General features: G+C 34.4%; 5 protein-coding genes and 1 long non-coding RNA gene across 8 annotated transcripts in view; 4 read left to right on the forward strand and 2 right to left on the reverse strand.

The window, feature by feature from the left end:
- Positions 1-5221: 5221 nt before the first annotated feature.
- LOC127848957 (caspase-8-like) lies at positions 5222-8584 on the reverse strand. The gene is made up of 5 exons (XM_052381683.1): positions 8573-8584; positions 7193-7300; positions 6981-7007; positions 6136-6266; positions 5222-5698 (listed from the first exon to the last, which is right to left on the reverse strand). Exons 1-5 carry the CDS (start codon positions 8582-8584, stop codon positions 5557-5559), a joined length of 420 nt encoding a protein of 139 aa, XP_052237643.1. The 3' UTR covers positions 5222-5556.
- A 3497-nt stretch (positions 8585-12081) lies between these two features.
- LOC127847592 (caspase-8-like) lies at positions 12082-32433 on the forward strand. Its single transcript, XM_052379608.1, has 16 exons — positions 12082-12249; positions 13216-13426; positions 15567-15768; positions 17437-17672; positions 18298-18435; positions 19466-19630; positions 20226-20404; positions 21375-21501; positions 22246-22329; positions 24566-24823; positions 25557-25697; positions 26873-26971; positions 28381-28612; positions 29388-29508; positions 30404-30555; positions 31549-32433. The coding sequence occupies exons 1-16, from the start codon at positions 12241-12243 to the stop codon at positions 31688-31690; spliced, it is 2496 nt and encodes an 831-aa protein (XP_052235568.1). The 5' UTR covers positions 12082-12240; the 3' UTR covers positions 31691-32433.
- Positions 32434-37565: 5132 nt separating this feature from the next.
- On the forward strand, positions 37566-65577 carry LOC127847029 (gasdermin-E-like). Of its 3 annotated transcripts, none has more exons than XM_052378537.1 (12): positions 37566-37586; positions 43992-44265; positions 45900-46035; positions 48173-48278; positions 49127-49200; positions 52276-52352; positions 52975-53119; positions 57401-57475; positions 58515-58648; positions 59906-60025; positions 60864-61007; positions 62056-65577. In XM_052378537.1, exons 2-12 carry the CDS (start codon positions 44062-44064, stop codon positions 62251-62253), a joined length of 1413 nt encoding a protein of 470 aa, XP_052234497.1. In that variant the 5' UTR covers positions 37566-37586; positions 43992-44061; the 3' UTR covers positions 62254-65577. The 3 variants fall into 3 exon arrangements, with proteins under 3 accessions (XP_052234497.1, XP_052234498.1, XP_052234499.1); XM_052378538.1 differs by having other exon boundaries at positions 37582-37662; XM_052378539.1 differs by lacking the exon at positions 37566-37586 and adding an exon at positions 41592-41650.
- LOC127847035 (uncharacterized) lies at positions 40081-40639 on the reverse strand. The gene is made up of 2 exons (XR_008033793.1): positions 40544-40639; positions 40081-40247 (listed from the first exon to the last, which is right to left on the reverse strand). It is a non-coding gene; the product is annotated as an uncharacterized LOC127847035 (long non-coding RNA).
- The window catches only part of LOC127847032 (uncharacterized), a 149864-nt gene continuing 127069 nt past the window's right edge, over positions 49295-72089 (forward strand). Inside the window, exon 1 of the mRNA XM_052378544.1 lies at positions 49295-49431. The gene's annotated coding sequence lies outside the window, so the exon portion shown is untranslated. The remainder of the gene's footprint in view (positions 49432-72089) is intronic.
- LOC127848958 (uncharacterized) lies at positions 67254-71646 on the forward strand. Its single transcript, XM_052381684.1, has 4 exons — positions 67254-67363; positions 67845-67857; positions 68183-68831; positions 68983-71646. Exons 1-4 carry the CDS (start codon positions 67254-67256, stop codon positions 69081-69083), a joined length of 873 nt encoding a protein of 290 aa, XP_052237644.1. The 3' UTR covers positions 69084-71646.

Raw genomic sequence — 72089 nt, forward strand, 5'->3', positions numbered from 1 at the left:
TGCTAATGTTGATATAACAATAGATATTGGTTAAAGCCAAATTATTGAATTTAAAAACTCATCGCCGGACAATTTTTATGGGTCAATATCTAAATAGGTTGAAACACAGGTTGTGTGTAGAAAGCCCATTTGGGTTTCAGACACCTAGGCGTATGACATCAATCTGATTTATACAAGAGCGATTGGCTTACATGCTAGTTCAAGGTAAATTGACATTAACCGTATACTAAACCATGAATTGGTCCCAATACATACTGCTATGTTTACTGAAACATGGGAACTCATAATAGGAAAACACAAATCGGTGCTAAATAATCAGTTAAAAGCAGACGTGCCTGACCGGCACATTGAAAGCCATATCACATGTTCAGTAATAGATGGATCTGCTATCCTGTATGTCATTCACTGGCCCTTAGATGGAAAGATACATGACTCTATTGACAAGTTATATAAAACATCAACAAATCTAAATACAGTAAATGTGATGTCTACCTAGTGTTTGATCGATACCTGGGGTTCAGCACCAAGAGTGTTGCAAGGTAAGACAATCAAATGTCAAGGGTGTACAAACTTACGGGTGACATGCCATCACCACCACAAAATTTTATAATAGGTGTCACTGAGAACAAACAACAGCTGATCTCTCTGATTTGTACATGTAATGCGTATGCACTCAAAAACACAAGTTGGTCGTTACAGGAGATCATGATACGCCCACTAAAAGATAAATGTGTCCTAATCAAATCGAGCTGATCAAAACAACACGAAGAAACAGACGTTATTATGATAATGAAAATAGTTGATGCTGTAGAAGCAAAACACACTTACTTTTTTGTGGTATCTGATGATAAAGAAGTGTTTGTTTTTCTTGTTACAATAACCTGTTGTCCTGAAACTTTCATTATTGGTCATCATGGAACCACCAGTGAAAGAAAGAGGAATTATAGACATTCGAAAAGCTGCCTTAAATCATAGAAATATCGCGAGGTTCTGGCTTTCTACTCACTCTCTCTCTCTCTCTCTCTCTCTCTGGATACGACACTGTGGCTGGATATCGTGGTATTGGTAAGGGTACAGTTATTAAGATGCTGAAGGCATGTAATTCCATCAGACTGTTAGGCTATATGACAGCATGTATGAAAGAAGTTGTGAAGGAAGCGACCCGATTCGTCCCCGCTTGCTTTAGAAAGCCCGATACATGGCGTCTATTACAATACAAACAGACGTTATTATGATAATGAAAATAGTTGATGCTGTAGAAGCAAAACACACTTACTTTTTTGTGGTATCTGATGATAAAGAAGTGTTTGTTTTTCTTGTTACAATAACCTGTTGTCCTGAAACTTTCATTATTGGTCATCATGGAACCACCAGTGAAAGAAAGAGGAATTATAGACATTCGAAAAGCTGCCTTAAATCATAGAAATATCGCGAGGTTCTGGCTTTCTACTCACTCTCTCTCTCTCTCTCTCTCTCTGGATACGACACTGTGGCTGGATATCGTGGTATTGGTAAGGGTACAGTTATTAAGATGCTGAAGGCATGTAATTCCATCAGACTGTTAGGCTATATGACAGCATGTATGAAAGAAGTTGTGAAGGAAGCGACCCGATTCGTCCCCGCTTGCTTTAGAAAGCCCGATACATGGCGTCTATTACAATACAAAACTTTGGGAACCTAGGGTAGGCAAGTCGGGTAAGGTTATGCCATCGCTAACAAGCTTTCCGCCAACCACGTAAGCAATTTATGACGCATTAGATGCAGCCCCAACCCCCGATCTGAATCCATGTGATTATGGCTGGCGAAAGAACAAGGCCTAAAACATCCTTTTACCGATTACAGTTGCATCACATGTTGCTTTAGCTACACTAAATGTGCTTTAATTGATAAAATGTGGGTGTACAAGCGATAACCCATGTTCAACACTTTGGTGCTCATGTAATCAAGTGCGACTACTATGTCTTATTTTTGAGCTTGTTAAAAGGTTCAGGTTCATATAACACAATGTACCAAGTATCAGACAATGCATACCCGTTAGATAACTTACGATGTTAATGAGAAAGGAAAGATGGAGACTTATAGCTTATTGCGTTATGTAATTGTTGGTATAAAGACAATCAAGGGAAATAAACTAATATTCAATTAGAAAATCACTATATGCTAGAAACAACTTCAAGCATTAGGTAAACTAGTATACTTACTACTTTATACCATGATATTTGAAACATATGACCTTATCAATGACCTTGACTAACAAAGGTTGAATAATACATATTATGGTGTTTCAAATGATATATAATGTGCGTTATGACATATATTACATCGGTGTATTTTCATAATACAAATCATACCTTTGACAAGGTTGCTGTTTCGGTACACAAAGATAAATAACTTTTCTCCAATTTTCAGGCTTACGTCGATATGTTCTTGTGATGCTATACACTGCATATGTATTATTAAAAGACATGTTATGAAACACTTAGTAAACACTTAATTGCTGCTTAATTGTAATATTTTTCCATATTCATTATTCTTATGAGAAAATTTGGATATGATTTTGGTTTAAGGCGCACTCTTAAAGCAGCCATCTTGATTTAGCCAGCCCTTTTGGACGCCATTTTTTATATTATACACGTTTTTGCTTGTTTATTTATATTGAGTATGTATATCAATCTCAAAATGACATTATAATACATAAAATAATGCATATCTATATGTTTTCACAAATAAGACTGAAAACGGCCGCCATCTTTGACTCCATCTTGAATTCCTCAAAATACCCAAAGATACCCCGCGGACATTCGTTCCTATGTAGTATTTAATGCCAGCGCTTTCGCTGCAAATCAGATAAATGATCCGAATGTCCTTCAGTCAGTAACAAGTTTATTCAATATATTTTCTCATAAAAACAATGTCATTTATCCCAGTTAATTGAAAAAAAATACAGTCGCAATACCCAGGTACACACGTTTTGTTTGATCTTTTATAGTTTCATAAGTTTCATAACTCTTACAAAAATACTTACTGAATACGGGCGACAAAAAGAGTCCGACATACGGTCGAACAGAATCACAGAGGTCAAATCTATCCACCATCTCACTCCGCTAAATAAGGGGGGGGAGGGGGGGGGGCAAAAACGACTTCTAATGAAGCATATTAGCAATAACATGCATGTCAATGACTAATCTATTAATGCAACAATAATGTAGAACATCGGCCAATCGCAAGAAAATAAAATTCGTGTGAAAATCCGAAATTGGGAACAATCCAATGGCAGAATGGACATTCAAATTTAGCAAATAACTGTTTTAAAATTAATGGAAATATTATGAAGTGCTCAGGTTTAATAACATCAAGTTAATTACTTCATATATACAATGAAATCATTTTATTTCCGATTGTATCTTTTCTGATAGAAAAAATGGAACTATTTTCTTCTAAAACCCACACAGTTCAGACGAATATCATCATATATACTTTAACAATTTCTAAAATCGATATATTAGCATAAACAAACCTACATGTATAATAAAACAATCCACAATCCAATGGGATGTGGATGCATATCGGTGGCCTTTCTGTCAAAATGATGCCTCTCTGTTCATTCTTAGCTGCCTCTCTGTCATAAACAAGAAAATGTATGATCGAAATTCACAAAACAGGTAAGAAAATCTAAAATTAAAACCCGTAAACACATTTGTGCATAAAAATAGGTGGATTTTTCCCATGCAGAATTATTAGAAAAAAAGAAGTACACATGTACTTAAATTACTAACAAAATAAGTATCGGAAAGTTGTTTCTGTGGCAATTATATACACTTTTGATTTTAGTCATTTAATGTTGTATTGTTTACTCTGCCTAAAACTGAAGTTATATTACACAGTATCTTTTTTGTTTATGTTTCAATTCATACAAATATATCAGTTTATCAATTTTAACATATATCAAGTTACTATTTTACATGATTTAATATCATTCATAGTTAATATATTTTCAAATTTATTCATTGTATTGTGTTTTGTTTATTCTGACTGTATACCGAATATTTTATCTGATACCATGTTACCATAAATAGCTATATGGTAAGCTGGTATGTATAAAATGTTTCTGTTACTTTTACTATTTTTGCTGATCAAGTGTTAATGAAACATGGAACAGGTAGCCAACCATACAACAATATTAAGTTGGAGAAAATGTATGTTTGAAGTAAATGTATTAATATAAATGTTTACATAGATGGCATCAATATTCTGGAACAAAACATATCTCAAAGCAATACACATGACACAGAAGTAATATCTCAAAGCAACAAATTTTGTTTAACAAACCATGAACTTTAATATGCCAATCAAAACCATTCACGTCCTAAACGCCAATGCCCTATTTGCATACGACTGTATGAAACGAGTGACTGTAAAATCGTTAATATTTGTGTGCATAAAATGTCGTGGTTTTTCATTAAACTGGCTTTTTGAGAAATTTAAATTCCTGCATAATTGACGCTAAAAAAAATGAAGTTTGCTTCAGTCACTTTTCAATATGTTTTTGTCAAAATGACGGATCAATCAAACATCGAAATCAATGCATATTAAAGGGGCCGTCCAACAGATAAAGCGTCGTATCGATGCGATTCGATATTTTGGGAAACTACGAGGATTGCTTATATAGCTAAACAATACATCCGCTCTGAATATGAGCGTGGATAGTCGAGTGGTCTGAACGGGAGGCTTTTTACTCCAGGACTCAAGGAATCCAGGGGTCAGTGGTTCGAGCCCTGTTGAGGGTTACTTTTTTTCCTTTTTTTTAAATTGTATTATAGTTTTTTTACTGGAGATTTTTAGTTCAAATGTTTAAATTTATCAATATAAAGCATTAAATAACAAGCTTCATTACATGCCAAAATCTGTTGGACGGCCCCTTTAATGTCCTACGTAGTTGTCAGTAGTTAAGAACATGAAGAATTGTATCAAATGTTTCTATTACAATGAGTTTTCCAATTTCTTATAATTAACAACTGTTTTAACCAAAACCCAATTATCTTTTCAACAAAGCTCCATAGAGTGTTGATGCTTTGTATGTATTGTATGATTATATTCAACATGATCAAATATTCAATTGCAAATGTAAACTCCCTATACACATTTTGAAATTTTCCATTGGTATCATATATTTCAATTTAAAAAATCAAACAATAATAAGAAGTGTTGATTTCTGCGCTAAAATCAAACTTTATTTAATTGTGGTTCTTAAGGTATCTCTACTGAATTTGTCTCTGTTAAAGTGTCCGAAAATATGAAATTCTTAGGTTTCATTGTATTTCATTTGTGGCAAACATGTATCTCTACTCACTCTATCTCAGTTTGAAAGTCCACAAATAATAGACTTAAGTTTAAGTAAAAAGACAAAATGCTACAAATAATCCAATCGAAGTTTAAGTCCCACAAGCAATTGTATGTAGCAACATTACACATTGATTACATAAGTTGTATCACGATAGCTCTGCCTAAGGAAACTTCACAGGCAGCAAAAAAAGTAATCCATCTATCACCACAGGTCTATTTCATAGGTTTCAAATAGAGTTTATATCGCAGCGTGTACATAGGTGATGGCACCTGTTTGAATCTGCCACCATCAACGTTGGCGTCGAGCTTGGCTACCTCTTTGTTAACCCTTGTCAGAATCTCGATAAGGTGTTCCCTGAAAGAAGCAATTAGAAGAATGTGCTAACAATCCGGTGCCTTAAATTTACAAACTTTTAAGTTTTTACCATGCTTCGTTTGATGGATTTATATGACTTCATTTTCCCATGTGTTTGTGTTAATTCGCGGATAAATCAATCAACCCAAGGAATCAACGTAAATTAATGTCCAACTAATAAAAATGATTGTACAGTATGAATCACTTTAATGAATACGTTAATTTTCGTACTTAACTGTTTTTAATATAGATAAAAAAAATACTCCACACGAAACAATAACAACTTATAATTAAATTTCGTGGAACACATGTACGAACATAACGATGAAAATATAATTGTAAAAAACCGTCAAGCATGTATTGTATGATGATTGATTTACTGCGTGGTATGTCAAGATTGTCGAACTATACCTATTTTTAACATAAAGTGAACTCACCTGTGTGCATACTTTCCCAGCATTTCACACAGCTTACAAATAAACCAAGTGCCCTGGTTCCTACTACGGAAGGTAACGTAACCGGGAACTGTTGCGTAGCCTAGCAAGAAGTCTGCCTCGTTTGGCAGAACCTACCTTGGTAGTGTGTCGACCTGTGAATGGGCAGAGAACATACACTACAACAAGGAGGTATACTTATTGGTTAATGTTTATGATATTCCAACAATTTGCTAAAATTGACACAACCACATCAAAATAAGATGTTTTCTCACAACTACTGAGTATTTGTTCGCTCTAAGTCTTTATTTCATTGATGTGGGAATTTCCGGAACGTGTATTTCCAACTTTGTGAACACGGTGCATTATTAATTAATACTTCACAGCAATTTTATTTCATAAACCCCAAAAAAGCATTCGATAAATTGAGGTAAGATACTAGTCACATAAAAAATGTGATTATCAAATACAATTATATCTGATGTAACAAAAATGTATTAAATTCACGACACACTCTGATAATTCATGGATCTATAAAACTAAAGGTTAACTTGAATAGTGATTATAATTTTCATGCTATACAAGGTAATTAAACAAAACTTTTCACAGAAAAGAAATGTAATCATTAAACCTGAATTCTCATAGATAAGTATTTCCTAACCTACCGTTAAATCCTTAAAAGGCTCTCTACCTTTATATCATTGAATGACTCTGTCTTATCTACCTACTAAATCATTAAAAAGCTCTGCCTAAGCTAACTCTACATCATTATAAGGCTATGCATATTCTACTTCAATATCATCAAAGACCTCTGCCTCATCTACCTCTATATCATTAAAAGGCTCTACCTCACCTACCTCTATATCATTAAAAGGCTCTTCTTCACCTACCTCTATATCATTAAAAAGATCTTCCTTGCCTACCTCTATATCATCAAAAGGCTCTTCTTAACAACCTTTATATCATTGAAAGACTCTGCCCATTCTTCCTCTATATCATTAAAAAGCTCTGCCAAACCTACTTCTACGTCATTAAACAGCACTTCCTAACCTACCTCTACGTCTTTTAAAGGCTCTGGCGCGTCGCGTTCTGGGACCTCCCCAGCCTCCATCTTGTCGTGGCCCTGTCCGGCCTGCAGGAAAAACAGCTTGGGCTTACCAGCCATCGACTAACATCTGCAAGTAAGAGAGATCAATATAAGAACAATCGAACCTCAGCAACATTATCATAAGACATTTTTGTTCATATCGCCTGCTATATAATGCACGAGTCACAGTGCTTATACAATACCAGACAAAACATATAAAACAACATAAAAAACCAAAAATATTGGGTCATTTTTTGCCTTTACAGAGGCAATCAAAAGTATTTATTGCCACTTTTATTTTATCTCTTTATTTCTTTTATATGTTTTGAGGCATAATGTTACTTTGGTAAAAAGTGGACAAAAGGCGCTAGGTCTCTTAGCTGAACCATTCTTATCAGCTTTTCTGCTGCTTGTGTAAAAAATGTGGCCTCTAATCTTTCTTTTTGCCTCAATTTTTTATACAAAGTTGCGAAGTCATCCGACCAAGTGTTCTTACCAAGTTTCATGAAAATTTGGAAAGGTTTATCGAAAGATTCATACAGAAGCATGCCCTGAGCCCCCTCTCCACCCTTGGTGCCCATTTGTATCAGTGAACAAAAACATTTTCGCACGCAGCAAAAATATCATAAGAAATAATGTCCTTATACAAGTTCATAAATATTGGAACGATGTGACTTCTGGCGTGTTCACAAGGTTTCATTATTCCAAAATACCGGTACTCAAGCCTAATATAAAAAAATCCCCATTCCTTTCAGGCCATGTGCTTCAAAGGACTTGAAACATTTACAAACTTGGCAGAGATATTAAATTCAAACATGTCATAAGAGAGTTTTACTTCACATAAAGTGTTTACAACTTCGGTTTTTTTCTACAGCCCTGTATTCGAAAACTGCCAAGCCCCATCGTGGTCATGTTTTCAAACCCGAACCATTTTAAACCCAGCAAAGATGTCACTTGAGCACATTCTGATAATGATTGTGCAAGAAAAATGACTTCTACAGAGGTAACAAGTTTCTTTAATTTTACCTGGTCATCTAATTTATATATTAAAAATTGAAGAAAAATGACCGACAATGCAGGCAGGAATACGAACAAAATAAGTGTTATGCTCAGATGAGATAAACATGATCTTAATATTGTTCATGTAAGATACTGACAATTGTGGTAATTTCTGAACACAGATATATGTATTAACAATGTAAAACCTGCACTTGTGAACTCAATTTGCCTCATGTTGATTGTTTGCTTAATGAGCTATCAGTTTTTTTCGTGCACGTCTTGTTGGAATTTAATGATGCTATAACAGTATATTAATTGAGGTACGATTTAACCTATTTAAATAGCTTATAGTACCGATGCTATCATGTTAATCATAACCTTTTACATGAAAGTGAATGTCAGGTTAATATTGGGGAGCTATAGTTGGCACTTATTTACATTGTATTATAAGTTTAAGTGCAAAGAAATTTGTTGATGCTATTTCTGAACTCAACAATCATGTTATGACAGTACATATCGTCACCTTAGCGCAAAACAGTGATAAGTGACATTTTTTTCAAAAATGAATTTTTTGCATAAAATGATCTAAAATGATGTCATACATGTCCTAAATAAATATCAGAATGGTATTCCAGTTTAATTGGTACTTTTTAAGAAAATGTCATACTGTTTTATTTACACACATAATTCTGTTCGGTGCAGTGTGTATATAAGTGCACTTGTCTACTTACTGCACCAATGTAATTTTCATTTAAACTGATTTGCATTGTGCAAGAAAGTCACAAGTGCACTTGTTTACTTGTTGCAACAAAATAGTGTTGATTTCCAGCAAAGTTAGTTGGTGTAATATAGTGATAAGTGTAATATATATCAAGGCCAAATAATGACATCATAGCTAGAAACAATGCATTGAATCCCAGTTAAAGGGACATTAACACATAGAGAAATGTTTGAAAATTAAAACAAAGCAATTGAACCATAAACTTTATCAAAATCAACTTGAACACCAAACTTTACATAAAATAACAATGGGGTCATCTAGAAATATACAATTTTCATAATATTTGCATAATCATTGACACACTGATATCCTAATGTCAGGTACAGTACGTTGTATTCATTTTAACACATCAATACATTTAAATCAACTCGCACAGATTCAATTATTATTTATCATTATATGTGGTAATTTGTGATAAACAGATTCCTGACTGTTATTTCATTTTTTGTTAATCATTTGAATTTTTGTCATAATTTGTTTTAAATTACTTAACAAGTTTTAAAAAGGGGTATTTGTTAAATCATGCTGTTCATTTAAAGGATTATATAAATGACATTTGAACAACGTTGGTTTAAAAATCAAATTCAAACATACATTTTTTACGAAAACATCATTAATATTTTCTCACAAGGAAAAAATAATATCTCAGCAAAAATCAAGTATGATATCAACCTTTGTATTTTTAACGTACCTGACCATCAAACGTACATACGTACAATTCAAAGAATCTTTATAAGCATGCCTAATTCCTTTCATTGATACACATGTTTTATACAAAAATGATAAAAATCTAATGGCTTAACTTGAAAAATCTTTAAATTCACATGGACACGGAAAAACATAGGACTCTTAAAGTCCAACAGATAAAGCGTCGTATGGACGCGAAACGATATTTTGGGACACTACGAGGATTGCTTATATAGCTATAAAATACATCCGCTCAAAACATGAGCGTGTATGGTCGAGTGGTCTAGGTGGGAGGCATTTTACTCCAGGACTCCAGGGGTCAGTGGTTCGAGCCCTGTTGAGATTTACTTTTTTTAAAATTGTATTCCTGTTTTTTTACAGGAGATTTTTAGTTCAAATGTTTAAATTTATCAATATAAAGCATTTAAAGCATATACTGACAAGCTTCAATACATGCCAAAATCTGTTGGGCGGTCCCTTTAACGTGCTTGACAAGTCTATTTCGTTCCTATAGACAACATGCAATTACAAATAAGTCAACTACATTTACATTTTCAAATAACAAACATTATTATTGAAACGTTCACATTTAATAAACACAACCATTCATGAGTTCTACAGTAGTTTATATACGGTCTTCTTAGAACTATTATCGAGTCCCCGTACCTGACACTTTTTTTCAAAACAATCAATTTTCACAAAACAAACTACATAAACTGCCTTTTGCTTTTGCTACAAGCAATTGGCTATTGAAAGTGGCGTCAAAAAACGTGTAATGGGCATCTTCAAGTTTAAACTGCCTTATGCTTTTGCTGCAAGCAGTTGGCTCTTGGATTTCACGTACAAACTGTTCGAATTCAACATCTTGTGCGTCATCTCGTGCATGTTGTAGTACATTGATCTCAGTAGGGACCAGTCTGAGAGTGGTATTTCATCAAGGAGTAGATTTAGGAGTAGACGATCGCGATTTACTTCGTCGAACGGTCTCCTTGTGCCCAGCGTAATGAGGGTTCTTTTTGTGTTTTGTTTTGTTCAAGGATACATTCACTGACGAGGAGCGCTGATTTTACAGATGTTTGTGCCGGTTGAAAATCCTGCCTGTTGATTTTTTTAGATGTTTTGAAGATCCCCTTGTGTCTTTCATAATGTCTTCGATAATCTTAAGCCATACTGGTGTAACCGCAATTCCCCTGTAGTTATCTGGGTTCTGGACATCTCCTTCTTGTATACGGGGAAAATAATTCCTATTTTTAGACTGTTTGGGATTGTTTTCTGTTTGACGATGATATTAATAATTTTCACAAGTCCTGATGTGAGCGCCGGGCCTTCTAGCTTCAAATGTTCAGATGATGTCAAACCCATGTGATCAGGGGCTTTTTATTCAATTTGCATATGGCTGTGCGTACGTCATAGTATGTCATGGGGTATTGGGTCATTGAGCTTATTTGTCAGTATAGAAAAGGCTGCGATGTGTTGTTTTCCTTTTTCAAAATGGCATTTCTTAAAAGTTTACCCAGCATTTGTAAAAATATTGCAAGACATGTACATTTCCAGAAAGGAAATTCATTTCTGCGTTGAATAAGACCGAGATCGTGAAAATCGCTGCAAAATTGATGAAGTAATGGCTGTTCAAAGCGATACACCCTGTTTGCGGATGATTTCGAGTTGAATACCTTGTTATTTATATATTTGATAGTGAAATGTTTTTTCAGAAAAGTTGATTTTTCGTTATTATATGATTATTTATCATTCAAAATGATGTTTTCACTAATTAATACCATAGCCACACGCTAACCACATGTGGTTTTAAGGGGGTGGTGACTTATTGGGGCCCCAGCACATGTCCGTTTCACCAAGTCATTTTTTTTTATTTTGCTGCCTTCTGTTGTTCTGGTTTTGATCTTCTTTTGAGGTTTGTATTTAATTGTGTACAGTAATGTTGATATAGTCTGGAATGCTTTTTTGTGCAGTCATATCCAGCGGGTCCTTCAGCTGAGAGATGTTTTATCGCTATCAACATTGTAAAAAAAATTGGAAGTCTCAAGTTGGGTTTTTATTTCTTGTCTGTAAACATGATTGTTGCATCTCTACAAGTTTGGATTTGGTTTGAAGGTATGTGCTATGTTTTAGTTGAAATATTAAAGTGTAGTTTGGTTGCTAACGCTAAGTGGTTAGATACAATGCTTGATTCTTCATCGTCGATTTCTACATTCGAGGATATTTATTTATATAAGATAAATCTGCCTTCATTTAATGAATGCAGTCAAAAATATGAAGTCTCACAGAGTTTCATATATGAAATTTCGTTAAACGCCCCGTACTTCAATAAACGCACGCCTTGAACGTTTATCTTACAATGAGAGCAAGGAACGACAACTCTGCGTGGAGATTGGCACTACTTAGTTTGATGTAACCGGAATGTGAAATTTCCAGTGTGCTAAAAATAGAAGATGGAAATACCGATTTTGTATTGAGAAGTGTGTTTTTCAATGTGAATTTACATATTTCACGATGGTGCAACATTTATAGGGCTACGCGCTATTAGAATAGGTTTATGATTGAGGTAAGGTATTTGATGATACTTTTTAATTTAAGAGTAACACCAAACTGCGTCAACTGATGTCGTATTTCGGACAAGAGTTATTTGCGGACATTTAAACATTAATCAAGCACTTCTAACAAGCTTTGGAATTCAAGATTAGTATTACAAAAACACAGTTTTACATGACAATAAATAATATTAATTGGTTAATGTAGAATTTTCCTCAAGCAACCTTGCTATATGATAAAACACAAGATTGATGGTAAAATCATTGGTATTGGGATCTAAAGTTACAAGAATCAGCCATAACTTACTAAAGCCTCCAGTTCTACTACATGTCAGCCTTTACATCCTTATTTGAACCTTCTACCTACTAGCTCTGAAAATTTTTAGGAGGTCACAAAATTACAGCTTCCTGCTAAGAAATATTCTCAGTGAGTAAAGTTGAGATAACGAGCGAATATTAATACAAATTAAACGCTTATCACCTTCATCTGATATTATTGAAAAGTGACCAGAATTTTTACAATCAATACAAGTAAAAAAGGGTATAAAATTGCAAAAATACCTGTCTTGGCATGGACATCGCCATCTTGTTTGTCACTTGATTACCCCCTCTGTATTTTGTTCTAGATCTTTCCTTTATTTAAATTATTATACTATTTGTTTTTATATAAGTATGTCCAGTATTTTTTGGGTGTAATATTGGGCCAAAATTGGACCATATTCCCATTATCAAAAAGTATATAATTTTTCCAAAGGACTGCCTTAAATACCTAATTGAAGGTTTCAAAAAAGCCTTAAAAATCTGCAATATTTATTTCAATTCCCTGTCCTGCTACATGAACACTTTTTTCTCCATTTTAAAAATACATGGTCAACATTTTTCCTAACCCTGGCCGTTTTTGTCCTAATCCCAAGGCTCTGGCCCCATCCGGATAATGATAAAAACACTGATGCCTTATTAAATTATAATTTCAATTCTAGACTATGGCTGTAGAACTGACAACAAAGGACAAACTGGAGAAGTTCAAGTTTTCACATGAGATACAGACAGACACGTTAGGAAACAATGATGATGGATCTGTACCCGCCCTAACGTCTGGTGAATTTCACCAGAGACTGATCAACATCAACGATGAGATGGGGAGTGATGACATTGAGGCGCTGAAGTTCCTGTGTCGAGACTATCTGCCAGGTACAAGCTGAACTAAATCACCAACCTGCTTTTCATTTATGATAATTATTGAGCCTTGTATACCGTGAAATTTTCGGACACTTTAAAATAATAAACAAATTTGTGTCCTAAAAATTGAGATACGAAAAATATTTTAAAAATACATGTGTTCGTAAATTTACAGACTATGTGACTTATAAGTTATGTTAGTCTGTCAATTACTATATTGAAATTAAACCAATGTATACATGTGCAATAATTGTATTGTATTGTACTCTCCTTTCTCTACTTTAAAAAATTCAAATGTTGTTGGGTGAAACCATTTTTTTTATCAGTATACACGGTAATCTACCCAATCAGGCAATTGTAATTATTAATGGTCCATTGCCTTTAATCGTTTTCTTGAAATAGTCCTATCCATTCACCAAGAGCATATTCAATAAAATTTAATTAAAGACCTTTCTTAAGGTAGCGCACCTCTAATGGGCACATATCCAAATATAATCTAATTAATTATTTTCTTAATCAGCATCATTTCACTGAACTACATGCAAATTTGTAGGTAGGCATTCCATGCTTTTTAAAAAATATACCGATTTTTTCAAAACCACCCCCACGCTCAGCTTTTGTCCATTTTATTTTCACCCCTGGGGTATATAAAAGTTCCACAATTCATTAAAATTTCCAAATATGGGCATGCAGTTGGTGTATACAGATGCAGTAAAGGTGTTTAAAGTTTAAACAAGATGAAATAAGTATTCTTTTTCAGACATTTATTTTTTACAAACTTTTATCTATGGAAGAGCGCCATGAAATGTAAGTGATTTCAGCCAAGTAAAAATTGGGTCGGTTAAAAACAAAGTGTCATAAAATTCAAAATAGTATCATTTAAGTTATATTTTAAACTTAGTTTTTATAGAAACACTATATACAGCAAAAATACCAAGAAATAGACAGATTTACCGTTTACTTTTTTAAATAAAAATGCAACATGCATGATTCTTATTTTCAGCAGTAAATCACCCAGTTAAGCCATAACGTTGTTTTAATTTAAAAGATTGAAGGATGTGCATAAAAATGTCAACATATTTAACAATAAACATAGCTTATATGCTATATTAAATCAAATTACGTTAGAAAAGAAATAAAACGCGTCGCAAAAAGTATGCCATGTCTGCAGGATTCGAACCTGCGCGGGAAGATCCCAAAAGATTTTCTTAACCACTCGGCCACGACAACTTAACATTAGTTCAAGCTTAAATTAGGTATCCATAAGTAAACAGGTAAAAAGGCTCTTCGATCTTTGAAGAAATCGCGAAATCGTATTTTTCAGATGATATTTGGATCAAAGTCAATATTTATTGTGAAAATGTATTCTAAAGGAATTACGTAAACATATATCAAAATTTGAAGTTTGAAAAAAATAAAATGCATCTCTCGGAAATAACCTATCATTAAAGATCGGAAAGGATCATAAAATAAATCGCGGGAAATCATTAGGGGTGCGCTACCTTAAAAGATTCATGTTTCAAAGGCTTCATTTCTAACCCTAAGATACTGATGAGCCGCAAACAGCATGAAACCTGAACAGACTGCGAGTTACTTGCAGGCTGTTCAGATTGTATGCTGTTTGCACATATCCAATGTCCACTTAGCTCCTTATGGGGGAAAGGGTAAAAACACTTTTCCCTTATGGATGAAACAAGTTTCATGGTTAAAGTGTAGTGTTTTTTTTTAAACTTCAAATGAAATGTGCATTATAATAACGTAATAAGATGACAAAAAGGGAACAGTTGAAGTCCCATGGGGCAGGGTGGGGCCTTGTGGCGGCTTGGTGCTGCGCCCATCTGTTAAGGCTTTCTCCCATAAGAAGCTAAGTGAACAGGGCTTTTGCAACCAGCATAAAACCAGAACAGCCTGCCAGTAACTCACAGTCTGTTCAGGTTTTATGCTGTTAACTGCTTATCAGTATCTAATTGTTGGAAATGAAGCCTTTAAAATTTGAACCTAGTAAAAAAGGTCTTTAATTAAATTTCACTTTCTAAGGGACTACAAATGCGTAGAAATACGTATCTAAGTGGTAAAGGGGTAAAAAAATAAGGACCTAGCTGAAACACTGCATCAATTTCACTGATACTCTTGTTTTTTCTGTTTTGAAAAGCTTCCAAGTTGGACAAAGTGGAATCTGCCCTGGAAATATTTGAGTACATGAAGAAAGCTGGGATGATTGATTTGAACAATGTGGACTTTCTACTGGAGAGCTTCGCCCGTATACACAGATATGATCTCATTAATAAGCTCGGCTTCTCAAGTGATGATGTGCGTAAAGTGATACCAACTTTCAAACAGGTTCCAGACTTCAGGTACTTTGGCTGATTATAGTATTATTTCACACTTCTGGCTTTTCTTTCTTAGGTTGTTAAATTGTTAGTAATGATGCTTTAACATTCAAGAAATGACCAAGTTATTTGTCACTTGTTCTTGCAATTCACCATTTAAAACTTCTTTACTTTATCGACAAATATTGACATATATTACATAATTTTGTGTCAGTTAAGAGATGAAAATCAAATCACCATATTGCCCTGCATGACACATTAGGACACTGCTTATTTGAGCCTTGCTATGGCAAAAAGGGGTTTGATGCATGTGCGTAAAGTGTGGTCCCAGATTTAATAGACACTTGCATCGAAATGGAATCAAATCAATTGATTTTACTACAAAACTGGATGTTTGAATTGGATGAAGAAAATCCTCAAACAATAAGATCATGTCCATGAAAACATTATATAAAAATTCAGTATGCAAAAATAAAACCACTGTTAATGAATCAGAATTAAGAAAGTGCTTATTAAAATTAAAGACATAATATTTAAAAAATACATTCAGTACATTGAATCCGAGTGAACAGTTTATTATGCTCCCCTCAATTTTTTGGGGGGGAGCATATAGTCGCCGCTTCGTGTGTCCGTCCGTGCACAATTTTTGTGCGGGCTATATCTCAGCAATTAATGACCGGAATTCAATTAAACTTTATGGGAAGCTTCACTACCAAGAGGAGATGTGCATATTATCAGCCGGTACTGGTCGGATGATTTTTCACAGAGTTATGGCCCTTTCAAATTTTCCATTACCTGTACATATAGTGCAATTCTTGTCCGGGCCATTTCTCAGCAACTTATGACCGGAATTCAATGAAACTTTATGGGAAGCTTCACTGCTAAGAGGACATGTGCATATTATCAGCGGGTTCTCGTCGGATGATTTTTCACACACTTATGGCCTTTTGAAATTTTCCATTAACTGTACATATAGTGCAATTCTTGTTTGGGCGATTTCTCAGCAGCTAATAACTGTAATTCAATTAAACTTTATGGGAAGCTTCACTACCAAGAGGAGATGTGCATATTATCAGCCGGTTGTCGGTGGATGATTTTTCACAGAGTTATGGCCCTTTGAAATTTTCCATTGTACATATAGTGCAATTCTTGTCCAAGCTATTTCTCAGCAACTTATCACAGGAATTCAATGAAGCTTCACTACCAACAGGAGATGTGAATATTATCAGCCGGTTATGGTCAAATGATTTTTCACAGATTTATGGCCCTTTGAAATTTTTTATAAACTGTACATATAGTGCAATTCTTGTCTGGGCTATTTCTTCCCAACTACTGACTGGAATTCAATGAAGCTTTGTGGGAAGCTTAACTACCTTTAGGAGATGCCCATGTTATTTGTGGGTTCTGGTTAGATTATTTATTTAGAGAGTTATGGCCCTTTGATATTTTTAAGTTGCTAAACCATCCATCGTATTATTTTGTCCAAAGTTATGCCCCTCAAGACGTTTCCTTTTATCTGAATATATAGTGCAATATTGTGACAAAAAAAATCTTTGGGGAGCATCACCTGTCTCCTACAATTTCTTTTTTTTTTTAAAGACCAATATTATATACATTCCAAGATTTATATATTATTCTTAATTCATGTTATTATACAATGTTTTTATAAAAACATTGTAAAATCCACTTCAGGGTCATGCTAATGGACTTAGCAGATGATGTCGACAAGACGGAAATAGAAAAGGTCCGATTCCTTTTGAAAAGCTCCATAAAAAAGAAAATGCTGAACGAGCAACAGAGCATTCTTCAGCTGTTTGTGTTGATGGAGCAAGAGGGGCTTCTTGGTCCGACCAAACTCTCACTTCTACAGACAGTGTTTACGAGCTTGAAGAGACCTGAGCTTGAGAATAGAATACGGGAATATGAAGGTAGCCTTGACTGTGTAATAATACATCTTCTGTTTTCCATTTTTGTCAAGCCCTGTTTAAAGCTTGATATAAGAGTGACACTGGGTGATTTTGTTTTAGCAAAAAATAAAAGAAAGTCTTGTTTGCCACGTGTTTGAGCAAATTTAATTTTATTGCCACTTTTCTTAAATTTTTCTGACATTCGGAAAATTGCAAAATGGCAGTGGAAGCCCAGACTATTGTGTTTACCAGTCAAATTATATATATCTTTGTAATTTATATATATATAATAAAGAAGCACATTACTAAAATAGTTTAAATGTAAGGAAAAAAAATATCTAAAAAAATTTACTCTAGCTACGTTGACAAAGTCCCCTAGCGACATGGATGTCTTAGGGTCAATCTCAAAGATATCACGTACTGGTTCTACCCAGGAAACTGACTTGAGAGTGTTTGAATGAAATCAAGCTTAAATAAACAAGTTTAAACTTATAAGATATTCACTCAAACTACATTTACTCTGACAAAGTGCATATTTTGAAATTATTTAAAAGGATAAGATAAGGATAGTTTACAGTAATTAAACCATTGAATAACCTGCTGCAACCCTGTTGACATTTCTTCACCCCACACTTATATTGTTAAGGGGCTCCTCCCAGTCAAGTACAACCCCCGGGCATGCCCCCCAGTCCATCCGGGCAGTCAGAGTCCCGGGAAAATATCCAGCCCCTGAGAGACTTTCAGCGTGAGATGAGGCAGGGGGACCCCCTGAGAGCACCAATCAGTAAGTTGCACAATATGGGAGATGATACTGTAAAATCATTTGTATTTAAGGGCATGAAATTTCATATTTTTTTCAAAATACTGACTTTTGTTGTCAAGTTTAATTCTTTGGATTTTGATTATGGGAAAAATAGAAGAGGAATTTGGGTTGGTCATTGTCCTTGTACTCCTATGTAAAACCTTTCCCATTCAGATGTGAAGTACAAATGGCTATGTGAAAACAGCATAAAACCAGAACAGCCTGCAAATAACTCGCAGTCTGTTCGGGTTTTATGCTGTTTGCTGTATCTAAGTGGTAAAGGGTTAATTAAATACGTATCTAAGTAGTAAAGGGTTAAATACGTATCTACATTTGTAAGTGGTAAAGGGTTAAATACGTATCTAAGTGGGAAAGAGTTCAATACGTATCTAAGTGGGAAAGAGTTGAAAATGGGAACACCAGAAACATAAAGATTGAAATTTGTTTACCAATGGTTGGTCTTTCATTTAAGGTAAGTGACAGATTGTCTAAAATGCAGAATACATGTAATAGTACATCCAACAATACATTAGAAATTAAAATTGTAAAGCTTTCATTTTGGAAATTGACCAGATTTTTTCTATAATAGTATACACAAAGGTTTAAGAGACTTAAAAACAAAATGAAAATGGGTGTTTTAATAAGTGGTTTAATTGACCACTGTGACTGAAAAACTGTTAAAAATGATGAAAAGTCCAAATAATTGTGCGAGTACATTAAATTTAAAGATAAGCCGCATTCTGGAAAACTGGGCTAAATGTATGTGTGTAAAGTTTTCTCCCAGATGAGCGTTTGCAGTCCGCACAGGTTAATCAGGGATGACACTTCCAACTTTTATGGAATCTTTTGTTTAAAGAAAGTCTCTTCTTTACAAAAATCCAATCTAGGTGGAAAGTGTCATCCCTGATAAGCCTGTACAGACTGCACAGGCTAATCTGGGACGACACTTTACCCTACTGCATTATGCCCATGAGCTTTCCCAGAACAAGGATAAATTTTTATTTACATTTAGATATGCAGCAAAGCAATAATCAATATACACCTCAAAGACCCGGCCTGGCTAATATGGCACCACCTGAACACCCCAACCATAGTTTTGACCGCTCTCAGAGTGCTGGAACAATCACAGTGAGCTCGTCTGCTGGAGATCTGGCAATGGGCCAGGAGAACCCTAGAGGTCTGTAGTAGTGAACACAGATTTAGTATTTAACTCTTTCAATGCTGGAACCGAATTTTGAAGGCCTTTGCAAACAGTTTGGATCCAGATGAGACGCCACAGAACGTGGCATCTCATCAGGATCCACACTGTTTGCTATTCTTCTAGTATTCTTTGAAAAAAATCGAAGAAAATGCTAATTTTAAAAATTCAGCAGACGACTTTTTATCAGATGACAATTTTCCCAGCATGCAAAGGGTTAAATATAGTATTAGCATAGGATTAAGTGCGTCCACAAGTCTGTTCCTAGACAGCAGCTGATGTTGGGAAAAGTACCAGTACCAGTCCAATTGGGAAAAATATGCATGAAAAACCCTGAAATTGGGAAAATTGGCCTCGTGAAGTCTTCATATTTGAGCTATAGAGCTGCATATGGAAACACTTTACACCGCAATTTCTGGCTATTTATTTGTTACTGAAGGATTTTCAATTTTGGTGTGGTCTTTTGCTGTGGAGGGAAACTGGAGTACCCTGAGGAAACCCACCTATCAAACTCACATATAACAGGTTATGGAAACAACCAGCTCATATAAAGTTGGTGTTGTTGTTGTTTCAGACATTCCTGAGGCCCTGTTCCTGCAGATAGTGGAGGATGTCAAGGACAGATTTGAGGAACTTCTCACAGAACTCGGGTGCGCCAGAGAGTTCTTCCACTATACTCAGACATATCCATCACCACAGAAACGAATGCAGGAATTTCTGCAAAATTGGAAAGAAGATAAAAGGGTCGGGGAGGTATGCGCATCGCAAGTTGTATTATCTACATGAATGCTTTGTACCTTTTATGACTTGTTCCTATTTTGACTTGTTTACTCTAAAGTATGTATTTCAAATGTCAGGAAGTTTGTAAAATTTCAACAAAGGTAAACAGATTTCCAAATATATGGTAACTTAGTCCAGTATACAAAAAACCCCTGTTATTTCAAAAACTCTTAAGGAGCTGCAAAGGTATTGAAAAAAATCTTAAATATAGTAAGTATAATTAGATATACTTTATACGCTATGTTTAAACTATTTTCAGTCTTTATGATAGGAATCTTTAGTTTTTATAATGTTAACATTTTCCCTATCAGAAATGTCCCTTTTTGTGGAGTGATAATTTTTTGTTGATAGTTTTAACCACATATGACATTATTTAGAGGGCATACATGAACAATTGTATACTACTTTACAGTTTTAGACAGGTATCCACACTGCTTTAGGCACTACACAGATATTTGACAATGTTTCACAGGTTTTATTCACACTGAGGTATGCCCTACAGCGGTATTTGACAATGATACAGGTTGTATACACTCTGGGGTATGCCTTACAGAGGTATTTGACAATGTTTCACATGTATCCACACTGGGGTATGCCCTACAGAGTTATTTAACAATGTTTCACATGTTGTATCCACACTGAGGTATGCCCTAAAGAGGTATTTAACAATGTTTCACAGGTTGTATCCACACTGGGGTAAGCCCTACAGAGTTATTGTATAATTTTTACAGGTTGTATCCACTCTGGTGTATGCCTTACAGAGGTATTTGACAATGTTTCACATGTTGTATCCACACTGGGGTATGCCCTACAGAGGTATTTGACAATGTTTCACAGGTCGTATCCACTCTGGGGTATGCCTTACAGAGGTATTTGACAATGTTTCACATGTTGTATCCACTCTGGGGTATGCCTTACAGAGGTATTTGACAATGTTTTTCAGGTTGTATCCACACTGGGGTATGCCCTACAGAGGTTGGGGTGCAAGCAGGATGCCATGGCGCTGAGAGATTGGGCTGAAAGTGTGCAGCTACAATGGCAGGCATCCACTGCATCTGCCGTGCCAGCCAGTAAGTTAAACATGTGAATTAATATAAAATTATTTATATTTGTGTGCATGACATGTGTGTGGTTAAAAAAAAAACACTTCCATGGTCGCAAACTTTAGTGGATTTCTGATATTTTTTTTGAAAAAAAAAGTGAGGAATTTGCCTGTCAATTTCTGATGTGTTTTTGTAAAATATATGGATTGGTCAAACAATGAAATCAGCAAAAACTCATATCCCACAATTAAAGAGTTGTGTTCTGAGAAAACTGGACTGAACAGACTAATCAAGGACGACACTTTCCACTTTTATGACATTTGTCATTTAAATGAAGTCTCTTCTTAGCAAAAATCCAATTTAGGCGGAAAGTGTTGTCCCTGATAAGCCTGTGCGGACTGCACAGTCTAATCTGGAACGACACTTTACGCACATGCATTATGCCCAGTTTTCCCAGAACCCGACACTTATAATGATTTTACAGTTATTACCATTGTTTTAAGATTGTTTGTAATAAATCAATGCAAGATTTATGGAGACATTTTGTAAGTGTTGAGTTTTTTGCATGAAACTCTTCACAAATAGGTGTGTCCAGAATGTCACAGCTCCAATCCAGGCATCTTCTTACAAACAAATACCCTAACAGCGGAAAGTGTCATCCGTGATTAGCCTGTTCGGACTGCATTATGACCTGTTTTCCCAGAATGAGTCTCAAATGTTTAACAGGTGTAACAGTTGCCTTCCTTTAATTATGTTGTCATTCTTTCACAGGTCCTGATCTCACAGATTTGTTGCGTGATCAGAAGTACATGTACAACCCAGTTGGACCACCAGAGTTGAATGAGTTTGTAAGCTGTAAGTGTCCTTATGATACTATAACCCAGCAAACGTAGGTTGAGTTTGAAGTGGCTATATTCGGGTACTCTGAGGTGGGTCCGTTCATCAATTGTTGGTTTGTCACTTTGTCCTCATCTTTGAAAAGGGGGTTTAATGTATGTGCGTAAAGTGTCGTCCCAGATTAGTCTGTGCAGTCTGGACAGGGTAATCAGGGATGACACTTTCCGCCTAAACTAGATTACAAACAATCATACTCAAGGTCAAGAGATCATATACACTTGAAACAATTGAGTCTGAAAATTGTCCATAGAGTAGTGGGTATGGTGTCTTCGAGTAACTGCCTTGCCATCTTAAATAAAATTATATCACTATAAAATATCGTCCTTTACTTATATAATTTATTCTTGAATAAACTGCTGGAATATAGAGAATACATGGTTGGTGCCGAGATGGAGAAAGTTTATCCGGTGAGGTTTAGAAAAGAAAATAGGGCAAGCTTTTATTCGATTTATCCTGTTTCATATTAACTTATGCCGTTAACACAGTTTATCAAAGACACATGATTAATTGACATAAAATAATTATTTTGGACTGGTCGGGCCTCCTACATGTACACAGCATTCTTGACGACCGAATAACTACCGATTTTGTCACGTAAAAAACAGTTTCACATTAAACTGTTCATTTTAATACTTTCCAATTGAAAATATGAGAAGCAATAAAAAACGAATAGAGAATGTGATACTTTTCTTGGTAGAAATTGAAAGAAAAAATGCAACAGCAAAATAAAAACTCAATTTTATTTACCTCAATGACAACTTTAATCCAATGCTTATAACAAAGTTACAACGATATGCACTTCCATTTTCTGTTCTTCCATCCCTTAATCAAAATGTATTTTAAACCACACTATTTTTTATAGCGTTTGAATCGAATGTTCACCACTATCAGACTCTGAGTCTGACTCAAAACATGATTTACAAAATCGTAATCCTGTAGGAGCGAGTTATTTTATTACTAAAAAAGGCTATCGAAGTTAAAAATTATGCAGGACAAACAAACAATCCAAAATACATAATGGATACGTTCGATGCTTTAATTTTTTTTTAAACTTAAAAACCACCACGTCAAAATTGTCCCTAAAATCCAGAAAGTTTTGCTTAAACTAGTATGTTTCGTCAGAGAAATGACGTCACACTAGGTACGTCATGAATTGCGAAATCAAGTTAATGAAAAAAAATATACGGAAAGCTGTTTCGGTTATATATTTAAAAGAAGAAACAAAATAGGATCATATAATAAAACAATAACATTCATGATGCGTCTCAATAAATTTCAAAGGTCAAATATTTGAACATGTTAATCGGCGCGTAGGAATACGTACTTACGGTAAATCGCGGTCACGCGAGGTACTGCCGGATATCAACTAGTTTATTCGACCCTGCTTTATTCAGTCAATGTTTGCAACAGAGGCAGGATATAAAAAAAAACATCATTTATTTCATGTATGATCCACAATAAAAATATACATCATTTATTTCATGTATGATTCACAATAAAAATATACATCATTTATTTCATGTATGATCCACAATAAAAATATACTTCATTTATTTCATGTATGATCCACAATAAAAATATACATCATTTATTTCATGTATGATCCACAATAAAAATATACATCATTTATTTCATGTATGATCCACAATAAAAATATACATCATTTATTTCATGTATGATCCACAATAAAAATATACATCATTTATTTCATGTATGATCCACAATAAAAATATACTTCATTTATTTCATGTATGATCCACAATAAAAATATACATAATTTATTTCATGTATGATCCACAATAAAAATATACTTCATTTATTTCATGTATGATCCACAATAAAAATATACTTCATTTATTTCATGTATGATCCACAATAAAAATATACATCATTTATTTCATGTATGATCCACAATAAAAATATACAACTGAGCCTCACTCTGTGAATACAAGGCTCAATGCAGGCACAGAAAGAGTCTTTCCAGATAAACCTGTGCAATTTCCACTTTTGCAGCATTTTTGGTTTAAAGGAAGTCTCTGTTCTGCCAAAATCAAGTTTTATTGGAAAGTGTTGTCCCCAATTAGCCGGTGCTGACTGTACATGCTACATTGGGACGAAATTTTACTCACATGCACTGAGTTTCATTTTCCCAGAGTATGTTAGTATGATTACAATTTATTTTCCTGTGCTACAGTACGTGAAGCCAAGCCAGAAATCGGTACAAGTGAAAGTCAGACTCGGCATGGAGGGGTGGCCCCTCCAGTCTTACCACCAGTTACAGGCAACATCCCGGTGATCAACGCAAGTCAGATGCCTCCACGTGTGCAGGAGCAGATAAGAAATAGTGGAGTTCTACAGTCCAGACGGGAGCCGAATCAAACTGCAGAAGGAATCCGCGAAATGGGTCACATACCCGGCCCCCAACAACAAGTTGCCATGGCAACAAACCCAGGTCAGTGTTGGTCTTAAATGAGTCGCAATCTGGGAAAACAAGGCTTAATGTTTGTTCGTAAAGTGTCACCCCAGGGTAGCCTGTGCAGTATGCACAGGCTATTTAAGGATGGCACTTTGTGGTTTTACTAGATATTTGCTGAAAACAGACTACCTTAGACAATTTAAATTCCATAAAAGTGGAAAGTGTCAACCCTGATAAGACTGTGCAGACATGCATTAAGCCCCATTTTTCCAGAGTAAGACTCAACAGTTTTCTTGAAGTGGTCTTGTAACAGTTCAACTAAGAATTTTAGGTCTTAGTAGCTTACAATTTGAAAAATAGTAAGACTGGGTATTTAATTTTGAATATGTTTTAATTTAAACTAGTTTTTTATAGTTTAATTGATGCTTAAATGGCTTTGTGATAAAGAACTTATGTCCAGACTACAAATGTCTTTATGCTTGTATCTTTTGTCACACTGATATTGAAATTGTTTGTTTATTCCAATAGAGTCAAAATATAAAACAATGATAAGTCTTAAGTCAGAAACTGCAAATTAAGTAAAACAATATCCATGTTTTGTTTTTGATCGAATTTGGCGCTGTTACATTTATGTATTTTTCCCATATGGGCCCTACAAATTCCCAATGGAAGGTTTCCACAGACATAGCAAATACTTTAAAAAAAACTCAACCATTAGTTCTCCTATCCAGCTCTTTAATTTTAACCTTGACACTTGATATCCCTGCAGATCAAGGTCAGAGGTCAGCTCAGGTCGCCACTCGTGGTGATGGCACGACACGGTTGTTGCAGCAGTTTGCAGCCACCAATCTCAATGTTAAAAACCCTTCGGGTGAACTGGATGCCTATAAAATGGATAGCAATCCTAGAGGTATTCTTGTCTTTGTAAAGTACAGTATTTTACCCAAATAAATTTCGTATTTTAAAAATGTTCTTTTGTAATTGTAATTGAAATTGTTTACACAAATATTGAACTGAACAATAACCTTGTGATGACACAAATATTAAAGAGATATATTAAGTTTGCAGTATGCAGTATGTGCCTATATTTAATGTTATTTTACCCCTTAACTTTTTATCCTAAAATAATAAATGAAAAGGATCAGGTTGTCTGATGAAATTGATACAATTCACAATTTTGTTAAAAACAATTAAATGGTCCTAGCTGAACTTGTTATGGTTCCATTTGCATAGTTATGCTGATACTAGACAGGTAATGGTGAGGTATCTATTCTCTAAACAATTAAAAATCACTCTTCCCATTTATGTTTTGTAGTTTAATTTGAAGTTCATTAAGTTCTTTTACTTTTTAATACAAACACTGTATGATGTAAATGTGCTTCTCTCAATCCGCTTTTACTGAAGAGGGCTATATGAGGTCGGCATGTATTTGAGTCGTGCACTGTGAAACGGGGGTTTAATGCATGTGCTTACAGTATCGTCCCAGATTGGTCTGTGCAATACGCACAGGCTAATCAAGGATGACACTTTCCGCTTTTATGATATTTTTTGTTTCAAGAAAGTCTAAGCAAAAAGATCAGTTTAGGCGGAGAGTGTAGTCCCTGATTAGCCTGTGCGGACTGCACAGGCTAATCTGGGATGACACTTTACAAACATGCATTAAATTCCCCTTTTCACATCAGCACTGCCCATTTGTTTTTTATCTCACTGTTTGGCTTTTGGTTCCTTGCCATAAATAAAGGGCCACATTGTATAACCCTTTCCCCCTTATAAACGCACTTTGATGCGCTTGTAGTCCCTTAGAAAATCTTATAAAATAAAAAAATGTTTTTTACTAGAATCAAATTTTAAAAGCTTCATTTCCAACCTTAAGATACTGATGAGCAGCAAACAGCATAAAACCTGTACAGACTGCGAGTTATTGCAGGCTGTTCTGGTTTTATGCTGTTTGCACAAGTCCTTTTCACTTTGCTTCTTATGTGGAAACGGACAATCAGGGTTTTCTCTCCTGCTGGGGTAGCTGAAGTTTTACTTTATGTGTACAACTGTATTTGTTTACTAAACAGGTTTTATTGTATGATACAGGGTGGTGCGTCATAATCAACAATCAAGACTTCTACACTGATCCGTCGGACCGTGACGCCCAAGCAATGCCGCCACGCATGGGGACGTTAAAAGATGCAGGTATGTATACACTGGCACTATCATTTATATTTGGCATGCTAAAAATGATTTTCTTCTGATACAGCACTCCTTCTGAATAGAAGATTTTGTGCCTGCGCATATTGGTTAAGGTGTAAAAACTGTACAAGGGTGCTCAGACGTCAGTTGGGTGTTAATTTAAATTTATTTAATCATTAGATACTTGTCAGTAGATTTCTGAGTTGATAATCAATAATGTTTGTATATTTGCAGTGGTAAACAACAAATAATCAAATTGATTAACCTCAAACCATTTGACATTTAATTGAAAGGTGTGGCCATTAAGTTCTCTCATTTGACTTATTATTAACAATTGTGTAAAAAAACTTAATAGCTGTAAACTACAGAAATTATTCTAATTCATGCCAACTCTTGTGGGCATAGTAAGTTAACCCTTTGCATGCTGGGAAATTTGTCGTCTGCTAAAATGTCGTCTGCTGAATTTCTAAAATAAGCATTTTCTTCGATTTTTTTCAAATAATACTATCAAAATAGCAAACAGTTTGAATCCTGATGAGACGCCACGTTCTGTGGCGTCTCATCTGGATCCAAACTGTTTGCAAAGGCCTTCAAAATTCGGTTCCAGCACTGAAAGAGTTAATTAGTAAGGAGTGATGGGACACTTTCCATGTCTTCACATATTGCAGCTCCGAGATAAACACACACACTCTCACTCACATACACACACATATACTTATTAACCAGGTTTTCCGAAGCAAAAAACTGGTTATTAGATTGGCGAATGCGGGCGGGCTGGCTGGCTGGCTGGCGGGCTGGCGGAACAAGCTTGTCCGGGCCATAACTATGTCGTTCATTGTCAGATTTTAAAATCATTTGGCACATTTGTTCACCATCATTGGACGGTGTGTCGCGCGAAATAATTACGTCGATATCTCCAAGGTCAAGGTCACACTTTGAGTTCAAAGGTCAAAAATGGCCATAAATGAGCTTGTCCTGGCCATAACTATGTCATTCATTGTGAGATTTTAAAATCATTTGGCACATTTGTTCACCATCATGGGACGGTGTGTCGCACCAAACAATCACGTCAATATCTCCAATGTCAAGGTCGCCACGACTAAAAATAGATTTTTTTTTAAAACAAACTTACAAAGGGTGTTAATTTTGTTTGTTCATTTCAAAAGTTCAGTTTGAGTTTTCTCCCTTTATCAGATTTTTTTTTCACAATGAAAACCTGGTTTTGTGACAATTTTGTCCCTTGTTTTCAATATTATTTTATGGAACAAAAAAATCATAATATCAAAGCAATGTTACTGTTAATTCTCCTTTAAAAAAATGCAAGCATGGACAGCAACATAGGTCTAAAGTGAGTTTATAATTGTTTAGTTATTCCAAGTTGTATTTTTTTAATTAGATCTCCTTTATTTCAGAAAATCTTACGTACACATTTAAAAAACTTGGCTTCGTTGTCCAGCGCTATGACAACCTCACCGCTGACGAGATGATGCGTACACTAGTTGATGCATCCCACAATGTCGACCATTCCAAGTTTGACTGTTTTGTGTGCTGTATTCTGACACACGGTGTGCTTAACCACCTGTACGGGGCTAACAGCCGCCTCATTTCCCTCAAGGAACTGACATCCTGCTTTCAGACCAACAGGTAACTTTAAATCTGTAGTCTTGTAATAGAAATTTGTTGTCAGAATAGCGTTGTGTTTATAGTGTTTAGCACACATCAACTTTTTTAGTTTAAAATAAAATAAAGGGATGTACAACTGTGCGTCATACATGGTAAAGTATGGTTATTGTTGTAGTTAAGATCATATTTTCTTTGTCATGAAATTCATTTTTTTCTGCTGATATAAAAATAAACTATTATCTAAAGTATCATATGCTAGATAATGGCATTTTAATACGAAAATACTGAAACACAAAATAGCCAGAGATGGGGGGTATTCTAGAAATTTAACTTTCTTTAGCTTTCTCCTATAGAGATCTGTGAAAATGACCCCAGATGTATTCCTTTTGATAAAAAATATGTATAGACAGTCCAGAACGAGTGTGCACAATAGTAAACGAGTTCACATTAAGTTTGCAGAATTATATCCCTAAATGGTGAACTCTATGTATGTGCAAACAGATATGTGTACTGTCCCATATAAGCTTACAGACTAATAAGGCATGACACTTTCCACTGTAATGGTAATTTTCGTTTAAAGGACCTCACTTCTTTGCAAAAAAAAAAGTTTTAGTGGAAAGTTTCATCTCTGATTAGCACTTTATGCACATGCATTTAGGCCTGTTATCTTAACGTGCGGTTGATACTTACATGGATCAATATCTACCTGCAGATGTTGGAATGTTGGAATGAGAATTTCTCATGATAATGTTTCACGAGTTTCATTATTCTCATCTTTATCCCTCTTTACTTGCAGATGCCCGACACTGGCTGGGAAGCCCAAGTTATTCTTTCTTCAGGCCTGTCAGGGCCGCGACAAGATGGAGGCCGGAGAGGTCCCGGAACGAGACGCACCAGAGCCTTTTAATGACGTAGAGGTAGGTTAAGAAATATCAATCTTTGTGAATCCCGGTTTAATGTTACAATTTTTTCTTGTTGATTTTATGGTTTTCTAAAGAAAACAACAAGACGGACCAGAACAATTTATTTGTGTAGAGGTAGGTTAGGGAAAATCAAGTGTTGTGAATTCAGATTAAATGTTTAGAAATTTTTCTAAAGAATTTTTAGATTTGAACAAAGCAAACTTTGTTTCTAATAATTTAATAATAATTATTATTTATAGCCTTTCAATGATATAAAGGTAGATTAGGAAATGTTAATTATTGTGACATGAGGCTTTACTGTTCAGATATTTTGTCTGTGGAGTTTTTAGATTTGACAAAAGAACTGTGTGTATCTTTATTACAAAAAAATTATCAATGCAAAGAGCCTTTTGATGATAATAAAGATGTGGTTAATGCTAATATAAATGTATGTGAATTCAGGTGATATGTTAAGATTTTGGTCTGTTGAATTTTCAGATGAAAAAACAAAAACTGTGTCTTAAAAATAATTATCAGTCTAAGGTTTAACTTAAGTTTCATAGATGCATGAATAATATAAGTGAGTCATGGTGTTAAATGAATGTAACATGAAAGTTTGCATGTATTACTTGATTATCAAATTATCTGTTTTACATCTATTTATGTTTTTCTTTCTTGGAATGTAAAAATAGTAGTAGTAGTAGTAGCACAGGCTAATCAGGAACGACACTTTCCGTTTATATGACATTTTAAATTAATTCTCTTCTTAGCAAAAATCCAATTTAGGCGGAAAATGTCGTCCCTGATTAGCAAGTGCAAACTGCACAGGCTAATCTGGGACAACACTTTACGCACATGCATTATGCCCAGTTTTCTCAGAACGCGGCTCATAATATGTGTCTGTGACTAGGTTGACACACTACCAAGGGAGATGCTGCCAAACGAAGCAGACTTCTTGCTAGGCTATGCAACGGTTCCCGGTTACGTTTCCTTCCGCAGTAGGAACCAGGGCTCGTGGTATATCCGTAAGCTGTGTGAATATCTTGGGAAGTACGCTAACAAGTAAGTCCACCTTGTATTGCTTTGTATTTTTCACCATTATGGGAATGGGGCCGGGTACTTTTGGATTTGAAAATATTGCGTACTTTTGTCTACAATTGGGTGAATATTTGATAAAGTTCCATTAAAAATTAAAAATTATTAAAAAACACTCTTAGTGAAGCAGTGTTGACAAACCTTTTATCAGTTATGTGCATGTCAGACGGATGTCAACCTAAGCTGGAAACAAGGAAATTAATGTTGTTGATTTTATGCTTACATGTACACATACTTTAGAATTGCCTGTTAAAGTGATTTCAGTATTATATTTTCTAAGGTTCAACTTATAGAACTGGATATGGAGATAATTGACATGTTAAGACTTTTTTTTTTTAAATTCTTTTTTGAAAACCTTTAATTGGGAATGTTTAGGTCTCATTTGGAAAAAAATGTATAATTTTTTCCATCAGGGAATGGGTCCCCCTTCCGGACACTGTTATGGACACTGTCATTCATATAAAAAAGCACACTTGGGAAATCAATTAGCATAAATTACATGTTTGAGGTACCTCCAATATTTGTTCATTGTGTTGTGTGTGCATGTATTTCATATTTTCACGTTTTTCATTTTTTTTTATAAAAGTTTGCCTTGTTTGTGTGGGATATGCATTGATCTTATTTTACACTGTAATGACTGAAAATTAATGTATTCATTATAGCGGTACTTAAACATCAATGCATTAAATTCAAAATGGGGTTTAATGTTGTGAGCTATATTTAATAAAAACTTGAATGTATTTTATTAAGGATCTTATTTTTGAGGAAAGTTTATTTTTCATCTAGAATTGCATTAAGGAAAATTACTGAATGTTTAATACTGTACATATAATTTATAAATACTTGTTAATTGTTTACATTGAAGTTAAAAAAATGTCATATAACACATAACATGGTTAAATAATTAAATTTAAATTTAAAGTACATAATTATTACATATTACTACATCGCTTCTTTCAGGCATCATCTCCTTGACATTCTGACAGAGGTCAACAGGGAGGTTGCCAAGGCCGACGCCAATCTCGATGGCGGCAGATACAAACAGGTGCCAGCACCTACGTATACGCTGCGGAAAAGACTCTATCTTAGACCTATCCAATAGAACCATGGTGTTTCATGGAAGACTCTTTTTGCTGCCTGTACATTTCCGTTTGGCAGATCTTTCATGATAAACGTATGTGATAATTTTGATTTGTGCTACAGGCAACCACTGATGTGAATCACATCTGCAATTGGATTATATATTTGTATCATGCATGTCTTACTTAAACTGAATCTTTTATTTATGGACAGTTAAACTGTGAAAGCGTGATGGGAGATACCCATTTGACTTCACATAGAATTAAATGTGAACTTAGCATCTTTTATTTGTGGACATTGAAACAGAGACTGAGTGAGTAGACATACTGTATGACCACACATGCATTAAAATGTGATCTTAGCACAGACATCTACTTTTTTATAATTCCCTGTTGTTGTTGTTTATATTGAAACATGGGATAATCAAATGGTCAAAGTTTGTATATGACGATGACAATGCCCCCTTCTAAATGTATACAATCATTTAATCAACAAAGTTTTTGTTATGTTTGTTACACTTTTGTGTACAAGACTTTGATTGACTTCAACTCAAGTGAGTATAAATAATGGAAAGAACAATGCCACACTAGTTACCACTAGGAAGTTTTATATAAAAGTGGGGCATCAGAAACCTGGTACTAAGTTTACATTAATGGGAGCTTTTGTATATTTCACAATACAGATGGTGGTAGATATAGTCTGTTTCATAATATAACACAGTTAAGTATAATCATAAAATCATACAATAAATAGAAAGCAACATTACTGAGCTTTTTTTGTAACGATCATTATACCTCCACAAACGAAGTTTAGAGGGGTATCTAGAGTGAGCATGTCTGGCAGTCTGTCGGTAGGTTTGTCTGTCCGTATTAAGTGTCTACTCTCTAGTTCAAGTTATTTTCATCCGATCTTCACCAAACTTGGTCAGATGTTGTATCTAGATGATGTCTAGGTCAAGTTCGAATATGGTTTATGCCGGGTCAAAAACTAGGTCACGGGGTCACTTAGTGCCTTTTAAACATTGAGCATGGTGTCCGCTCTCTAATTCAAGTAGTTTCCATCAGAGCTTCACCAAACTTGGTCAGAAGTTGTATCTAGATGATATGTCTAGGCCAAGTTCGAACAAGGGTCATGGCAGGTGAAAAACTAGGCCACAGGGTCACATAGTGCGTTTTAAACAATTTTTAGTCCTCTACCGGTTTCACTGGAGGGGACTTATGGTTTTGTATCCGTCCGTCCGTCAGTCTGTCACACTTTTCTGGATCCTGCGATAACTCTAAAAGTTCTTAATATTTTTTCATGAAACTTGAAATATGGATAGATGGCAATATGGACATTATGCACGTCATTTCATTTTGTTCCTACGTCAAAAATTGTGGTTGCTATGGCAACAAATAGACTTGAAATACTGCTGAAAATGGTGTTTTTTTCTGGATCCTGCGATAACTCTAAAAGTTCTCAATATTTTTTCATGAATCTTGGAATATGGATAGATGGCAATATGGACATTATGCACGTCATTTCATTTTGTTCCTACGTCAAAAATTGTGGTTGCTATGGCAACAAATAGACTAGAAATACTGCTGAAAATGATGTTGTTTCTGGATCCTGCGATAACTCTAAAAGTTCTTAATATTTTTTCATGAAACTTGGAATATGGATAGATGGCAATATGGACATTATGCACGTTATTTCATTTTGATCCTACGTCAAAAAATGTGGTTGCTATGGCAACAAATAGACTAGAAATACTGCTGAAAATGGTGTTTTTTCTGGATCCTGCGATAACTTTAAGAGTTCTTAATATTTTTTCATGAAAATTGAAACATGGATAGATGGCAATACGGACATTATGCACGTCATTTCATTTTGTTCCTACGTCAAAAATTCTGGTTGCTATGGCAACAAATAGAATACAAATAATGCTGAAAATGGTGGTTTTCTGGATCCTGCGATAACTTAAAAAGTTTTTAATATTTTTTCATGAAACTTGGAATATGGATAGATGGCAATATGGACATTATGCACGTCATTTCATTTTGTTCCTACGTCTAAAATTATGGTTGCTATGGCAACAAATAGACTAGAAATACTGCTGAAAATGGTGTTTTTCTTGATCCTGCGATAACTTTAAAAGTTATTAATACTTTTTTCATGAAACTTGGAACATGGATAGATGGCAATATGGACATTATGCACTTCATTTCATTGTGTTCCTTCGTCAACAATTTGGTTGCTATGGCAACAAATTAAAAAAAAATCTGACAATGGTGGAATTTCTGACAATGGTGAGGCCGGTAGGGGACTTTTATTGCTTGGCAATAATCTTGTTAAAACTGTTTTTTGTGGAGACAACATGCAAAATATTCTGTGTCAATGCTGCATGTGGGGGTATTCGTCACGTCTGTGACAAAGCTCTAGTTTTTATTTAGTTTTAACAGTTGTATGAGCCCTTAATTGTAAGTACTGCAGAACTAGCATTCACTAGAACCATTTCGTAACGGTGCCTCATGTTTATAAATGCTTTAAATCGTTATTTGTGGGACATTAATTTTCGTAGATTTCGTTGATTTACCCATCCAAATGTACGTGTTCACGTAGTGATTTTTAACCACAAAATTTCATACAGACGAATACAAATTATATTTAACGAAATTCCTATATACAGTCTAATTCAAAAATGTAATTGACATTTTGGCAGTAAATGTTAAAGAGTGGCATACTTAAGTCCATGGTTTGTTAAATTTGTTTATTTCTTCTGTAAACTGTTGCTTTGAGATATTAATTCTGTAGAATTTTTGTTTCTTTGAGATATGTTTTGTTGTTGAACATTAATTATAATTCTATGTACATATTTATATTAATACAATTACTGTACGAATAAATTTTCTCAAACTGAACAAAATAGTCTTGGGGGCTACTATGTACCCATGTTCCATAACTATGTTTTAAAACATAATTTGCAGTAGCACATTAATATATAGCTATTCATTATGATATGGTATTTATCCGATCATTATGACATGGTATTTATCCGATGAAATGATCGGTACTAACCGAGACGTAGCTAACTGTTATCTGGTACTAAGTATGGTAAGATAGTTCTTCTGACTAAGTAAGATGGTTCTCATTGAATCCTTTAAGCTTGTACGAGTTCATACGTTCAGCTTAAAGTTCTTTCTTGTATAGTCGAAAACCATGTAAACAATATGTCTCATCACGGAGCGTATACTGTAATCTAGAGTCCGTGGTCTTATGTATGTCTTTAAAATCCAGTTCAATCAACTTTATACATCGCAACAAACACAATACCTGTTACCATCGACCTCAACTTGTGAAGAAATGCTCAAAACAAAAATTTAAAAAAAAACTAAAAAATAAGCTTAAGTTTTGAATTTGAAAAAGTCTTAAGGAGTTGAAACTTCCAGCGACCCGGAGGGTAAGGCCTAGTATAGCAACTACTCAGTGAGAGTTAACAATACAAAGAACAATGATTAATATCGAAACTACATTTGTACTGAAATAAAATCATGTAATATATGAACTTGTTATTTATAACAATTAATGTTGTATGCTAATGAACACATGCACGTAGGATACCGTAATAAATATATGATTGAACATGTATACCAGTAAATAACATTCAAACGGTGTGGACATAACCGCATTTGTAAGCAAATATGGTAAAGGTTCAACATTACCACATTAGCGATCAACGGAGTTAAAGTTACAGTATAACTAGATTATAATAGTAATGCAAATTATTTTAGCTATAGCCTAACTTCATTCCGTAATGAAAGAAGTTAAAGATTGACCATAACCATTTTCGAAATGAGAGGAATCAAAGGTGCAGCCAGGGACCAAACAAAGGGATGCGCAACCTCGTGGTATACCGTTACGGCGCGCAAAAAACAGTAGCAAGACACTTTGACCCCTTGACACTTCGACCCCTACCCATTTTAGATCACAGGTGGTTAGCGTGTGGCTAGGATATTAATTAGTGAAAACATAACATCATTTTGAATGATAAATTATCATATTTTAACGAAAAATCAACTTTTCTGAACAAAAATTACTATCATGTATATATATATATATATATATATATATATATATATATATATATATATATATATATATATATATATATATATATATATATATATATATATATATGTCTGTGTCTTGGTCCGCCTCTAAGATCGCTTTGAACTAAACTAGCTCGTCAACAGAAGACGCATCAATGTCATCTGGATAAGACTCCACTAGACGCGTTGCGCATTTCCGTAGATCATCCAAGGTGAGAGACTTAAACTCTGTCATGAACACAAACAGTTTATGAAGACCAGAATATGAGCTCACCGTTTGGGAAGTTCAGCAGTGAGACAATCCACTATGCTGTAGAATGTGTGAATTCGAAAATTGTCGCGTTTTCTTAGCTCCGAATTTGCATCTTGTGTCGTACTGTCGTCACGAAATAGTTTCCGCCGTTTCTTACGCGTATTCGCATCCCTATATTCGTTGATTGCAACAGACGCTTAATTTGGCCTTCTCTTCAATGTCGTCAAACATGTCCATATATTGTCATGACCATACGGGCAAGTCGTATAATAAACAGAGAAACTAATGGATATCAAAACACAGAAAGAAAATTGATAGCATAGTAAATCAAAGCGAACTAAACGGTTACAATTCGACACACATCGGGAAACTAGTAAAATCATGCAGACAATATCTACTGCAATCCAGATAGATTGTAAAGTCAAGCGTCCGTCTATTTGCGGAAGACTGTGTCATGTACAGATCCATAATTTTACTTTGGCTGACACTATTCAGTTTCAGAGAGATCTAGATAGTCTATCATTGTGGAAGCTGAAATGGAAGATGTCTTTTAACATATCATGAATGTTACGAGAAACCGTAAACCATTAAAAACAGCCTACACTCTTCACAATCAACCTCTGTCTGTTGTAAACCAAGCCACTTATCTTGGCGTTGAAGTAAGCTCAACTTTAAACTGGTCACCTAGCGTAAATAAAATTAGTAGTAAAGCAAGCCAGAGCTTAGGATTCTTAAACCGAAACATTCATTCTTCTAAAATGGAAACTAAGGCAGCGGCATATGACAGCATTGTTAGACCATCCTTGGAATATTGCTCTAGTGTGTGGGACCCTTACCATCAGAAAGATATTGATAAAATTGAAAATATTCAGCGTCAAGCCGCCAGATTTGTAACGAATAATTACAGCAAGACACCGGGCACGGTCACAAATATAATTAAGGATTTGAATTGGAATACATTGCAATCAAGAAGACAACAAGCTAGACTCATTTTGTTCTTCAAAATAGTATATAATCATGTTGACGTCAATCCCCTTCACTATCTCACTCCATACATTAAACGCTCACGCCATCACCATCACATGGCATACCAAATACCACCAAGTACAGCTAGCTGATTACCACAAATTTTCTTTCTTTCCAAGAACAGTTGTACAATGGAACACACTTCCATCTTATGTAGTCAGCGCTGATACGATCCCTGGATTTAAATCATTGCTTCTACATCAGTGTTCCTTCCTTAGATAACGTGTTTCGCCTTTTATCCTGTTTTTAACTCGACTAATATTCTCACCACATGCACAGTTGTATATGTATATATTTAAGTCTTATGGGCTAAGGTGTTAGGTTTTGCACCTTTTTTATCACTGTTGATAGCATTTTCCTGAGTGGATTGAGTAACTCGGGAAACCTATCAATCTATTTCTTTTAACCCCCCCCCCCCCCCCCCCCCCCCCACGCATGGCCATAATGTATTAGTATTGAACATAGCCATTATTATAAAAGAAGAAGAAGAAGAAGAATAGGCACGAACGACAACTCTGCTAGGAGAATGGGCGCACCCCAGTTTCAATTCGGTAAAAATAGCACAGGGTTTAATTAATATAAAACACGGAATATACTTCCTGGTTGCCGCCGGTCTGTGGAAACTTGGTAAGATGTTCATTAAAATTCGCTTTTATTATCATTATGAATGTATGAAATTAAAAGTTATTATAAGTACAATTAAAATAACGCATCGATTAAGGCAATATTTAAATAATTCAGACGTCGATCTGTTTTGCTTTCGGACCCAATTGACCATGAGTAAAAATTCGGATGCATATTTCGGATGTATTGTGAACATACGATAATTCTGTGCCTTACCTGGTAATTTATGCATTATTATAAAGCCTGTAGGGGGGGGGGGGGGGGGTAACTTCCTATATACGGGTATATAGGGTTGTGCCGATTTTATGGGGTGTGTTTTTCGACTAAAATTATAGATATGGGTATTGTTTTGAGCATCTTAGTATAGATATGGGTATTGAAATCAGAAATTTGCTTGTATACAAATGCATATAGATTTGAAAGTATTCACGATTTTGACATTGTTAAATCACGCGTAACAAGACTGCCGAGATAACGCAAGGTTAAGGGTTGGGGGGGGGGGGGGGTTCTGCCAGTATTTGCTCTACAGTATACACACCTAACCTATCCGCTATATTGACTTTATATATAAAATAAAAGCGATAAATTGCCGATTTGTAACTAATAAAAGCAATCTTTATTTTTATTATAACGTTCAACGACCATCTGCTCGATAATAGTTCAGTACCATTGTAATTAACGGCGCCGTAATTAACTACTGACAAAAATAACATGATCATACCTTACTGTACGGTGTGCAGAAACCTGTCAGAAATTAAAACAACTCCAGACTCTTATAATTTTTTAGTGCAAGTTAATTTAAACACACCCACTTATTAAAATTAAACCTTTTTTATATTAGCTCATTTTTCTAAATTTTCAGAAATAAAAACCAATTGGTATTTGCACATTTCAGTAAACCTAAGACTGCTTGATTGTTAAATATGTTTGATTTGTAAATTGTATAATAAATTAATAATATATATATTTTTATTAGTTCTGTTGCAAGCCTAATTTAAGTTAAATATGTTTGATTTGTACATTGTATAATAATCCATATATTTTTATTAGTTCTGTTGCAAGCCTAACTTGTTGTGTTATTAAAATACATAAAAATCATATTGTTGACAACTATAATATTATTTAAGATCATTATTAAGCAAAAGTAAGTCCCCCAAATCAAATCAATATTTATTTATTGTTGGTATGGTATACAAACATTATAACTTACGCTATGAATAGCTTTTGACCGACAGCTTACCCTGGCCAGCTAAACCGGTAGAGTGCTGATCTCTGACTCGCTCATGGGTTGGTAAGTTTAAGCCTCAACTCGGGTTCATCTCTTAGAAATAATTACACCTTAAGCTACCCTGTCTGTAACCCAAATTGCAGTCGAGGGTCACCGACATACATGTATCAAATACAATGTATGTGCTTATGTTAACATTTCCTGAAGATTCAACCACTGAGCAGGATAACTAAGTTAACCTCATATTATTAATGAAAAAAAATAAATATACTATTAGATGTATCAAACAGACAAACCAACTAGTACCTACTAGTACTTTCATAAGGAACATCATCCATTAACCATCTATACTTCCAGGTCTTTTGGCTCTGCTACATCAACAGGAATTAGCGTTGGGTTCATGTTTTCTGTGTTAATCATAGGGATTACAATTTATAATATTTCATCCCAACAACAAAATCTTTATAATGATAGTATTCATTTTACAGTCAGGTTTTACTTCTATTAGGTTAAAAACTAAATAGTAAATCAGTTTTTGAGATGAGCTTGTACCAAACACACACACACACAAGCTCCTGTAAATTTTATACACACTTTAATGAGCAAGTATTTGGACTGTCACAGTTATTGCTTGTTGGAACGTCTCAGACTAACCAGGATATACAAGCAGTCTTCACTTTAGCATTTTTGAACAACTAGCCTGAATCTTTATGCATTAATAGAACAGATTAAAATACCCACTTGCCCGACTGTATGAATCAGGAAATTTTAATAGCCCAAATTTAATACATTTCACTAGCCCCGGGCTGTTGGGCTAGGGGTTAGCGTCAAGACTGTAAAAGCAATAACAATTCTTCAAACATTGATACTTGTCTTGTTTTGAACAAATCTGCCATGACGGGTAGTTAATGGGGATAGCCCAACAAACAACCAGTAAAGGATGACTGTGATACTGCTGAAAGTTTCACCAATATGGATATTTAGCCAATGGACATTTGACCAGGGACACTTTATTTAATTCGAAGTAAATGTTTTCTTAGCAGTGTTAATAGTCATCTCAACACATCACATGTTATCTTAAATGACTACATGACAACATTGGATGTGTAGCAACTTAAACCACCATCCATTTTATTATATTTCTGAATGTGTAGGATATTTTTTAATGTAAGGGTATGAAGAAGACACACATCTGAAGTATCTTTATTTTATTTTTTTCAAAGAAGATAGTTATGTAACTGTGGTGATGTATAATATTAATTGCAAGAGTTAATAACATTCCAGGTGTAGAATTCTTGAGCTTTATGCAGAATGAGATACAGTATTCCAGTTTCTGACTTCTGTTGACACTGTGATGTTCCTGAAAAAAAAGGTTTCTATAAGTTATAACAATAAACCATTCAATAACATTTAAAGACAGCATAGTTATCTGTTTTAAAATAATTGTTCTTTTCAAAGAAAAGTATTTTACCAAAGGTAATCAAACTTCTAATTTGCCCAAACTTAACAAATAATATATTTTTCCATACCCCACCCGCTTTTGGCATGTTTCGATTTTACCTACTTTAAACACAATAAAATCGAAATAAAGCATAATCATGAACTACAATTAAATCAAAGATACTAAGCTAATAACAAATTACAAAAAAATCATACCATATAAGTTATATCTGCAAATTATTGGGAAATTATAATTGCATCAACACAGAACTCTATGCAGACGCACTGCATGCTGATCGAGTACCCCCCCCCCCCCCCCGACCTCACTTAATCCACTCAGAGTTGTCTCCCTTAAAATAATGTCGAAAAGGTCAATCAGTATCAAAATGGGTATGATAAATGTCATTCTTGTATATAAATGGGTATCAAAAAGTAAATTTCAGTAGCGGGAAAGATATAATAGCAAATTCAATAAGTATACTGTATTGATATGAAAGAGATTAAAATTCTAGTATGAAATGTATCTAATTTATCAAATTCTAGTATTTAAATGGGTCCAGTTTATCAAACTTCTTGTATTGAAATGGGTCCACTTTCTCAATCGTATCGTATACAAATGGGTATGCTTTTTCAAAAATCTTGTATCAAAATGGGTCTACTTTATCACAGTTCCGGTATAAAAATGGGTCACATTTCGGAATGCTCAGTGGGAAACACCCCTACCCTAAAATTTGGGAAGTTCCCCCCCCTTCCCCCCGCCCCTTTTTATTGGTTGCTAAGATTTGTTACTATGCGCTTGTGCTTGTTCTAAAAAAGTAAGGCCACACTTAAAATATTGATGGTTTGCCCTTTACCGACCCTAGATTTTACAGGTGGATAGGTAGGTAGGAAAATTATTTTATTTTATTTGAGAAATTATATTTTTAATACCATTAAAGTCTATTAATATTTAAAACACTGTTATTAAAGCACTGTTGCAGTGTACGAAGCCCTATGTACATGCAGCTTAACCATATCTTGTTTACTGTTTTCTTGCATATAATAGTGATTTTTGTTTGCTTTTATTTCTTACAGCCTGTGCCGTTTGAATTGGGAAAATTAGCACGATTAACCATGAAATTGGGAAAAATAGCGTGATTAACCATGAAATTGGGAAACATTAAGCATTATAAATATGATTATACGGAACAGAATTAAAATTGCTTTTAAGTTCATGTTTGACAGCATTTTTATATTCTAAAGAGCTGTTTTATGCTGCGACGCGTTTGCTGTATAAGGAGGTGCTGTGCGAGTGATACACTGGAGAGAAAACAATGGAATAAAGTCAGAGTTTTATTTAGCAATATATATGATTTCTATATATAACAAGTACACAGAATCAACATAAAACAATATGTATTCTATTTCTAGTAATTTAACATTTTCTCATAATAAATATACATTTTAGGGAAAATTAGCTTTTATGGTGAGAACTCACTTTGCTGTGAGAAGTAACTTTATGAAAACAATATCTGATACGTAAAATTTATTACTAATTATTTATCATTACAGATACAATAATTGCAGACACCAACATTAATATATTTTGAAAATAGTATAGTTGCTGTATATTCTATTTGCAATCTAAATATGCACTTTAAATAACATGAACAAATATTCATAAAAAGAGTAACATAAATGAACAGTGAAAATGTAATATGTCCAATTGTTAATTGTGTTAATTAACTTACAAATAAATAAATACGCACTGAAATTTCTTTGCATAAAGTATAACACTGCCAAATAGAAGAACAAGCATTTTACATTTAAACAATAATGATAGAAATGTTATTATATTTTAAACAACAATAATACAAAATGTCTTACCTGGAGATAAAACAATGGAATAAAGTCAGAGTTTTATTCAGCAATATATATGATTGCCTCTTGTACTTTGCGCTGCCTTTTATACCAAGTTTTCTCCCAGATGTCAAAATGACACTATGACATGAAGTGACAGTTGTACCTTTTTAAGAACATAAATCTACACATAAATATTTGCCAAAGGGAATTTTTTTGCAGAAGATAATTTTTATGTTCTATTGTGATCTTTTATGATCGGCGAAAAATACGAAAATAAAAAAAATACGTTTTCAGAAATCGCAATAATAATTTTTGGGTCTGGGGGTAAAAAGTGGGTCGGTCTGTAAAGGGCAAACAAACTTAATTTTAATTTAGGCCTAACTTAATGGAAAAACGAAACTCTTGCTCATGTTGTTCTTAAACTATTTTTACATTTTATAAAAAAATAAGCGGCATATAAAACATTTGATTAAGCTACTATTAATCCATAAACAAACTAACATTATTGCGTGTTATGTGATTAAAAATCAAAGCATCACCCTGGAATAAACATGACCTACTTTCAAATGAAAACCGGAAATCATGAGAAACATCGTTGTAACAATCATAAATAAATTAAAACTTCTAAAAATGGAAAAACATGTTCTGTCCAGCATTTCTTGAGGGGTTTTCGTCAAAGGCACGATAAGATGAGGAGGACCGATACTATGATAATAAGGGATATATGTGGACCAGAGCCTTACAGTTGAACTAGTATAGTATTAGTGGTTTTATATGTTACTTTCTTAAGAATTCTTGTTAATTTATCCAAAATAATGAAAATGTGCATCATATGTGTAATTTATATGGTTTGTGAAAACAATTATATTAATCATGTTTAGCTCGGCTTTTTCGGAGAAAACCCGAGGTATTGTCATAGCCAGCTCGTCGTCCGACGTCCGCGTCATGCTAAAACCTTAACATAGGCTCTAAAATCAAAGTGCTTCCACCTACAACTTTGAAACTTCATATGTAGATGCACCTTGATGAGTTCTACACGCCACACCCATTTTTTGGTCACTAGGTCTGTAGGTCAAAGGTCAAGGTCACTGTGACCTCGAATATAAAACTTTAACATAGGCTCTAAAATCAAAGTGCTTCCACCTACAACTTTGAAACTTAATATGTAGATGCACCTTGATGAGTTCTACACGCCACACCCATTTTTTGGTCACTAGGTCAAAGGCCAAGGTCATTGTCACCTAAAAAAAAAAAATCTGTCAAGCACCTAAGCCAGAGCGTGGCACCTGTTATGCGGTGCTCTTGTTTTCAAATAACATCTGTATTTGTGTATTCACTTATTTGGTTCCCTGTCATCATGTCAACTTTACTTGCGGAGGGTTTAGGCAAGAACAGTTATTAAACCTTGTCTAACTTTTTCCTTTGTCTTTTGTTGTTTTATCTTCTGTTTGAATTTTCCTTAATTTCACTAACTGTAAGGATAAAAATTATCAAAATAATTTGTTTAAACATTAAAAATGCATTAATTTGTCCAAAAATACATTGTGTTACTTCATATTTCATATATGATGGACAAACATTTCTGGAAGCTGTTACAAACAAAATTCCTTTTCAAGTATGAAACAACTCTGGACTTCAGTATTTTGACCCCTGAAACTGAAAGTTTCCTTTGACCCCTTAACATTAAATGTTCAAGCATGTGGTCATTTTACACATGTTTGTTTAAATCAATTGAAACCCCTGGCTTATCTAAAAGTCTTTTTCATGACAAACCATTTAATTTTGTTTTAATACTTAATATATTGAACTTCTTTTTTTGTAGATGTTTTGAGGTAAATTCTGTTGGAACACAACCTTAGAGGAACAGGTCGTTAACCACAGACACCTATTACATGCCCAGAGGGGAGTCATCAACCATCAACATGTTCACTGCAGCCTGTCAGCAGTTTGTGAAATCGATAGGAAAGACAACTCTGCATGCCACTCCTAGCCTCGATGAAAAAGACAACGTCAAGATGTTTCAAGTTGTACTAAAATCTAAACGCCGAAGGTTCATTTTTTGGGAGAAATCTGTTTTCCGTCCTTCAGAGTTTCAGGTATGATGTGTCATTTGCTCTTGTTGTAACTAAAATAACATTGTAAAGCATTTTAAACTCAATAGTTTTTTTATTATTTTGAATTGCCAGGGTTCTAGCTAGGGAGAAGTGGCAACTTTTTTTGGAGAAATGGTACATTTGCATAGCAGATCACAGTTTGAATTAAATTGATGCATTATGATTTAAAAGATAAATAACATGTGACATTTGCATCATAGATGTCAGATTATAGTAAAATTTGATTTAAAAGATTACTGGCAATAATCTGTTTCATAACAACAAAGTCATCCTTCTTACATTTTCTTTTCTTTATATGCTACATGTAGCTAAAAGGACTTCACTACAGTTTGTATACCTAGATACCTGGACTGTCGGGCCGTAAATTAGCTATGCTGTAATGGCCCCTCTGATAAATGGTCTCTTCTTTAGAATCTCTCTCTGATATGTACTATTTTGTTAAAACTTCTCTAGAGTGCGCTTAGTAAATATTTATTGTTAAAATTAACTAATTTACAGACGGGTTAAACTTTTTAATGTTCCATTTCTAAGAATTTAGCAACGATTTAAATTGATTAACACTTGTGGCAGCTATTGTTGATTCTTCCAAACTGTTTCACTAATGAATTGATCTTTGACTAAAGGTGTTGAGTCTTACATTGCTTTTGGAATTCTTGCCTCTTAGTTTCAAGTGATGACCACGAAGATTATCCTCAGCCAGATCAAACAATTTTTCCCAGTTAGAAATGGTGTTGCTCAAAGTCCCAAAACATACAAAACAAATATTGTCAACAACTCAAAATGAAAAATAGAATTTCCAATACAATGACGCTTCGCCTTTAGGCGAGCTTTAGTTGGGCAAACATAATTGACAGACTATTGTAAATTGGCTCTCAAACTTTTCAGCAATTTCAACATGGCTTTCATCGTAAGGAAAAGCTATTTTGGCAGCTTTTGAGCGTCAAATAGCCTGTTTTGCCCACTCGCTAGACCCCTGATAGCAGTGAATAGCTTTTTGAAATTATGATTTTGATTGCATACATTAACAACAGCAATTCAACAAACAACAACTGATGGTTGGCAAGCAAGGCCATTACATGCCTGTTTTTGGTCTGTTTTATTAATGAAGGCAATCCTTACTTTACTAGATATCAAGATGCATGATTTAAGTTTTGTTGTTTTTTAATTTATAACCCATTATTTTTGCAACTGACTCTAGAGTGGCATAAAATCTTTTAAGAATTACAACTTAAATACATTGTCAAACACTATGTGTTAATGTAATTTTCAAAGCAAGAATTAACAGTAGTTTTAACTTGTATATTTTAGCTGAATGCATCTAAAGCCTCTCGAGGCATATTGAAATGCTTGAGTCTGTTTCCTGGGTTGACCCAGAACTTCGTATATTTGTGGGACATGGAAAGAATGGTTCAACAGTGGGGATTAAACCTGTGTCCTCCCAGTCGCTAGACAGTCACTATACAAGCTACACTACATGTATAGCAACATTAGTAATGTATTACTTGGGCTCTTGGGCTGTTTTCTTGTTTGTTACTAGTGTAGAAAGCCAATTTATGAACCATTCTAAGGTATGAAGGAATATGTTGTAAAATAATAACCACATGTTTGCATTTCAGTTGACAGATATGATGGTGGATAGAAAGCCTTTGAATGTCAAGATGACAACTACTGACCTCGTTCAAGAATTCAACCGCACTTCTAAACTGTCCCTTAAAGGGAAAATTGGAGCAGAAATATGCAAAGAAATCATCGGTAGGTCAGTCTGTTAACCAATTTCCTCTCAGGAGCAAAGTAAAAATGGCTATGTGCAACCAGCATAAAACCAGAACAGCCTGCGAGTAACTCGCAGTCTGTCCAGGTTTCATGCTGTTTGCTGCTCATCAGTATCTAAGGAATAAAATTTAAGCCTTTAAAACATTAATATGGTAAGGTCTTAATTTGATTGTGTTAGGGGCTACAGACGTGTCAAAGTGCGTATCATTATGAGCGGGAAAGGGTTAACACATATTTTTCATGATATGTGCCTAAAAGTGGACACTTACCCCCACCCTCATGTTTCAATATTTTCCCCTTTTTAAATGTGTGTGGTTGGGCATTAAAGGTGCTAAGAGAATTATATTATGTATTGTTTTTTAGCTCACCTGTCACCAAGTGACATGGTGAGCTTATGTGACCGTGTGATGTCCGGCGTCTGTTGTGTGTGCATGCGTGTGTGCGTGCGTGTGTGCGTGCGTCCGTCAACAATTTGTTTGTGTCGACAGTAGCGGTCACAGTTTTCATCCAATCTTTATGAAATTTGGTCAGAATGTTTATCTTTATAAAATCTGGGTTGGGATTGTATTTGGGTCATCTGGGGTCAAAAACTAGGTCACTAGGTCAAAAAATAGGTCACATAATAGGTCAAATAATAGAAAAACCTTGTGTAGACAATAGAGTTCGCAGTTTTCAACCAATCTTTATGAAATTTGGTCAGAATGTTTATCTTGATCAAATCTAGGTTGGGATTGTATTTGGGTCATCTGGGGTCAAAAACTAGGTCACTAGGTCAAATAATTGAACAATCATCAACAATTTGTTTGTGTAGACAGTAGAGGTCACAGTTTTCATCCAATGTTTATGAAATATGGTCAGAATGTTTATCTTGATGAAATCTGGGTTGGGATTGTATTTGGGTCATCTGGGGTCAAAAACTAGGTCACTAGGTCAAAAACTAGGTCAAATAATAGAAAAACCTTGTGTAAACAATAGAGGTCGCAGTTTTCATCCAATCTTTATGAAATTTGGTCAGAATGTTTATCTTGATGAAATCTGGCTTGAGAATGTTTTTGGGTCATCTGGGGTCAAAAACTAGGTCACTAGGTCAAAAACTAGTTCAAATAATAGAAAAACCTTGTTTAGACAATAGAGGTCGCAGTTTTTATCCAATCTTTATGAAATTTGGTCAGAATGTTTATCTTGATGAAATCTGGGTTGCGATTGTTTTTGGGTCATCTGAGGTAAAAACTAGGGCCCTAGGTTAAATAATAGAAAAACCGTCAACAATTTGTTTGTGTAGACAGTAGAGGTCACAGTTTTTATCCAATCTTTATGAAATTTGGTCAGAATGTTTATCTTGATGAAATCTGGGTTGGGATTGTATTTGGGTCATCTTGGGTCAAAAACTAGGTCACTAGGTCAAATAATAGAAAAACCTTGTGTAGACAATAGAGGTCACAGTTTCATCCAATCTTCATGAAGTTTGGTCAGAATGTTTGTCTTGATGAAATCTGGGTTGGGATTGTATTTGGGTCACCTGGGGTCAAAAACTAGGTCAATAGGTTAAATATTAGAAAAACCTTGTGTAGACAATAGAGGTCACAGTTTTTATCCAATCTTTATGAAATTTGGTCAGAATGTTTATCTTGAGGAAAACTGGGTTGGGATTGTACTTGGTTAGTCAGGTGAGCGATTCAGGGCCATCATGGCCCTCTTGTTGTTAGTTTAAATCTCTTGGGGCTTTGCTAGCACTAACATCAAATAGTTTTAATGTTTCCAGTTGTTTTACTCCTTTATTTAATAATGGAAATACTTATTAACCATTTATTTAATGATATAAGTTATAGTAATATTAGAAATAATAATAGTAACGAATGGTGGTAATAATACTTTTAATAATAAATTTGTATTAACTAAAAATTATAATTATTACTACTAATAATAACTACAACTTGTATTATTAATTTTAATACTAAAACTAACCTATGAAAATAATGAAAATAAAAAATAAGAATAAAAAATGAAAATAATTATGATCACAGATGATGTTGACAAGACTGTCGTGTTATAATTGATACAGCCTTAGTACTCTAAGCTTTGATTTGACTTTGTAAAAATAGTCCCTGATTTTCAGATGTGGAACTTGATGCCAATGACACCATCACTCTGGATATCAAATTTGGTAGCGTGAAGAAGCAAGAACTGGGGGAACAAGACATGATTGATGAACTAAGCGATAGGTGGGTACATTGATGAAATTAGCAATTGGTGGTTACATTGATAAACTTAGCAATACATGTAGGTGGTTACATTGGTGAATTTAGCAATAGGTTGGTACATTGATGAACTAAGCAATAGGTGGGTTCATTGAAGAACTTAGCAATAGGTGGACACATTGATTACTTAGCAAGTGGGTTCAAGCTTAACTTGTCAATTAATCCTTTACCACTCAGATTCAAGTCTTAAAGGCTTCATTTCCAACCCTATGATACTGATGAGCAGCAAACAGCATGAAACCTGAACAGACTGCGAGTAAGTCGCAATCTGTGCAGGTTTTATGCTGTTTGCACATAGCCATTTTCAGTTTGCTTCTGAATGGGAAAGGTTTAACAACTTACTTTGTCATTTATATGAGTCGCGCTCTTTAAAAGCCATGAATAATGCATGTGAGTAAAGTTTTGTCTCAGAATAGCCTGTGCAGTCCATATATGACCCCCAAACAACAATAGAGGTGCAGATTGTATTAACTCTTTCCCACTTGGAAGCAAAGTGAAAGTGGCTATGTGCAAACAGCATAAAACCAGAACAGCCTGCGAGTAATGCATGTAACTCGCAGTCTGTTCAGGTTTTATGCTGTTTGCTGCTCATCAGTATCTAAGGGTTGGAAATGAAGCCTAAACTTAATTAAATATAACTTTTGTAGGGACTACAAATGCGTTAAAATACTTTTCTAAGTGGTAAAGTGTTAATTATTGTCAGGAGGATGAGACTAACAAGATTTTACACTTCAGTTGATTCCATGCTTCAGCAGAAGTAATGCCAGGTTTCTTTCTGCCAAATTTTGACAATTATGTTGTTTTTGATACAGGCATATAAACATGGAACATCCCTATGTGAGGCAGATACGAAAGGACAAGAGGAACTCTCTATGTCTGATATCAGGTGAGATAAGTTGTGGTACAGTTGATAATATACCAGACTTTATGAGCCTCGCTGGAACTCTCTATGTCTGATATCAGGTGAGATAAGTTGTGGTACAGTTGATAATATACCAGACTTTATGAGCCTCGCTGGAACTCTCTATGTCTGATATCAGGTGAGATAAGTTGTGGTACAGTTGATAATATACCAGACTTTATGAGCCTCGCTGGAACTCTCTATGTCTGATATCAGGTGAGATAAGTTGTGGTACAGTTGATAACATACCAGACTTTATGAGCCTCGCTGGAACTCTCTATGTCTGATATCAGGTGAGATAAGTTGTGGTACAGTTGATAACATACCAGACTTTATGAGCCTCGCTGGAACTCTCTATGTCTGATATCAGGTGAGATAAGTTGTGGTACAGTTGATAATATTCCAGACTTTATGAGCCTCGCTGGAACTCTCTATGTCTGATATCAGGTGAGATAAGTTGTGGTACAGTTGATAATATTCCAGACTTTATGAGCCTTGCTCTGGGATAATGGGGATTAGTGCATATGCAAAAAGTTCTGTCAAAGATTATAGCCTGTGCAGTCTGCGCAGGCTTATCAGGGATGAGACTTTTTATCTAAAGGGGATTTTTGCAAAGAAGACACTTCCGTAAACGAAAAAATACACTGAAAGCATGATTAGCCTCTCTGGACTGGACTGCACAGGCTAATCTGGGAAGACACTACGCTCATGCATTAAGCCCTGTTTTCCCAGAGCAAGGCTCCTATCATACAAAGTATAAGTTCTCTTTAGCAGAGCCTTTTAACAGATTTGTATACATTGAGGTAATAATATGCTCTTGTAATATAGTGTCTTTCTGGTTGGGTTCAATGTCTAATTTCATTATGGCCAGTATATAAAACTTAAAACAATTTCTTTCAATAATATTGTATTCAAGTTTATAATAGTGTTCATAAGAAAATGTTCATGATGAAACACTGTTGGGTAACACAATTCCCTGTAGACTGGATCAAGACTTTTAAAGCCCAAATGTGATTTGGGCTTTTACATCAGTCTGTCTGCTAATCTTGTCTCACTGACTCGTAATGGTTAAAACTGGTTAGAATTAATACAAATGAAGATATACAAATCTGCAGCTCAAGCAAAAACTGACTGCTGACCCTTTGACTGTTCAGAACACAGTGCAAAACAGAGGGAAAAATAATCTGGCTGAACAGGTTTTAAAATCAATCAACTGTTGTAGTTGGTCACAGTGGTCACCTGAATGAGTTGATTTAAAGTCAGTCAACTATGACATTTGGTCACAGTGGTCAAAGGTAGATTATTTACTACTCTGATAGAATTATTGAAAATTCTACCTGGTTACACTCTGAAAACTGAATCAACCAGTTGTGCCATATCAAGGATTGAGTTTACAGATTCCACAATTATTGTTCAGTTGCTTAAACTGGAAATTGTTGTAGTTCATACCAAAATGAAAGTTGTATGGGTTTGTCACTTCACTAAGTAGACTTAAACTGTAGTATGAAATAGTGGTACACATACAGAATATAAACCAAGATCTTTGGGTTGATGATTCATTCTACAAAACCATGCCATTTTAAGAGTCCATTGTTAAGAAGTAAACGGCCTTTTAATTGCATGCCAATTAACTTTCCTTTGTTATGAAGTATGTCAGAAATCACATGTCAATGAATTTAACAAATTTTGATTGACACAATAAATCTATACAAGTAAATGAAGTTAATCACAAACAGTCAATAACAAAGAAATATGTTTCATGTGTCTGTTATAAATGAGCTAAACTATTTCAATCAGGTATTGATCACCCATCATTAATTTTAAATTGCAGTTATTGATTATGATCTGCTGCAAGTTTTCTGTTGAATAAACAACATCTTGAACAACACGCTTCACTCACTGGCCATGAATGCTTTCAACAATTACACTCAGCATTAATATTCTACCTTAACAAAGTAAACGTTATCTGAATCTCCGGCCCCTGACACATATACAAATATATTACAATCCATGCATGACAATGGTGCTTGCACAAATGGTTGGCATAGAATGTAAACATATTGTGGTGAACAATGCTTAACAATAGCATGGTACAACATTATACAGTTTTTCCATGTGGTAGAGCAAAATGATTTATATTCACATCTTTTCATCCAAAACACATGCACGTGCGCACGCACGCACAGTCACGCATGTATATAAATATATTCATTTATATGCATACATACACATATACAAATGTTATGGAGTAAATAAACAACAGTATAACCCCTGCATATAACCTACACATGTCTAGAAGCCTGCATATCACTACCGCATTACAGCATAAGTGTTTGGCAAAAATATCAAGTGTTAGCTAAATGTCAAGTTTTTGCTAAGTGAGCAGTACTTGTGGTTTCTTTTGTGCAGTATCTTTATTGTGCTGGAATATTGTGAAACAAAAACAGGCTGTGTTTTGAATACATAGAACCTTAATGTGTTTCATGCCTATGTTAATTTGTTTGTAAAGAAATGAAACACTGTGTATATTTATTCTTTGGTATATTGAATTAGTTATTTGGTCTACCCACAAAATTAACAAAAAAATGATGGTCCATTAATAATAGCTAGTATGCTGTATGTGTTTACAACTGGTCATTAAGAAGTACATATTATAATATAAAATAAATATATATGCAGACCTTAATAACATGACAATATTAAAAGTAAACTTATCATATGACACTGAACATAATTTAGAATTTGCCATTTTGAAACATGCAAAAAACACGTACATTTATTTGAGCATTGCTCTATGAAAACCGGGCATAAATTCTCCTATGTTATTTAGTGTGGACTCAGATAAACCTGTGCAGTGTGCACACGCTAATCTGGGACGACACTTTCCACCTAGACTCGTTTTTTGTCTAGAAGAGACTTCCATTTAACAAAACAAATCATATATACAGAAAGTGTCCTTCCTGATAAGCCTGTGTGGACTGCACAGGCTAATTTGGGACAACACCATGCATTAAGCCCTGTTTTTCTAGAGCAAGGCTCTTTGTTTCTTAATATTGTCAGGCGTGGCACTTTTACCTGATGGTGGAACAATTCACAGAGTCACAGATGAAGATTTGGAGGCAATTGCCAAAGCAGCTGTAAGTCAATACATTTATTTTATAGATGGAAGCCTATTCGTTTCAGATTATTCTTGTTGGAAGTCAAAGTCTAGTCATGACACAAGTCGTAACAAACTCAGAATCCTGGTTATAATATTTGGGTATGGCAGGCGGGTAGGCAATGTTAAACAGATGGTATACACTCAAATAACTTAAATTGTCAATGATAAATTTGAATACATCTGTGGATATAGCAAGCTTGCTTAGAGCCCTAACTTAAGGATTTTATTTGGGGCTAGTTGGGTAAAGGTCACATGGTCAAGGTCACTGTTACTCAGGAGAGTAAAAACGTTTACCACTGAATAACATCAGTTTTGACGGAGGTATTGCACTGGAATTGTGGGTAGGTAGCTTGCATGCAGGCTAATCAGCGGATTGCATTTGGGGCCTATAGGGTCAAGGTCAGAAAAATTGCTAATCAGGGTATGACACTTTTGGCTTTTTTAAAAAAAAGAACATCCCTTCTGCGCAAAATTCCAGTTAAGGTGGTGTCTTTTCTGATAGGCCTGTGTGCACAGGTTATCTGGGACGACACTTTTTACAAGAATTGAACCCTGATTTTCCAGATTGAGTATGAACTAAATTGAAATCTCTTTTTCAGCCTCTGAAAGCCAATGGTAGTGCAGGTGTTGAGTATGTTAAGGATCGTGACATTCGTCTGGCCAAAGACACTGCAGTGGCATATAACGTTCAGGAGCTCGACATAGACACAAACACTGGGGCTATTCAACTGGTGCTTACTGGAGGTATGTGCAAGGCTTTCCATGTTTATGACTGTTCTTGTTGCCAGTTAGATTCTAAGTGTGGCCTCCAATGTACACTAGTTTGAAATATTCACAAACAGTGTGGCGCGAGCGACTTTTTTTTTTAGCTTACCTGTCACAAAGTGACACGGTGAGCTTATGTGACTGTGTGATGTCCGGCTTCCGTATGTGCATGTGTGCGTGTGTGCGTCCGTCAACAATTTGCTTGTGTAGACAGTAGAGGTCACAGTTTTCATCCAATCTTTATGAAATTTTGTCAGAATGTGTATCTTGATGAAATCTGGGTTGGGATTGTATTTGGGTCATCTGTGGTCAAAAACTAGGTCAGTAGGTCAAAAACTAGGTCAAATAATTGAAAAACCTTGTGTAGACTATAGAGGTTGCAGTTTTCATCCAATCTTTATGAAATTTGGTCAGAATGTTTATCTTGATAAAATCTGGGTTGGGATTGTATTTGGGTCATTTGAGGTCAATAACTAGGTCACTAGGTCAAAAATTAGGTCACTAGGTCAAAAACTGGGTCAAATAATAAAAAAAAACTTTGTGTAGACAATAGAGATCGCAGTTTTCAACCAATCTTTATGAAATTTGGTCAGAATGTTTATCTTGATGGAATCTGGGTTGGGATTGTATTTGGGTCATCTGGGGTCAAACACTAGGTCACTAGGTCAAAAACAAGGTCAAATAATAGAAAAACCTTGTATAGACTATAGAGGTCGCAGTTTTCATCCCATCTTTATGAAATTTGGTCAGAATCTTTATCTTGATAAAATTTGGGTGAGGATTGTATTTGGGTCATCTGGGGTCAAAGACTAGGTCACTAGGTCAAAAACTAGGTCAAATAATAGAAAACCTTGTGTAGACAATAGAGGTGGCAGTTTTCATCCAATATTTATGAAATTTGGTCAGATTGTTTATCTTGATGAAATCTGGGTTGGGATTGTATTTGGGTCATCTGAGGTCAAAAACTAGGTCACTAGGTCAAAATTATAGAAAAACCGTCAAGAATTTGTTTGTGTAGACAGTAGAGGTCACAGTTTTCATCCAATCTTTTTGAAATTTGGTCAGAATGTTTATCTTGATAAAAACTGGGTTGGGATTGTATTTGGATCATCTATGGTCAAAAACTAGGTCACTAGGTCAAAAACTAGGTCACTAGGTCAAATAATAGAAAAATCTTGTATAGACAATAGAGGTTGCAGTTTTCATCCAATCTTTATGAAATTTGGTCAGAATGTTTATCTTGTTGAAATCTGGGTTGGGATTGTATTTGGGTCATCTTGTTTTAAAGGTGTTTGTGTATTTGCTTTTTTGCAAGAGAAGGAGCCTTAGGTCGTTTCGTTTTGCGAGAAATTAATGCAATAAAATAGTGTGAATTTTGGAAATAAAATATTTACAAACACTATGGGGCTATGCAACTTGTTCTTGCTAAAGGTTTTTGAGTGTGTCAAAATAATCACGGGGGGTGATACAGCTGTCTCTTGGACCGCCTAACTTTTCTCATAGAAAAGGATCATTAAAAATCAATGACTCCTGTGTTACAATACATGTGTGTTAAGCTGCATTATGTTCAGACAGTGTCAATGCGCCAATTCACTTAATAGAGGCATATAAACTCTTGTTAAAAAGTGTGTCACCTGTTCAAATCATCTGCAATTGTTGTACCTCTTCAACAAAGGTGGCCTTGAACTAAGGTGGTTGCTCTAGGCCCATCATGGCCGTCTTGTTTGAAATGAAACATGTTTTGTCAATGTATTAATTTGTAATGAAAGAAAAAAATTCATGATTTGGTATATTACAGTAGAGAGACTGGAAAGAAAAAATTTCATGATTTGGTATATTACAGTAGAGAGACTTTCAAATATGTTTCAATCTGAAGACAAATGATTTCCTGCATTCAGATAAAACAAGCGATTTTTAGCTCATCTGTTTTTTGAAAAATAAATATGAGCCATTGTCATCACCTTGGTGTCGGAGTCGGCGTCCGGTTAAGTTTTGTTTTTAGGTCCACTTTTCTCATAAAGTATTAAAGCTATTGCATTCAAACTTGGTACACTTTCTTACTATCATGAGGGGACTGGGCAGGCCAAGTGAGATAACTCTGGTGTGCATTTTGACAGAATTATGTGCCCTTTTTCTACTTAGAAAATTGAAAATTTGGTTAAGTTTTGTGTTCAGGTCCACTTTATTCCTAAAGTATCAAAGCTATTGCTTTCATACTTGAAACACTTACTATCATAAGGGGAATGTGCAGGCAAAGTTATGTAACTCTGACTGGTATTTTTACAGAATTATGGCCCCTTTATACTTAGAAAATTGAAAATTTTGTTAAGTTTTGTGTTTTGGTACACTTTACTTCTAAAGTATCATAGCTTTTGCTTTTAGACTTGGAACACTCGCAAACCATCACAAGGAGACTGTACAAGACAAGTTTCATAACTCTGGTTGTCATTTTGATGGAATTATGGCTCTTTTTTGACTTAGTAACTTTAAATATATGGTTAAATTTTGTGTTTTCATCCACTTTACTTCTAAAGTATCAAGGCTATTGCTTTCAAACTTCAAATACGTTCATACTATCATGAGGGTACTGTACCTGGCAAGTTGAATTTTACCTTGACCTTTGAATGACCTTGACTCAAGGTTAAATAATTAAATTTTGCTAAAATTGCCATGACTTCTTTATTTATGATCATATTTGATTGATACTTTGACAAAACAACTCTTACCTGACATACTACAATAGACTCCACCCAAACCATCCCCATGCCCCCCCCTGCCCCCTCAGAGTGACCCCCCCCCCAAAAAAAAAGTAATTTTTATTTTTCATTTTATTTATTTTTGAAAGATCATCTTATAAATGTATATGAAATATATATAGTGGAGCTATCCTACTCACCCCGGCGTCGGCGTGTCCGTGTGCCTTGGCGTGCAAATGTTAAAGTACTACCCCAAATATTTTCTTTGTCCCTTGACATATTGCTTTCATATTTTGCATACTTGTTAACCAACATGAACCCAACCTATAAACAAGAGGAGACAACTCTATCAAGCATTTTGTCATAATTATGGCCCCTTTTCCACTTAGAATATGCAGCAAGTGATAAAGTTTTCGTACTACCCCATTTATTTTTATTGTCCCTTGACATATTGCTTTCATATTTTGCATACTTATTTACCAACATCACCCCAACCTATAAACAAGAGCAGACAGCTCTATCAAGCATTTTGTCATAATTATTGCCCTTTTTATACTTAGAATATGCATATTATTGATAAATCTATGTTAAAGTTTGCGTACTACCCCAAATATTTCCTATATCCTTTGACATATTGCTTTTATATGTTGCATACTTGTTTACCAACATGATCCCAACCTTTAAACGAGCAGACCACTGTATCAAGCATTTTTACATAATTATGGCCCCTTTTACACTTAGATAATTGAACATTTTGCTTAAATTGCCATAACTTCTTTATTTATGATCACATTTTATTATTACTTTGACAAAACAACACTTACCTGAATACCACAATGGATTCCACCCAAACAATACCCCACGCCCCTACCCAGAATCCCTTCCCCCCCACCCACCCCCATTTTTTTTTTTAACATCATCTAATAAATTACCCCACCCCACATTATACAGCCCTCTCACCCCCCTACCCCCCCCTACCCCCCCCTACCCCCCCAAAAAAATATTTTTTTTTTTTTCCTTTTTTTATTTAGAAAGATCGTCTAATAAATAATTGAATATGAACAATTTCCCCATGATGGCTTACGTTATACTGTCAAGCACTCGAATAGTCGAGCGCGCTGTCCTCTGACAGCTCTAGTTATTTCTTATTTTTGGAAGATAATGTTATGAATGACCACACCCCCACACTATACACCCCTCTTTTTTGATTGAAGTATTGAGATAAGTCCCTTCACCTTTAAAAAAGAATAATAGATGAGCGGTCTGCACCCGCAAGGCGGTGCTCTTGTTATTTTATGTGATAGTTTGTCAATTATATCAAACATATAGTAGTTGTAAATTATAAGCAATGCATCTTGATATGAAACCAATTTTTGGTCAAAATCATCTGTCTTTAAATACATTTAAAGAAAGTAACAACATTTTAAAAATATGTATTTTTTTTTTTTATAAAATTAAAATAGTTAACTAAGATTATATAACAAATATCTGAAAAAAAGATGAAGACAAAATTGTTTGTTTTCATTCTTAATTGCTTCAAATTTTAACTTACTGTGTTTCAAAGGCAAGACTGGTGGAGGGTTCCGTGCATGTGTGGGCTATGATGAAGTAGACGCAGGGACTGGGGACGTATCAGTGGGTGAGTAGGAGGGGCAAAATTTTTGATAATACTTGTAACACTTGTTTAAAATCTTTTTTTTTCTGAGATTTGTATTGTCTCCATCAATGCTAGTTTCGATACAGGTAGAGGGCATCCTGTTCTAACTTTATCTAGTTGATGTTTTTAGCAAAATCTTACATGGTTAGGGTTATAAATGCATGAATTTACATTAATATTTTATAGACAACAAATAATTATTTAGAGAAATAAACTTGCTATTACTTGTTTAAACTTGATTAATATTTGAAGGCCTTTTGTTTATAGAGACACCTTTGGGTCTGTTATCTAGGAATGTCTTTGTAAATATCAGGGCACTTATTCCCCTTCCAATACTCAAGTGTAAATATAAAATTTATTTTAATATATAATATTCTTAAAGTACACTAATTTTGATATTTAGATGATATGTAGCAATATATTAAATTAATTTACGTTTAGAACAATTTATTTATGGTATAACACACATGGTTAGCCTGTACATACTCAAAGTGTTGAGTCTTTTTCAATGATTTAATTCTATTCTTTATTCATCCAAGATTGGGTTGGTGAAAACACCCTTGTGTTGAAGGTATTCTTTCATGACATCCCCATTTAATTGCAGACACCATATCCACTGCAACTTTTAATAGTAAGCTTAAGTGACATTAATCATATTATTAATTTCATGTTGTTTTAATTCAGTATTGTATATTCCTTGCAACCCATCTAGACTGCCAAAGCTATGTTGGTTGTTTCTGTGCATAACAAATTTAATTGTAAAATTGTATATAGCATTTTAGCTTTTCTCTAAAAAAACAAAGTTTCATGCGTGTTTGTAAAGTGTTGTCCCAGATTAGCCTGCACAGGCTTATCAGGGACGACACTGTCTGCCTATAATGAATATTTTCATTTAGAAGTGACTTCCATGAAAGAAGAAAGGTGTTGTCTCTTATTCACACAGGCTAATGTGGTACGACACTTAAGCCCAGTTTTCCCAGAGCATGACTCATTTAGATTTTGACGTTTTTCTTTGTTCCAGATTTTCAGCTGGATCATGCACGTGAGGTGTTTGCCTATTTTCTTGACCTTGACCCCAAAACTAGGTCAGAGGTCAATAAGAATCTCCTAAAGCTAATGGAATATCCCCGTGATGTGGATGTAATTGCAGACTTGGTGAGTAAAATTAGCTTCTGTGTTTTGTTAACCAGTTACAAAGGCTGGTTGAAAGAGTGGGTTTTTTGGCAAGAGCAGGTAATTGAGTTTCCTTTTTTTTGTAAAATAGACTTGCATTGAGAGGTAGCTATGGGCACATTTCTTGTGTGACATTTTCACAGTTTTATCACTCCAAAGAAAGCTTGCTTGTTGTGAGTGATCTTATATTTGGGCATTGCTCTGTGAAAAGGGGGTTTAATGAATATGCGTAAAGTTTTGTCCCAGATTAGCCTGTGCAGTCTGCACAGGCTAATCAGGGATGACACTTTCGCCCAAACTTGATTTTTGCTAAAAAGAATATTTTCTTTAAACATAAAATATCATAACAGCAGAAAGTGGTTTCCCTGATTAGCCTTTGCGAACTGCACAGGCTTATCTGAAACAACACTTTACGCACATGCATTAAACCCCTTTTTCACAAAGCACGGCTCATTTAGATAATAGTCACACATTAAGCGAGGTATTGACAGTCAATGTTAAGCTAGAGAGCAGTGTTAATCATTAGTTTCACAAAATTACAGGATTTTGTTATCGTTTGTAAATCTGCTCCAAAGTTTAACATTTGATAGCTTGAGATTTTACTTCCTTATGATTGCCTTACATGAAACATTGCATAACATGTTATACACAATCTGGTTTGGGTTCACTTTGCACTTGAATGAAGTGCTCTAGAGCTTGTTAAGAACATAATTGCCTGACCATTGAGCTGAAGAAATGAATTGCCTTTTGTTATGAACAATTTTAAATATCTTTCTTTTTTCAGCTGAATATATACCAACGTATTTGTGACTTGCATTTATATATTTCTGTATCAACACTGTTGGGCTTTAAAGTGCTTTATGCTTAAGAATTGCCATGCATCTTTTTTGAACATAATTTGTTATTCATTTCTTTGCAAAATAATATCCTATATAAAATCTTAAACCCCTCTCTTAATAAATGTATATTTAAAAAAGGTAAATATTAAGAATCCTGAACTTAACTGGTGCTGAAGATTAATATATATTTTTCTAAACCAAATTTTAAAATGAGTTATAAATAGTTATAATGTATACTTCATTTAAAAACAGGTTGCAAGTTAGGTACACACTATACCAATTTCTATTATTACTAATTTTAATTTAATTTTCCTCTAAGTGAGAATATATAAGCTATGTGATAAAGACCCAACTGGTAAATTGTTTGATAGAAGAGATAACTTGATTAACACGTTTTCAGCTGAACAACATTGAAGCAGGACAGGAGGTGAATAACTCTGTCAGCGACCTTGCCAAGAGAGTTGTCTCCCCTCGTGAAGTGTGGCAGTATGTCCTGGAACAGGCTGGATTCAGTGTCGATGTAAGTAGTGTATATGAACTGCCTTCTGGGAAGACTGGGCTTAATGCGCACAGGCTAATCAGGGACGACACTTTCCGCCTAAACTGGATTTTTGTTATGAAGAGAACTCCTGTAAAAGAAACATTCCATTAAGGCGGAAAGTGTCTTTCCTGATTAGCTTGTGTGGACACATCTAGAATGACACTTTAAGCAGATGCATAAAGCCCATTGTTCCAAGAAGGCAGCTAATATTTGCCAGTTATTCTTGGCATGTAATGGATATTTTAGAGCATAGTAAATGTTCAGTATTACTATATCCATGTGAACAAATTAACTGCAACAAAAACTTGCAAATCTCAAACAATATGATTCATTTTTGTTTAATCATCAAAATGTGAAAATTTCCTTTTAAATATTAGTTGTAAGATTGAAACTCTTTCAGAACATGTATGGGCAGCTCTCAAATTTAAACTGCATGGTTATTTGCTTATATACCCCTGCTTAATTATATCCAAGTCATTGCAGAGGTCTCTAAATCTATTTTAATCCCATATTGTTTTCATCAGTACTCAAAAAACATATTGAATGGGACGAATATAAAAAAGTTCCTTTTGCATGCAATTATAGTGGATTTATTTTTAAATTTACTGTACAATAATACTAATATTAAAATCTAGTGTAAGTAAAGAAATGACCGCTTTTATTTGTCAAATTTGATACTTAAGTAATAAATGGAATGACATTTATTACAAAGTTCTCTAAGCGAAATGTAATGTCATTAATTATGAAGTCCACTAACTGAAATTGCATGACATTTATTCTGAAGTCAACTACCGTAGTAACTCTATTTCTTTGTTAGGATGACAGTCTGGTTATCCCTAAGTCCAAAGAGAGGGTTTCTATGTTTGGAGAGTTCTTCGATGCAGCCACAGTAGTGGAGGAATCCCTATTGAAGCTCCTCACATCCCTGTCTGCCTCGAATGCTGAGAACATGCTACTAGTGGTGAGTACAGGTGTACTTTTATTTTAACAGCAGATCCACCATAGGACTATTACCCATGAAAATGAGAATTAAGTTAAAATTATATAATTAGTATAATAAAAGTGCATTTGTTTTGAACATTAAAACAATGGTTGCATTTTATTAATTGAGAAAACTTCGAAATTTTGTATTTAAAAAATTTGAATTATCATTGATCAAGCTTGTCGCATCATTGTCTGTCTCTCACCAATAACAACTTGGTGAGTGAGGGTATACTCGCAGGCTATTCTGAGTTCCTAAATGTTCATAGTTTCATAGAGTACCTCCACGCTGATAACATCATAACAGATATGAGTTAGTGTGTACTTTTGATTTCTAGTCAATCTCTGTCACCATTTTCATAATGATTTTTAAATTTGCATTAAGTACATTTTGAGCTATTAAGCAATTGAACCTTTCAATTAATATTGCCTCAGTAATCTTATTTCAATGATTCAGTAGTGAAAATGGTGTCCGCCTTGCAACTGGGATGTCACGGGTTTGACCCCACTGCTGGAGCTTTCTTTGGAAGTCCCCTTAAGATACAAAGTACTGGTTCTACCCAGGAAGGGGATTTAAGAGCCTTTCAATAAGCCCTAGGATTATGATATAAACAAGCTGAAATAAACCAATTTTAACTAATCCAGTAAGTGAGTAATGTCATGTTACTCCATCAGTCTTCTTGGCCGTCTGTTGCAAAAGAAGATTCTTGAAATTTCCAATAGAGTATATTACTGACATATTAAAGTGGATGAGGGGACACATTATTTTTCTGTTATTGTGTTGATCTACATATCTAAAAAGTTTTCATGGATACAAACAGGTGCATTAGAAAGATATATAGAATCACGTCATCAATGGCCTTAGTCCTGATAAAAAAGCTACTGAAATACTCTTGTATCATTGAAATCCATGCTATTTGTTCTTGTATACATATAATACTTTCCATGTGTTTTTGTATTATTGAAATCCATGCTAGATATTATTGTATGATTGAAATCCCTGATATATGTTATTGTATTATTTTCAGCTGAAGTCTGGCATACAAAGAGCACCTGTTACTGTCAAGAACATAGTGGCTGAGGTTCTCAGTGACAAGACAAGTCACAAGATGCTGGAACACCTGAAATATCACCTGGACGAGCTTGGAGTTATCGCACCCCCAGCGGAGATGCCGTTCTGCATTGATGCCTTGTACTGGATAGTGTTTGCGCTATACGGGAAATAGAGATACTCCATTGACCATTGGGTTTGGAATTTGATCCACATTAGCCATTCTGCATTGATGTCTTGTATTGGATAGTGTTTGCACTACTCGGGAAATAGTAACTTGCCATTGAACAATTGAAATTGGAACTTGATCCACATTTGTTTATTTTGTCTGTAAAGGGCGTAGTGTTTGCTGTTTTTTGATTTTTCCTGTTTTTGGACAAGGAGATAATGATATTACTTGTTTTGATATTTTAATGATATGGCTGTGAAAGATATAATAGTATTGTGGAAAATGAAATGTCAGTGTTTATAATTTGCATGGTATGTTAATAATGCTGTGTATTTAAGCTGGCAAATGTTCAAGGAAAACTATCCTAAGAAGCAAAATGAACTTTTTCTGACATAACATCTACTTGTTAATGGAGGAGTATCATTCATGTTCTTAAATATGCATAATTAATTGTAAAAGAAAGTGTATTTTGATATGATATGATTAATTTATGTTCATTTGTATCAATTATTGAGGGTCAGATATCAATGTTTATTTTCCAAACTGATACCAAAATACTCTTACATTTTTTTCAATTGTATTATTTTACTAACTAATTAATAGTTTTCCTGAAAGTTCAATCAATCATACCCACAGTACCACTCAAACAAAATGAACATTTCTCGTGTCATTGCCCAAATTATATGTTTTCATTCATATGTAATATGTAGCCTTTCTTGAAACAAAGAAGTTGCTACCGACAAATGCCATATAGTTTCATAATTGTGTTCACAGTATGTTTAAATGTATTACACATGTTGTCATTTTATGAACATATTTTTTAAACCAGGTTAACTCTGTCATGACATTGATGCACTAAGAGTTTAAGTTTCTTGTATTAGTTAAATTATCGCTATTTGCATCTTCTGTTTGTATTAATTAAATTACCTATTTCTTTATGTGTATAGTTTGTTCAATGTTAGTATCACTTTTATGACTGATGAACAGTGTTTTTTTAGTGTTTCAATGTTTCAAGTGTTTCATTTGATAGTTATTTTTAAATTTGAATTTAGACTGGCGCATATTCAGTTGTCTTTGTCCATATATAGAAAATCTTTTGGGTCCTGTAATATTCCATTTGTATTGATTTTAATATGTGAATTTGTCTTCATTTAACGAACAAAACAGATGAACAAAACATTAACCAAAATAGTCTCACTGATATGCATTTGTTTCTTGCCATATGTAAAGGACTGCACTGAACTATAAGCTTTCTCTCGTCCTGTAGCAACTGAAGTGTGACTTCAGTTTTATGTGTTCTACGCCTTTCTTTTGTGGTGGATTGTTAGGCACACAGTTGTATTAATTAAGACAAGTCCTACACAAAGAAAAAATATTGAATATGTCTATTCTATTTTCTTATCTCTGTATTTACAAGTGTAATGCAGTTTGAAATGAGCACGTTTGACTGTATCTATTGTAAAAATGATGTTACAGTTTAGTTTAACTTTTGATGTCTTGCTTTGTATCGTTACATTTAGTGTACTATTGTAATCACAGCTCGCATTGTTGTATTTTGTTTTTAATTTTATTTTATGTACATTTGAAACTGTATGTTTTAATAATATTTCATTGTACCATTGAAACCTTTATATTTCACTTACACCTCTTTCATAGTGCCATATAGTCCTATTTACTATCGTATGCCTCAATCAAAACCTACTTATTGTCCCCTACCGGTTTCACCGGAGGGGACTTATGGTTTGCGCTCCGTCTGTCAGTCCGTCCGTCAGTCCGTCACACTTTTCTGGATCCTGCGATAACTTTCAAAATTAATATCTGTTCATGAAACTTTAAACATGGATAGATGGCAATATGAACATTATGAACGTCATTTTATTTTGTTTCTACGTCAAAAATTATGGTTGCTATGGCAACAAATAGACTAGAAATACTGCTGAAAATGGTGGTTTTCTGGATCATGCGATAACTTTAAAAGTTCTGAATATTTTTTCATGAAACTTGGAACATGGATAGATGACAATATGGACATTATGCACGTCATTTCATTTTGTTCCTACGTCAAAATTTGTGGTTGCTATGGCAACCAAAAAAAAATAATCTGAAAATGGTGGAATTTCTGACAATGGTGGAGCCGCTAGGGGACCATATTGCTTGACAATAGCCTTATTTTGACTTAAACTGACGACAACATGCTCAGTTGTAAGAATCTCATAATTTAATTTGTTTGATGTAAGATGATAAGGGCATACTGCGTCCTGTATGGGGTCATAATTTTAGGGATCTTTATATCAGTTAGATTTTACGCTCTCTGTCGTTCTTCTAGTCACTGCTTATAAATTTTAATAAAATTCGATGACACATAATTATAATAGTAAGTACATTAATTACTTTTATAACGCTTTTAATCCTTTAATTGCAAGGTAATTCAGACGTAGTGACAAATAGGTATATATTCTTTCTCTGCTGATGTTAATTAGTGCATCAAATGATTTTTAGGTCCCCCCAGCTCTTATGTCCCCCAGTCTATACTGCGGGACATATTGCTTTTGCCTTCTCTGTTGGTTTGTTTGCGTCAAACTTTAACATTGGCCATAACTTTTGCAATATTGAAAATAGAAACTTGATATTTGGCATGCATGTGTATGTCATGGAGCTGCACATTTTGAGTGGTGAAAGGTCAAGGTCATCCTTTAAGGTCAAAGGTCAAATATATGGGGGACATAGTGTATCACAAACACATCTTGTTTTAAATGTATTTTAATGATGAGATTACATAACTTTGCATTAATGAAATAAAAAATAAACATGCATATAGCCACATTCTATTGTTGTTGCTTTGTAGCCATATGTATCAGTTTAACTAGTGTGGTCACTTTGTTAACTTTAGCTTAGCGATATAAATTCAAAACCATTTTGCAAACATTTAGATATTTTTCTCCACCATGGTTCATGACCATTAATTTTTATCACAGCTGTTAAAATTCATTTGTTTATATTTGTCGTCTGCAAAATAATACAATACTTATTTTTTAGATATTATAAAATCGTTTTAGTCTTTGTACTACAGTAACATTTAATCGTTTTTCAAATCCTATGGACTTAATTAAAAAATATCATTATATGTTTGTAATCACGACAACAATACTATACTTGCATATGTTTTGTTTGCAAATCATTTTGATTGAAGAATAGATATATACATTTTGTCTACTTTTTTACAAGCATTATTTGTTTTATGAAAAATTAATGAAATTGTGTAATACTAATTTGATGTTTATGTCCAAATAGAAATGCTTTGCTTTAAAAAAATAACATGCATAAAATATAGTAACATATGTTGGTGTTGTATTTATGTTATGCATTATTTAGAAGATCATTTTAAGGATAGCATACACTAAAAAAGCACAGTGTCTCATGTAACAGTTAAAGCAGTCCAGGATAGGTTGACAGTGACTCAGGGCATGTGATGATTATCCCCCACCATAGGCAGAGGATAATTGTGTTGGCGTTGTCCATCCGTCTTTCCGTACGTCCGTCCGGAGCCCTATCTTGGAAGTGCTTTGGTGGAATTATTTTAAACTAGGTATAAGTATGTAAACAGATAAGAGGATGATGCACGCTAAATGGCTTGGATGATACATATATAAGCAGACAGTTATCAAAATATCGCTCACAATTAGCTCCATTATAATAAACAAGGTAGTAATATTCCACCATAGATATTTTATCGGATATCCTCTGTCGTATACCGTATACCTTTTTATTTGAGTCACTTTATCGATTTGTCGTCGTTGGCAAAAGATAAACAAGGTGATTATTCAAGGTGTTGAAGTCAGCCATATTGGAAACTTTGTATAAAAAATAATACGAACAGTTGAAGAGAATGCAATTTTTATGGGTTTTTTAAATCTTATTCACTTTAACACCCAAAACTGATTGGTTTAATATTTCTTCAAATCATGCCCCTGTGATAAAAATGGGTTGAACCGTAGGTTTAATTTCAATGTATGTATGTGTGTCATACAGAGAAAAAAAATACATAAAAATACACAAACATCACAGAGTCTGTAGTTTTTACCTATATTCCACGTTAGTGCATAACAACATCATATCTCAATATCAAGTTATTTCATTTTGGGCTGAGTGATAGTAAGTTTCACTGAAATAAGAAAATTAATTTCAGTGCCTTAACCTTGGATGTGGGTATTTTCGACCAAGTTTAAAACAAAGTTGAAAATACTGGTTATTAGATTTGAGGGTTTGTGAGCTGGAAGCGTTAAACAGGTAGTTTCCAATATATTCAAATCAGGTAGATTTAAATCAATAGTGTGCATTTTAGCATAAGTTTAGACAGGTTTAACGCTGGAGTGTGCAATTAACTCTTAAATTACGTACAATTCAGGATTGTGGAAAAACTGTTTGCGAGTGGCAACTGTTGTAAACATCGATCAATCAATAAAGGTTAATCAGACGATTTCTAACTACCAATGACACAAGCGTGCTTGCTAACTGAATACGTGTATCAAGTGTAACCATATTTTCAGAAAATGGTCTATCCCTCTATGTTATAAGCATAATAATGAGAGGTGTATTTCAAACTCGACTATTGATTGTGTACTTCAGTTCGTTTTTCAAGTGAGTTGATAGTGGATACAACCAGTACATTATAAGCCATAAACGTTTGAGGTTTAGGAAATTGTTTCATGTAATCATAATAAAACTCTCATAAAAATAGTGGACACATAGCTTGTCAATCAGAGGACAGTGTACAATACCTAAAAAATGGCAATATCTGTAGATTCTGTTAAAACAAGTTCAGATTTTGTGAAGGACTATGTTTGCAGCGCTTGCGAAAGTCAAAATATTGAAGAATGTGCCGATATTTTTTGTGAAACATGTATGCATTTTTTTGCAACAAATGCATTTATCAACACGATCAATTATATAAAAACCATTCCAAATATGGAAGAGGAGAACAAAAGAAATGGCCTCTCACAAAGAAAATGGAGGATTTGCTACTCAAATGTTCTGTCCACAAGGACGAGACACTTAAAATGTTTTGCCAGGACCACATACAGCTGTGCTGCTCTGATTGTGTTCTACTGAATCACAGGTAGGTAACAAACTGTCATGATATTGATGGAAGGTTATTTAGGTTATAAAAATGTCCAATGCTAATGTCTCATTAATCAATCAAATATCTTCATCATGAGCAAACTATATTCAGTAGATGTATTATGCATTCAAATATTAAATTATTAATGGTAAAAATAATTGAGGGTATTTTTCTAGGCATGAATACACCGTTTGTAAAGCCCAATCGTTAATTGATCAGAGTTTTAGCTGTTAGAGGACTTCGGTTTTAATTGAAATTATTGTCAAAGCCGTGTTGATATAACTTTTAAGACAGACAACATTCTGTAAATAATAAGTTAATATTTTAAGCCAAGTTTGAAACATGCTAAAACATTTGGAAATCTAAACAAGATCTTTATATAATTCATTTTACAATATTGGTGTGTTGTATTGTGCATAGAGATTTTATATGTCAAAATGATTAAATGATTTTATAATGTTATATGTTAATTTTTCAGACAGTGCACCAACGTGTCTCTTATTTCCGAGTCCGTCAAAAAACTCTCATTGGATATGAAACAGTTGTCAATCAATCTTCAAACTATTATTCATCAACTTAATATGTTTTAGAGTAAACAAGAGGAAAGCATTCATTTAGTAGAGGTATCATGCACTGAAAAATTGCAAGAAATCCGAGACATGCGTACAAAATGTAATCAATTAAATGCTACTTTAGATGAGCTAGAAAACGCAACCTTGAACAACGTGACGAAATTAGGACCACATTGCAACCTCTCTTAAAAAAGACGTGGCCAAATGCAGCAGACTGAAGGATGAACTGCAACAACTGGATTAGGCTGTACAGAGCCTGAGGGAAAAGAGCAAGAAAGAATTTGAGTTCATAGCCAGCAGGAAATGTCTGAATAAAATACAAGAGTCTGAGACATATCTGAAGAAGAACTCTGTGAAGGATCAGAGTTTAATAATATTCCAGGCAGATATTGACATTGAGCAGTTCCTGTCTAAAAAGTCAGGTTTAGGGAGGATTGTAGCAGTGAATCCAAACCAGGTGTTAACAGTGAAGAGAAAGGCCCAGTATAATGTGAAAATATCAAGTGACAGAAATAAGATATGCTTCATCGCAGGTATTTGCATCCTTCCTAGCGGCCATGTCATCATTGTTGGTGATAATAATAGAAGAATTAAGCTATTAGACAAGCAGTACAATATAGTCAGCCACTATCACGTATCAGGTTCTCTACATGACATTTGCCTGATTACATCCAGTGAGGTGGCTGTGACTGTTGGCAAAGATGTGCAGTTTATATCTGTGAGGAATGGGCAGCTGATGACTGGGAGGAGGTTTCAGTTACTGAATCGTGCTTACGGCATTTTCCACCATCAAGGCGCAGTGTACGTCACCTCCGGCACTGCCCTGTACCACTACACTCTGACTGGGACTCTTGTACAAAAGATGTATGGAGATATAGGAGTTGGCAATAGAGGTTGATTGTACCAATATTCAAACAAAGAATATATATTTAAAACCCTAAGAACTATTATGAAATTTTTTTTTTTGATTTTTGGGTAATGAACACAAGTGTTTGTGTATTTAATCCTGATTGATATACATTTGACATGTTTAATGCTTTGCAGTGTTGATGTGTGCATTGAGTCCTGCTGGGGACAGGGTTTATGTTACCAACTATCACCATCTAACACTTGCCATGGATGCCACTGATATCTACATTCACTGACCCTGAACTACACCATCCATGGGGTGTTCATGTTACACCTATAGGGCAAGTCCTTCTCTGTGGAAACGCCTCCCATACTGTCATGCAGGTGGATCATGAGGACAAAACGAAGCTGGCACAGATAGATGGAGTGAGCAGACCAATGTCTGTCTGCGCCAACAAAAATATTGACCAGATCGTCGTGGGACTAAATAACAACGAAATAATTGTTATGGAACTCCAATAGCTCTACATGTTGTATATATATATCCTCTGAGTACAGTGTATTGAGCGGTAAAGGAAACAAGTAAATATTTTCTATATTTATGCAAACAATGCAGCAATAAACAATACACATTGAAATATTTAATTAATTACCGTTTAATACATGTCAAAATGTGTTATATACAGCGTGTTTATTCCCGCAACGATGATAGTTCCATACACACATGCACAAAAAAATCCAAAACGCGCGTCGTTTACCAGGTATCGAGACATCACATCCGAAAATAGAAAGTACTCATTTCAATATGCAAAAGGCAAAGGAAACTTCAAAAAATCAATACACTGAGCGTATGTATATAAACTGAAACTAAATGATTTAACTTTTGTTATAACTTCTTTTGACAATTTAACAAGTTGCTGATTTATCGGTTATTCTTTTTTGAGCAACATGGACACATACAAGTGCTTAGAAATTGCAGAAACAAACTTTTGCCATTTGTTCAAATAAATGTTGGCACATGTGTTGTTTCTATGAAAATATTCGATTAAGCATCCGATTAAGACGGAGTATACTCACTGAAAATGTGTATGATGTCATTTCATCTATTTTCGCAATTTGCGCAGACAGTTAATATATACAGTAAATGGGTCGTATGAGTAAATGGTCATGGCCACCGTATATTAAAACAGGTAAATGGCATGTCCTCAATAACCTCAGTTTGTATATGGGTATTGTTCTGAACTTTTGTGTACAAAGAGCTTATATGCTGACTTCAATTGGGATGCATTTTGGAAAAGCCAAGATTAAGATCAATTGTACTTAAAATTAAAAACTGGTGAATATCTTAAGTTTGGATGGAGGTCTTCGACTGAAATTGTTTATGCAAATGTATGTTTTAGGGCTTTAGATTCACAGATTTGCACACTTGTGTACGTGGCTTATGCTGGTTGCTTACATGCAGATTGATAAAGGTCAAGGTCACAGTAACTTAAAGAAAAACTGTTATCGCCTCTGTAACTTGAGTTTAGATGGGGGAATTGAGAAGAGGTTGTGTGTGTAGGTAGCTTGCACGAAGACAAATCTTGGGACTTCTGAATTGTTTAAAATTAATAAAAGAGTAAAACATTGAACACATATTGCCATGTTTCTTGTTCTGTAATATATATATATGTCGGTTGCTTACATGTAGAGCTATTTTGGGGTTTGGAAGGGGCCTGTTGGAATAATGTCACTTTAAATGAATATAAATTGGGAAGGGGTCCTTGGGATCAAGGTCAATTTTACAAAAAATAGATTGATTAGGGTCATGTTTGATCAAGGTCACTTTTAAACAAAACAACATTTGGAAGAGGCCTGTGAGATCAATGTCAATTTTACTAAACAAATTGAGATGGGGCCTGTGGGATCAAGGTCTTTTAACTAAAAATAGATGGGGAGTGGGCCTGTGGAATGAAAGTTTCTTTTCATAAAAACAAAAAAATCTGTGTCCACTCAATAAGGGCATACTGTGTTTATTTTTGGTTATCATTTGTCTTCATTTTGTTAAATTCAGCTATTCACAAACATATTTTTTAGATTAACAGATCTATTTGATATTTGTTTGTTTTGGGTTTGGTTTTATTTTGTTAAGTTACCTAGAACAGAATAATTGTTTTTCGTTGGTTTAGCCTGATCACATCTTTCATGTTAGGTTTGTTATGGTTTATATCGAGTTTGTTAATACGTTAAATGACGTCATGAAAAGAAACACTTATGCTGTTGAAGAATGAAACGAAAGTTCCAAAACATTGTTTAAATGTTTGTATTGTCAAATTCATGTTTTGTCAATACTAAGATAAATAGCTGCAACTATAATACAATAACTGTTAAATAACACCAACAATATTATTGCCAATCCATTACTCTTCAAATTTGATATGAATATTGAAATGAATGAACAACAAAAACATCGTTGAATTATCAAAATTAAAAGCCAATACTACGAGTGGTTATGTGCTGTGTCCTTATAGATTAAATCTTTTATAAAACTGTTTTGTTTTTTGTTTGGCAGACAGAGCTATAAACGTAGACCGGCATTCGGTTAACAAAATAATAAAGCATTATTGTCTAATTTAAGTTTGGCATTTTGTATTGTGAGTTATTTTTCAATAAACACGGCTGAATTGCATTTTGGGCCAGGTGGGGCGAGGTTACAGTTACTAAAAGTAGAAAACTAGTTTCAACTCAATTGTTTTGAATAGAGGTAATGTGCTTTAACTTTGTGTGTGGATTATATTTATGCATACCTTGCTTGCAACTTGAAGTAAACTCAACAATATTAGTCTGGCAACAGATAAATATCCAGTTTCTTTGCATGGTCACATTTGTTGTTATTATTTATACATTTTCATCTTTAAGTTTACAAATACTATGTAACTTATACATTTATTAAACAAACAAAACCGCGTTATAAATGGACCGCTTTATAAATTACCACAGTGTTAATGTATTTCTATGTTATTTTTCATACATGCATTTTAGCCATCACATGCAGTTGTTTTGGTATATATAAATAAATATATATATATATATATATAAATAAATAAATAAATAAATAAATTAATATATATATATATATATATATATATATATAACAAGTGTATGATTTGAAAATATATTTGACTTATCGAACTCGTTTTAAGGAAAATGTGCGTCCAAGAAAATAATTTAAATTTGCTTTGGCGTATATAGCACTTTCTTTAGCAATATATCTAATAAGATATAGCAGGCAGAAAACGTTCTTTAATAATATGATCGGCATC

The sequence above is a fragment of the Dreissena polymorpha genome, chromosome 10 (genome assembly GCF_020536995.1).
Source record: "Dreissena polymorpha isolate Duluth1 chromosome 10, UMN_Dpol_1.0, whole genome shotgun sequence".
NCBI classification, from domain to species: domain Eukaryota; kingdom Metazoa; phylum Mollusca; class Bivalvia; order Myida; family Dreissenidae; genus Dreissena; species Dreissena polymorpha.

Coding starts and splice junctions, on each gene's coding strand:
- LOC127848958 (XM_052381684.1), top strand. CDS start 67,254: ATGGAGGATTTGCTACTCAAATGTTCTGTCCACAAGGACGAGACACTT. Junction 68,832..68,982: donor TATAGGAGTTGGCAATAGAG/GTTGATTGTACC, acceptor AATGCTTTGCAG/TGTTGATGTGTGCATTGAGT.
- LOC127848957 (XM_052381683.1), bottom strand. Junction 6,267..6,980: donor ATGATATAGAGGTAGGTGAG/GTAGAGCCTTTT, acceptor CTACCAAGGTAG/GTTCTGCCAAACGAGGCAGA. Junction 5,699..6,135: donor CTGGGAAAGTATGCACACAG/GTGAGTTCACTT, acceptor TGCTTCTTTCAG/GGAACACCTTATCGAGATTC.
- LOC127847029 (XM_052378537.1), top strand. CDS start 44,062: ATGCCCAGAGGGGAGTCATCAACCATCAACATGTTCACTGCAGCCTGT. Junction 44,266..45,899: donor TCCGTCCTTCAGAGTTTCAG/GTATGATGTGTC, acceptor TTTGCATTTCAG/TTGACAGATATGATGGTGGA. Junction 60,026..60,863: donor AGGCTGGATTCAGTGTCGAT/GTAAGTAGTGTA, acceptor TTTCTTTGTTAG/GATGACAGTCTGGTTATCCC.
- LOC127847592 (XM_052379608.1), top strand. Junction 22,330..24,565: donor GTTGAATGAGTTTGTAAGCT/GTAAGTGTCCTT, acceptor CCTGTGCTACAG/TACGTGAAGCCAAGCCAGAA. Junction 30,556..31,548: donor CTTGGGAAGTACGCTAACAA/GTAAGTCCACCT, acceptor CGCTTCTTTCAG/GCATCATCTCCTTGACATTC.